We start from the raw sequence: 67,582 nt of genomic DNA on the forward strand, positions 1-67,582 counted from the left end.
GCCCCCCACTGTGGCCACCGGCCCAGTCCCATAGCTAACACCCCAGCCCCAAAGGAGCGCCATGAGGGAGGGTGGTGCACGACCCCAGCCCTGGAGCGCTGGGAAGGCAGGCGGCGCACGGCCCCAGCCCCGGAGCACGGGAAGGCGGGCGGTGCACGGCCCCAGCCCCAGAGTGCCGGGAAAGCGGGCAGCCCCAGCCTCCCAGCTGGAGTGCTGGGGGGCTGGAGCTGGAGGACTGGAGTCACGTGCAGGGAGAGGTCACGGCATGGGGTGGGGCCATGCCTTGCTGTTTGGAGAGGCACAGCCTAAACCTATGCGACCCGCTGCCCATGCTCCCAGGCCCACACTCTGACCGCCCCGGGACCAAGCTGGGAGGAAACTGGGCTACGGTGACTCCAGAGATGGACGCAGGGGCCAGAGTCCTTTTATTCCCCGTTGCTGGGCCGGGCCACTGCTATGTCCAGAGCCACGGTAACACCCGCCCCAGAGTGCCCCACAGCCACCACCTGCGGGTCCATGGCCTCCTCGGGCCCATGCAGAGCCACTCTCCTGCCCCACAATGGGCCAGCAGGTGGCCTGGCTCGGGCACAGGAGCCCCACTGCTTGGGCTGGCCCAGGGGAAAGGCGGGGTGCCCCGCTGCAGGGCTACAGGTACTTGTAGATGACCTTCTCGGGCACGGTCTGCACTTCCAGCCGGACGGGGCACTTGTAGAAGAAGGAGAGCAGCGTCTCGGTGTAGCCCACCAGGAAGTAGAACTTGTAGGGCGGCAGGCGCTGCAGGAAGACAGCGCAGATGATCAGCACGTTGGCGCGGCGCTTCAGCACGATCTCATTGGCCAGGCAGCCGTGGAAGGTGCCGTAGATGAACTTGCGGATGAAGACGTCCTCCACGGTGCGCTCGGCTGCCCCACTCTCCCCGTCCAGGTTACCTGCAGGGCAGACAGGGCAGCGGGGGGTGAGGGGATAGCACCAGGCACGCATGCCCACAGGGCACCTTTAAGAGCCGGTACAGGCAGAGCAGGGGGCTACGTGGGTGTCCAGCCAGGGCACTGCATCAGGATCCAGCCAGGGAACACATCTCCCTCCGCTCCGCTCCCTTCCCCCACGCCTGGAGAAGATCTCAGGGGGGTGGGGGGGAAGAACAGCCCATGCCCAGGTTGAAGACCCCTCCCACCCCCTTTCGTTAAGTCAGAGGGACCACACAACAGGGGGTGCTGTGGGGGGCAGCGCAGGGCACTGGCTGGGAGGAGGCACTCCCAGCTACTCCCTCCCCGGCCTCTCCCAGCAGGAGGCGCTGTGGGGGACAGGGCAGGTGCTGAGAGACGGGGAAGCCCAGGTACCCCCAGGGCAGCAGCTGGTGGGTCACTTACTGGTGTGCAGGGAGAGCCAACCCTTGCGATGGGCGATGTAGTGAGGCGGGTGGGCCTGTTCGTACGTCACCGGCTTGTCTCCTTTCCCGACTCGCACTCGGGCCGCCCGGTTCTGTAAGATAACACCCATGGGTGGGGGGTGAAAAACAACATGGGGGCTACCCCCGCTTGGCAGGGCCAGGAGCGGGGCACACATCTTCCCCTGCTCCATAGGCGTTAATAGCCCAGAAGGGCCGGGGCAGCAGGTATTTCAGAGCGTTTGGCAGTACCTAGGGCCCAGAGCACTGACCCCCTGTTGCTAGCAGGCTGATCCCACTATCCACATGCCCCCTTCCTCGGGACTGGCTACGCCTGGCAGCAGAATGGCATGCAGCCTGTGTGAGAGGCAGCCTGCAGGAAGCTTTAGCCTGAGTGTTCATTTCCCTGGTAGGGGCGCCTCTGGGTCCTGCCCATCTGATGCCTCAGAGTGACTCACACTCTCAGCAGGCACCTCAGGGGCGCTGAAGGTGCAGACGCAGCGAAGAACAGGTGCAGCGAGGTGCAGGCTACAAAACTAAGTCCAGGAGCCGCTCTTCGACATCGACTCACTGAGCCTCCACTCCCCTGCCACCCCTGGACAGGGCAGAATCACCTCATGTCCTGGGGAAAACTGAGGCATGGAGGAGAAAGGACCCACGCCTGGTCATCCAGGGAGTCAGTGGCAAACCTGCGTGTAGAACCCAGGAGTCCTGCCTCCCTACCCTAACCACACCTGCCACACAGGACTGTTCGGGGGACACAGAGCTGGGGTGGACTCCACAGGAGAAAGCAAAGGCTCCTGGCACAGGTTGCTGGGGTACATGGGGGGTTTCCAAGGCCTCGCCCAGAACTCTGTGCCTCTGTCCCTGCTGGGGAGTAGCTTTGCTGGGTGGCTGAGGCCCTGTCTCACAGGCCCCTCTCCAGCTTTGGTTTTGCAGGTTCAGAGGGAGGGACAGTTGTTACTTACCTTAGAGCTCCTGGGATTCTTTGAGGGGCTGTCCATGGGATCCCACTGCTGGCACCTGCATCTCACAAGTGCACGAGCCAAGTATGCCAGTGCTGGGATCCACACGGATAGACCCTCGCAGCAGCAGCCCGCTGTGCACTTACCTTGTGACACACAGCTGTGGTCTGAATAGCCCGGCTGCAGGAAAGTAGCCACGAGAAAGCGCCCCGGGTCCACAGAGCGGCCTAGCAAAGCAAAGCACAGGGCGTTAGGGAGCAGGGGAGGCGGCGAGTGTAACAGACCCCTGGTTGCATGCTGGGGATTGAACGAAGGAGCTGCAGCACCAGAGACACAAACCCCTGGACTGAGCTGCAGGAGACACATTCGTGGGAGCTGGGAGCCAGCTGCTAGAACAGGGGTGGTCAAATTACGGCCGGGGGCTGCATCCGGCCCTTCAGACATTTTAATTTGGCCCCCAAGCTCCCACCAGGGAGCAGGGTCCAGGGCTTGCCCCGCTCCAGCCGGCTAGCGGGGTCAGGGCTTGCCCTGCTCTGTGCATGCTATGGCTCCGCGCGGCTCCTGGAAGCAGAGGCATGTCCCCGCTTCGACTCCTACACGTAGGGGCAGCCAGGGGGCTCCACACACTGCCCCTGCCCCAAGCGCCGCCTCCAGAGCTCCCATTGGCCGGGAACCACAGCCAACGGGAGCTGCGGGGCAGCACTTGCGGATGGGGCAGCGCGCAGACCCGCCTTGCTACGGCTCTGCGTAGGAGCCGGAGCGGGGACATGCCGCTGCTTCCGGGAGCTGCTTGAGGTAAGCGCCACCTGGAGCCTGCACCCCTGAAGCCCTTCCCGCGCCCCAACCCCCTCCCGCCCTCTGAACCTCTCAGTCCCAGCCTGGAGCACCCTCCTGCACCTCCAACCCCTCATCCTCAGCACCCCAACCCCCTCCCGCCCTCTGAACCCCTCAGCCCCACCCCAGACCCTGCACCCTTAACCGGAGCCACACACCCCCTCCACACCCCAACCCCCTGCCCAGCCCGGAGTCCCCTCCCGCATCCTGGGCTCCTCATTTCTGGCCCCATCCCAGAGTCTGCACCCCCAGCCGGAGCCCTCATCCCCTCCCACACTCCAACTCCCAATTTTGTGAGCATTCATGGCCAGCCATACAATTTCCATATCCAGATGTGGCCCTCAGGCCAAAAAGTTTGCCCACCCCTGTGCTAGAACCACTGGAGGGAGACACGCCCAGAGTCAGTCTATTACTGTAATGCCCCGCCGGCCGGCTACAAAGCCGCAGGCACCTCTGGGTCCTGAGCATTCCTCCTGCAAACCCAGCTCCAGGGACACCCAGTGGGCCATTTCGGTGCTGGGCCGGTGGATTTTGATGAAATGTCCCGGAGTTGAGTTGCCAGGGTCGGCATACTGGGCAAGCTGCAGCTGTCGGCATGTCCGCAGGGCTCTGACAGGAGCCGGAGCTGGCTCCTCGGTGCGGCAGATACTTGCATTGCCAACTCCCCGGGGAAAGGGGAGCGGAGCGACACGGGGGGGGGGGGAGCTGCATCCCCCCCCCCGGGTCCCCCCCCGCGGGGGCCCCCCCCCCGCCCCTTTGTTTCACACCCCCCCTGCCCTCTCTGTGCTTGCACAGCCCTTGGCACAACGTACAGCGCCGTGCACATCCCCACGCGCTGGGCGCTGCCCAGCTGAATCAGCCACTAGCCTCGGCTCCGGCCCGTCGCGGTACGTCTGCCAGGCCCAGCGACCCCCGGCCCCACGTGCGCCGGGGGGCACAAGTTCCCGCGCTAGGCCCCGCCCCCAGGGGGGCTCAGGCCGCGGCGGCACCTCACCGTCAGGCCCCTTCCCCACAAGGGCGCCGCCATCTTGGAACGTGCCAAGCTCCGCCCACTGAGGGGGAAGGGGGAGCCAAACCGAACCAAACTGCACCGGGAAGGGGGCGGGGCCGGGGCCGGGGCCGAAGGGCAAACCCCGCCCCCAAGGCCTCCTCCTGCCGGGCGGGGGAGGGGCGTGGGGTGCAGGGTGGGGCCGGCTGGTCTCTGCCCCCCCCGCATTGCTCCCCTGGGCGGGGGCTCCTCATCAGCAGGCTCTGGGGGCGCTGGAGCATCAGCCCCGGGGGGGGGTCCCCTGTGACCTGCTCAACCCCTCCCCCGGTGCTGGCACGTGGGGCTCCCAAGAGTTTACACACACAAGTGGGTATTTTGTGTGTTACAGGAGCACCCAGTCGCCCCCACCGAGATCAGGGCCCCATTGTGGCATGTTGGGGGTATGTGTCCCAGCGTCCCTTGCCTGCAGGTTCACAGCTTTGGGGGCTGTTTTACACCATCTTGCCCCCTTGCTCTGCCCCTTGCCCGCCTGCCAGGGAAGAGCTGGCTGGTTTCTGGGGTCCTGGGAGCGGATCCCCAAAGCAGGGCCTTGCAGGCTGCGGTTAGCAGGGCATGTGCTCACACCCAGGGGCTCTGATCTCCTCTGGGAGCAAGTTCCGGAGTCCAGCCCAATGTCGTGGTCCCAGTGCCATGTGGCTGCAGCAGGAGTTCACAGGGAGACTCGTCTCAGGTACGCAGGACCTATCCCACGCTAGCAGGGCATAGTGTGCCCAGTGGGGTGGCGCCAGGGATTTCTCGGGGCTGGTTTCTTGGAGCAGTTGTTGAGCCTGGAGGTGATCAGTGCATGGATTGCTGTGTTCAGCTCTGTACTCAGGCCCTGATACCAGGGTGATGGGCGCAGAAAGCCTGTCTTGGTCACAGATGGGAGTGGGCTTGGCTGTCAGCCTGGGTGGGCGAACATAACCAGCTGAGGGCAGGTGCCCTCCATAGCCCCAGGCAGGGGCTGGACCAGCCTCCGCCCCATTTGCAGTGGGGTCGGAGTGGGTCACTGCTGGGCCCTGCCCCAGAGAGCATTGTTACAGGGCCGACCCACTCGCAGGGCTGAGAAATAGGCTCCAGGCTTTGCCAAACTCATTAAGGACCGTGCCCATGTGGGGCCCTGAGATTTCCGTGGGGACTGTGGGTCAGGGCCACGGTGTGTGGCTGGTTGGTTCTGCAAGGGGTTGGGGCCAGGCTCTATGCTTTGTGTGAGTCCACTTTGGCTAGGGATGGGGGCGCCTCACCCACACACTGGGGCCCCGGCTCAGCATGGGTAAGAGTGGCCTGCAGTGAGAGCAGGGCAGGGAGAGGGGTTGCTGTGGGGGGCAGCTAGATCCAGACTCAGGGGCAAGATTTCCCCACTGCCTCTGCAAACTGGGCAACCCCCATGGTCAGGGCACAGGGCCCATCTCTTGCTATGCCACCCCCTGCAGCAGAGAGGGCTGGCTGGGCCATGGGGCCTGCCCCCTACCCTGCCCCCCACGAGAGCAAGGCAGAGGAGCCCGTGGCAGGTAGTGCTGCCTCTGGGTGATCAGCGTGTGAATGGCCCAGGGCCCCGTGCCCACCCAGGTGGCCTGCCCTGGAGCACAGAGACACACCTGCAAAACCTGGGGCTGGAGGGTCCAGCTTAATGGCAGGAGCAGGCGGGGCAGAGGTAGCAAGGGGGGCAGGGCATAGGGCATTGTAGAGCCCATAGGTCTGCAGGGGAAGGGGGAGGGGAATCCTGCCCTCTCTGATTTACAAGTGAGCCAGCTCTGCCTTTGTGTGTGGAGGGGGAGGGTTAGGAGTCAGGACTCCTGGGTTCTATCCCCAGCTCTGGGATGGGAGTGGGGTCTAGGGTAGAGCAGGGGGGCAGGGACCCAGGACTCTTGGGTTCTATTCCCACTTGGGGCTGCCTGGCTGCAGCACGGCCAGTGGGAAATAGTCATTGCTCCAGGCCCTTGCTGGTAACAGGCTGGGAGGCCTGGGGCTGCTGGAGGGTTGATCTGTAGGGATCCACATTGCATGGACCACACAGGGCCCGCGGGGCATGGAGAAAACCTGGCTCACGGATCACACCGGGGCGTTGTTATGGGGAGCTATCAGTGAGGTGGGATGCTTCTAGCGGGGTCCCCCAGGGCTCGCTCCTTGGGCCGAAGCTGTTCAATATTCTCCCCCCCCCCCGCCCCTTCCCCCCTGATCTAGTGGAGACTCAGATCTTTGCTGGCGCAGTTAGCAGGCAAGTGGAAGGCTGGGGCGGGTGTAAGTCCTGACAGGCTGGGTTCCTGCGACGGAGAGACCTGCTGCGCCCATTGACCAGCAGCATCTGAACCCAGCCCGAGGCCAGGCAGCACTGCAGGGAACCCAAACTCCGGGTTTTCCCTGCAGGGTGGGAGATGGCGCCGTGGTGAGCAGGGACTCCAAGAAGGACAGGGGGGTTGTGGCTAATGAGTGCTCGGTGCAATGCTGCGGCTAACAGGGCTCCCAGTTGAAGGCCGTGAGCTTCCTGCAGGACACAGGCTGGCTGAGACCGTTACAGGAATCCCAGGTCCAGTGCTGGGGTCCACACCCCAGGAAGGGTGGGGGGCTACTGGAGGGCGTCCCAACAATCACCACAGAGCACGACTAACTCAGCCTATGGATGAGGAGGCCGAGAGGTGACGGGGCGCCGTGCCCAGGTCCTGCCGCATGGACGAGGATCTGAGTTTTTCCCGCATTCCTGGCAGTGACGGTTAAACACCAGGACAGCTCAGTGAGAAGGTGCTGGAATCGCCACATCCTGGAGTCTCAACACCTCGAGCTGATCGCTTTATAAGGGCTAGGCTGTAAGCCGGCTCCTGAGAGGAACTCTACAGCCCATGGGTCAGGTTGGGCTGGGGGGATCCCTTCTGGCCCCGGAGTCTGCGAAGCTGCGTCTCCCTGGCTGTTGCCCTCCATTGTGGCCCTCAGCATGTGCAAAATGCCCTGCACCAAGACAACAATGGTAATCCAATGGCATGCTTCAGGGCTGCAGTTGATCACCTGCAGGGGTCAGGAAGGAATCTTTCGCCCAGTTCCCAACTGGTCAGACCCATCAGAGCTTGCCCACGGTGAATCCAGGACCCTGTGGCAGAGGGGGTGGGTGGCAAGTGTTTGGAGGTGGCACAGAGAATCCGTTCTAGATGCCCAGCACATGTGCCTTTCCCCCAGGTCAGACTGGCAGGGACCTCGGGAGGGGGGGGAGGAATATCGCCTTCCCCTGCAGTTGGGGGAGCAGATCGCCTGCTGGCATCATCTGGGCATGTTGCACATGGTTAAGTCCCCTGCCCTCTCAGGGGCCTCAGGCATGGGCGCCCCTGTGACGTTATTAATATGAACTGGGACCGTATACATCATTGTTGCAACCAAGGTCCTGTAGTGGCACCAAATCTTGTATAAAGGGGGTCAAATAAGGAGTCTAAGACAAGGTTATGCTTTGGTTATAATTCTGCTGTCTGTATGCATGTATCATTTTTGTATTTAAAGTTATAATTATTGGCTCTATCCTGTCTATTTCAAACTTGTGCTATGCTTCTTGGGTGACACCCCCAACAAGTTGGTGTCAGCTCTGCCTAGCTTACTTGATGGCCCATTAAGGACTATCAGCTATACAATTGACCCATTGAGAGGAGGCAGATACACCACATGACTCAGCATGGGGCAAGCCTATGGACAGAACTTTAAGGTTTTTCTATGCCACGTGCTGGATAGCTTGTGTTTGGGACAAAGAAAGCAGAGACCACATGGCAAGAGACTATAAAAGGCGGCTGCATCTCTTCCATCTTGTCTTCAATCCTGCTTCATACCTCAGGAGGAACCTTGCTACAAACGGAAGCTCTGAACAAAGGACTGAATGACCCATCCCAGCTGGGGATGTTCCAGAGACTTGATTTGAACCTGCAGTTTATTCTATCACTGCTACAAGCCTGAACCAAGAACTTGGCCATTACTGTATGGAATTGATTCCATTTCACCAATTCTAGCTCTCATCTATATTTCTTTCTTTTATGAATAAACCTTTAGATTTTAGATTCTAAAGCAGGGGTGGGCAAACTATAGCCCACGGACCAGACCCAAAGCCCTGAGGGATCCGGCCCACGTCCCTGTGGCCCCCAGGCTGGGGGAGGTAGAGGGCTCCATACATTGCCCCCCACAGCTCTCATTGACCTGGAACAGGGAACCGTACCCAATGGGAGCTTCGGGGGAGGTACCTGGAGGCGTGGCAAGGGCAGCACACACAGAGCCCTCTGCCCTCCCTCCCCGAGGGACCCACCACCCCAGAGCCTAGGGTGACCAGATGTCCCGATTTAATAGGGACAGTCCCGGTTTTTGGGTCTTTTTCTTATATAGGCTCCTATTACCCCCCACCCTTGTCCCGATTTTTCACACTTGCTGTCTGCTCACCCTATCGGAGCCGCTTTAGGTAAGCAGCACCAGGCCGGAGCTCAAACCCCTCCTGTACCCCAGCCCCCCGCCCCGGGCCCCCCCCCCACCCCCCACACCCCTCCTGCACCCCAACCCCCTCCCCTGAGCCCCCTCATACCGCCTGCACCCCAACCTCCTGCCCTGAGCTCCCTTGTGGACCTCACACCCTTCCTGCACCCCAACCCCCTGCCCTGAGCCCCCTCATACACCCTGCACCCCTCCTCTGCCCCAATCTCTAGCCCTGAGCCCCTTCCTGCATACCGCACCCCGTCCCACACCCCACACTCCCTCCCGCACCCCTGCCCCAGCCCTGCATACAATTTCCCCACCCAGATGTGGCCCTCGGCCCAAAAAGTTTGCCCACCCCTGTTCTAAAGGATTGGCAACAGCGTGATTGGTGGGTAAGATCTGACTTGTATATTGACCTGGGTCTGGGGCTTGGTCCTTTGGGATCTGGAGAACATTTTTTCTTTTACTGGGACATTGGTTTTCATAAAACCAAAAAACAAGTGGCACTGGTGGTGATACTGGGAAACTGGAGTGTCTAAGGGAATTGCAAATGATTTGTGGTTAGCCAGTGGGGTAAAACCGGAGTCTTCTCTGTTTGGCTGGTTTGGTGCCTTGGTGTGCAAAGGACCCCAGCCTGGGGCTGTAACTGCCCTGCTCTGAGCTATCTGTCCTGAATTGACACTCTGTCCCACCAAGGGCAGCATCGTTACAGCCCCTCAGTCTCTCCTGGTCTGGGTTTAGACTGGGTGAAAATTACTGGCCTGTGCTGAACAGGGGCCCTTCTGGCTCAAGAGTCAATGAAACAATTTCATACCCAAGAGCTTAGCAGAGGCAGGAATCCTTTGCACTGAAATGCAGCTGCCTCTGGGGTGGAGCGCAACTGCCATGCAGCAGCCTGCACCAACATGCCAATGTGGGGTGGAGACGGAGGAACCCCACACCAGGGTTTCCCATTTGCAAGGTTAAATGCAGACAAAGGTGGAAGGGTGAGAACAAGGTTTAAATATAATTCAGGTAGTAAACTGTTATGTAAACACTGAGAGGCGGGTTCCGCCTGGCCCCAGGGCCAGAATCTGCCTGGAATTAAACACAGCAAATCAGAGCCCCCAGACTTCCGGGGATCAGAGAGATGCAGGCCCCCCCAGCTCGGCCCGTCCTAGGGGCGGACAACTCGCTGGGCAAGGAAAGTGCATGCGCTCCCCCAGGGGACCGAGTGACGGGGCGTCTTGCTGGGGAGCACTGAGTGTGAGGAGACAGCGCCCCCTAGTGCTGAGCTAGGGCTTCGAGGTCAGTGCTGGAGGTGGGGAATCCCACTCCACTCCCTGCAGCACAGCACCCCCTGGCTCTGCCCTGGGGCTGGCACTGAGTGCATGGGGGCCCTCCGAGGCGGTGCGGGGGAGATTTGAAGATGCAAAGGGGGGGGGGGCTGTCCGGCAGCAGAACCCCCCGACCCACATTGAGTGAGAGAGGAGTGACCCCTTGGCAGTAGCAGCAGCTCGGTGCCTCCTGGCTCTACCCCTCAGAGGTGGCAGGAGGCCACTGGGGGGTCTCTGGGCCCCTGGCCCTTGCTCTGCTCTTCCTTGTCCTGGAAGCTGGGGTTCCTCACGGTCAGACTACCCTCAGGGCTCCTCTTCTCCAGCTCCGGCTGCGGGGCCTCGGCGGGGCTGTGGCTGGGCCCTAGGGTACAGGAGGGGCAGGTTAGAGCCGGGTGGGATGGCGGGCGCCATGGCTAGGGGTATACAGGCAGCTTCCCCCCCCCGCCAACCATGGTGCCCCCGTGCCCTGCCCCCTTCCTCCCAGCTCCCACCTCTGGGGCAGGATCCCTGGATATTGGACTGCGTTCCTGAAGATTTGCTCCTCCATGGGGCTGCATGAGGGGGTCCCTGGGGAGGAGGTTGGGGCTGGGGGGCGGCTCCCCTCAGAGATGGTGCTGGGAGAGCGTGGCGGGGGGCAGTGAGGGGAGCCAGGCAACGAAGCATACTGGCAGAGCCTGAAGGGACGGGGGCAAGGGGTGCTGGGGGAAGCCGGGGGGGGGTGGACAGGCAGGGGCACTGGAAGGTGGGCAAGCAGCCAGGGGTGGCTGGGGTGCTGGAGGAGATGGGATGGGGGCAACGAGGGGTGCGGGGGGCACTAGGGGGGATAGGTGAGCAGTGTGTGGGTGCTGGGGGGGGCAGTGCGGGTGGCCAGGGGACGGGTGCTGGGGCAGGCAGGCAGTCGGAGGGCAGGCGCTGGGAGAGGCGGGCAGCGCAGGGTAGTGGGGCAGGCGCTGGGTGAGGCGGGCAGTGCAGGTGGCCAGGGCGGGCGCTGGGTGAGGCGGACAGCGTGGGAGCCAGGACGGGCACTGGGGGAGGTGGGCAGTGCAGGGTAGTGGGGCGGGCGCTGAGGAGGCGGGCAGCATGGGCGGGCACTGGGGGAGGTGGGCAGCGCAGGGTAGTGGGGCAGGCGCTGGGGAGGCGGGCAGCATGGGCGGCCAGGACGCAGGCAGCGGGCAGCATGGGCGGCCAGGACGCAGGCAGCGGGCACCGAAGTAGCTGAGCAGCACAGGCAGGAAGACCAGGCCGTGCAGCAGGCCCAGCAGCGTGATAAGCAGGTTCAGGCGGAAGAAGAAGATCTGGATGAGCTGGGCCTTGGCGAATGCCAGCACCACGATGCCCGGCAGGTTGGTCATGGCCACGCCCGCGAAGACCTGCAGCGAAGGGGGTTGGTCAGAGATGGCCCAAGTCACCCCCACACTGCCCCTCCCTCCCTGGGGCTGGCCAGCCCCTGACCCCCCTGCCTTGCCCTACAGCCCCCCACTCACCGCGCTGCCCATGTTGATGGTGGCCTCCTTGGCCCTCTCCAGCCGAGTGGGCTGAGTGCTGACGGCAAAGGCACGGGTCAGATGGGACACGAACTCCACTGAGATGCCCACGGCCTGCAAGGGGCGCAGAGCAGTTAGCGGGGCTGGGGCAGGCTCAAAGCGCCCCCCTACAGCACTCTGTGGCCCCCCAGCACCTGCACTGTCTGCCCACAGCACCCAAACCCCATGCCTGGGATCAGAGACCCCGCCCCATGGGACACAGTGGCAGAGGACAGCGAGAGGTCACTGGGCCTGCTGGGTAATGGGTTCTCCATGCAGCACTGAATCAAGGACCCACCTACCCAGGAAGTCCTGTCCCAGCATGCAATGGGTTTCGGAGCATCACAGCCATACCCTCCCCTGCCTTGGCTGGGTCCTGTGGGCATCTGTGAATGGCAGCCTGGGGCAGGGATGGGGGATGCTGGGAAGCAGGCACCTGGGGCTGGAGGTTGGGTGCGGGTGCTGGGCGGCTGGGGCTGGGATTTGGGGGCCCAGGGTGAGATTCGGGGGCTGGATGCCAGGGGCTGGATGCCAGGCACCTGGGGCTTGGTGTTGGGGTCCTGGTGATGGAGGCTGGAAGCTGGGTGCCCAGGTCTGGGTGCCAGGTGCCAGAGGCTGGATGCCTGAGGCTGAATGCCAGGTGCCCAGGACTGGAGGCTGGGTGCCCAGGGCTGGGTGCTGGGTATTGGGTGCCCAAGGCTGGGTGCCGGGGGCTGGAGGCTGGGTACTGGGTACCCAGGGTTGGGAGCCCAGGGCCGGCACGCACCGTCACCAGATTGATGAGGGAGATGGCATTGTAGCTGATGTCCCAGAGTGTCATGGCGCCCACGGTGTCCACCAGGATCATGACGATGGTGAACAGGTTTATGAGGCCCGAGCGCAGGTCCATGCCCAGCAGCACACAGCAGACGGCGAAGGTGGGCACCAGGCAGAGCGCCAGGTTGAAAAGCCCCTCGTTCACGATGGTGAGGTACTGCTCGTAGAACACGTAGGTGACCCTGGGAGCCGGGCACAGCATGAGACAGCAACACCCGCCCCCCAGGACCCCCCCCCCCTCCCCCCCGGGACACGGGCCCCTGGACAGCCCCCTGCCCGGATCCTCCCTTGCCTCCCCTCTGGGACACAGGCCCTTGGACAGCCCCCCCGCGCCTCCCCCTGGGATGGCCCCCCCAGGACCCATTCCCCTGTGCCTGGGACATGACCCCCCAGACTGCCTTTGGGACCCCCACCCATGCCCAGGACATGGGCCCCTGGATGGCCTCCAGGACACGGGCCCCCCGGGACCCTCCCCTGCCTTCCCCTGGAACACGGGTCCCTTCCACAGACCCCCCGGACCCATCCCCCTGTGCCTGGGACATGGGCCCCTGGATGGGCCCCCGGGACCATCCCCTCCCTGCCTCAGGGACATGGGCCCCATTGTGCTGCCCCTCTGTCCCTGCTCCCACTGGACTGGCCTCAGCCCCAATCCCTCCAGACATGGGCCCAACCAGTCTGACCCCCCACAGGGGACCCAATGGGCATCCCCTCCCCCTTCTCCTCATGGGACAAGGCAGTGACATCCTTATGGGAAACCCCCCCAGTGCCCCCCCAACCCCCAGGAACCCCAGACGCCCCCTGGCCCCTCCGTGCCATCTGCCCCCTCACGTATAAGGGAAGACCCGGAAGTTGGGGTCGGTGCCCGGCACCCGCCGCATGGAGTGGGTGATGTTTGTTGCCAGCGCTCGTGCCGCCCGCAGCGCGGCCGTGTACTCCTGGGAGTTAGTGAGGGGCGTGTGGTAGGCCATGAACCGCGAGGCTGGGGAGATGTGGGGGTAAGACACACTGCCCCCTGGCCTGGAGAGCTCCCCTGGGACCCCCACTCCTCCCAGTGCTCCCCTCCCCCCACATCCTGGGACCCCCTCCCCCACTGTGGCCTCCCACTGCTCCCCTCCCCCATATCCTGGGACTCCCCTCCCCCACTATGCCCTCCCAGTACCCCCCTCCCCACCACCCACACTGCCTGGATCCTGCCTCCAGTGTGGTCCCACACGGCCCCTTTGTGCCCACTCTTTCCCCAGCATGCAACAGACAATGGGTCTGGACCCCCAGCGCTGTGCGGCGCGGGAGGGTAGTGCGGTCCTGGCGCCTGCAGGGGCAGAGTGCTGTGTGCCATTCCACCCCTCCCCTAGGGGCCAGGCCCTCCCCATCCGTCTCACTGCAGAGGGGGTCTCCCCTGCCCCCCGTGTGGGTGTCCCCAGCGCGGCTGGCACTTACCCTGGATCTCGCCGTCTGGGCCCAGCTTCACAGCGGTGTCGTAGGCTCCCAGCCCCCTGGCGGGGACAGGAGAGGGGTGGGTGAGAGCGGGGAGGGGCAGGGTGAACCCCCCCACTCCAATGGAAACCCTCCCCCCACCTGAGTCTGCCGACAGCCTGAGCTGCCCGCTATGGGGCAAGGGGTGCCTGGAGAGGTCCCCAGCGGGGCAGACGTGGGGTCCCCGTGTGGGGCAATCCTGGGCCCCAAGGTGCCAGCATGGGGCTCTGAGTCCAGCCCCATCAGCCAGGGTACGTGTGTCCTGCACTGCTAGCCAGGCTGGGGACAGAGGGATGGCTGGCGGGGGGGGGGGGGGGGGGCTAGCGGGTCCCCCACAAAGGGGGGGGGGGCCCCCCCCCCCCCGGGGGGGTGGCTTCCCAGGGCAGAACGCCCCTAGAATGGCAAACTGGGGGGGGGGAGGGGTCAGTTGGAAACTTTTCCCCGTAGGTCAGGCCGGCGCTCATGGCCAGCGCCCCCGGGTCCTGCCAGGAGCCTGTGCCCCACCCACCCAGCACAGCCATGGGCACAGCGAGGGCCTGGTGAGCCACAGGCCCCTGGGACAGTCAGTTACTCTGTGTGTGTGTGAGACACCCCTGGCCAGCAGGGGGCGCTGTCTGTCTGACCCCCCTCACCAGCAGGGGGCGCTGCGTGGGTGTGTGTATGTCTCACCTCTCACCAGCAGGGGGCGCTGGGTGGGGCATGTGCTGCACCCTAGTCCCAGCCCCCATGCCCGCTGGGCATGTTTCCAGCCCCCAAGGACTGCCCGTGCCTGACCCCTCCCCCGCTGCCATCCCAGCGCCAGGCCCTGCCCCTGCCAGCACCTACCCCTTGGGGCAGTTGAGGTTGGGCATGTCGTGCAGGAACCAGGGCAGGAAGCGGTTGAACTGCTCCACCGAGGGGCGAATGACCTCGCTCAGGCTCCTCATGCAGTTGAGCGGGCAGCTGGCGGTGGCTGTGGGGCAAGAGGCTGGCACGGTGAGGGGGCCACAGGGCGTGAATCCTGGGGCAGGAGGGCATGGGGGGCTCTGCTCACCCAGAGGAATTCCCAGGGTGGATCAGACCTGGCTCCGCCTGGACCTGTCTCCTCTCCCACAGGGCCAGTCCCAGGGACGTGCCAGAGCCCCCATCCCATGGCTCTTCTGGAATCACCGGCCCCTTGGAGCTGTTTCTCCCAGACTCCATTAGGCCAGGGCCGGCTCATGGCCAGGGGTGGGAGGGCTCAGATCCCTGCTGTTGCTTTATCCCTCCAGGGAGCTCCAACTGCTTTTCTGCCCAGATCAATGCAGGGCTCTGCTCAGCTCTTGGCCTTGGAGATCTAGTGGCTGGGAGTTCCGCAGGCTCCGCTGGATTGAAAACCAGGGGGTTGTGCCTTTTATTGCTTGCATCTGATGAAGTGGGCTGTAGCCCATGAAAGCTTATGCTCAAATCAATTTGTTAATCTCTAAGGTGCCACAAGTACTCCTTTTCTTTTTGCAGGATGAGCTGTGCACCCAACCATGCCCTTTGTCATCCCACTACGGCCAGACTCCCCCCCCCCCTTTGCCTCTCCCTCCTGCCCCCCCAAAAACACACTGATCAGAACTGAGTCTGGCAAGCGCTGGCAAAGTCACTTTCGGCTGAAAACAGCTTTCCAGTGTGGCTGGGAGGCTGGCCAGACCCCACTGATCCTACCACCGAGCTCTCTGCCCCAGCCTGCCCCCACTAGGATCTCACGCCGATCTGAGGGGAAATCCGGCTTTTCCGCCCTGCCCCAAACCCCTGGGGCTCTGACTGGCCCCTGGCATTGGAATCGCCTGGCCGCGGCATTCAGCAGTGGGAGCCAGACGCCATTGGGGCGCGCAGAGCCCCTCTGTCCGAGGTGTGGTCCTGTCTCGCTGAGGGGTGAGCCCTCTTCTCCAGCCCTCCCCATCCCCAGACTGCAGGGTCCCTGCCTTGCCCTGCCTCCAGGGGCCCCCAGCCCATCTCTAACCCCTCTCTCCTGCCCCCTTGGTTGGGGGTCACAGTGCCACACCTGCCGGGGGAGCCCTTTCTGTGCCGAGCCCTGGGCAGCACTGTCAGGTTAACCCCCCGTGCCCTACGGGCGAGACCTACTGTTGGTGGACGGGCAGAACTGGCTGTCCTCGGAGCTGATGCGGCAGCATCTCGACAGCGGGTGGAGCCAGTCAATGAAGTCATCCACCCAGGACGAGGCAGGGATGGCCAGGTAGGATCTGCAAGAGGAGCAGGGGGTGGACGGTTAGACGCTGGGCATTGGGGAGCCCTGCCTGCTGGGATGCAGCATGGAGGAGGCCTGGCAGGGGGTTGCAGGCCTTGCTGTAGGGCACCACGGGCCCACCCAGGTCAGGCTAGGGACAGAGCTGGGCAGGAGGCGCTGTGTGGGCTGGGGGACCCAGGCTCAGATAATGACTTAGGTCCCAAGAGACCATCAGAGGTGCCCGTCTTTGTCCAAACAACAAATCAACACAGCGAGGCGCTCAGAAGATGCCCAGAGCTTGGGGGCGATGGCCTGCAGGTCGGGAGTGAGGGGCACCGGCAGAATTGCGGGGCAGGGGCATCGGGGCAGACCAAGGGGTCCTGGCAGAGCTGGGAGGGCAGGGGTGTCAGGGCAGAGTGAGGGGCCCTGCAGAGCCAGGGGGTAGGGGCTGTGGGTCGGAGCGAAGGCCCCGCAGAGCCGGGGGGCAGGGACTGTGGGTTGGAGCAAGGGCCGGGCCCTGCAGAGCTGTGTGTGGCCCCATAGCTGGGCGCCCCTCTCCCAGCCCCAGGGGCACTCACACGTTGGAGAACTTTGTGGCATACTGGATCTTCTGGGTCAGGGAGTTGTTGTCACAGCCGGTGCTGGAGCAGACACCGTTCATGCCGGGCCTGGTGGAGAAGTTGTAACCGCCGGTGGTGACAAAGTAGGTGGGCAGGCCCACCATGAAGTATTGGTTCAGGTACTGGAAGTATTGCACCATGTAGGAGTCCTAAGGAGACACCGCAGGACCCATCATGCCAGCTCCCTGCCCCTGCCACCCCGGGGGGGGGGGAGAGTAGCTAGGTTGGCTCAGAGACGGTGCCCCACCCAGCCATGGCCTTACCCGCCGTCATCTCCCCACCTCGCACTGGCACCGACCTGGGCACGAGCCGTGGCTAGCGTGTCAGCCCCCTCCACTGGCACCACAGAACAGAGGGCAGTGCCAAGACGTGGCCTGCCCTCCCAGGCGCCCCCCAGCCTGGGCCCCACAGAGATGCCAGGCCCAGAGCTCCCAGTGGGGCTGCAGCCCCAGGAACCTGCTGCCCCAGGACAAGCTGGTGTCTTTGAGCGGGAGATGGAGCAACCTCAGGGCTATGGGGCACCCCACACCTCCCTAGCCCCCGCCCAACCCACTGGGTGCCCGCCTCCAGCCAGCCTCCTCAGAGCCCAGCCCAGGGCAATGCCCCCAGGGGAGAGCCAGGCGCTGAGGGCACGATGGGGAGGTGCCCAGATACCCTGGTGATGGGGCAGCAGAAAGGCCTGGGCGGAGCAAGACCGAGCTGCCCTGTTGGGGCTCCTGGGAAACTGCCATCATGGCCGCAGTGGGGTGCGACTGCCCAACGGCCAAGGGGCGTCAGGGCCAGGCAGCACCTGGACAGGGCCTGCAGCCCAGGCTCCGGGCGCCCTGTGAGAGCCGTGCTGCCCGGGCAGACATGGGGCGCATGCGGGGGGCAGGGGAGTTCTCACCTTGGGCATCGCCAGCTCCTGGTTCAGCCCCACGGGCACCTGCAGCGCCAGGTAGATCCCAGCGCAGAACATGAACAGGAAAAGCAGCATCTGGGGGGTAGGGGGCACCATGGTGAGGACAGCTCTACCGCCCCTCCCCCACCCCAGCCCCCTCCCCTCCCTGCCACAGAGCACCCAAGCCCCAGCACAAGGGCCCAACCCCGCCTGCGTAGAGGCTCCCCCACCCTGGCACCCGGGCCCCCTCCCCCAACCTTGGACCCAACACCCTACCTGCCCCTCCCCCAACCTTGGACCCGGGCCCCCTCCCTTCCCCTCTCCCCCCCACTCACCACCAGGGCCCTGACAGCACGGTTCAGCAGCACGGGGGTGTAGATGCGCCGCATGAAGGGACGCAGCAGCCCCTCACTCCGCGCCGGGCACCCCGCCTTGTTCAGGCGGTGGCAGCAGCAGAGGTCGAGGCGGGCGGCCTGGGGGCAAAGGAACCGTCAAATCTACCTGCTTGGTGCAGCTGGGGAACGGCCCCGCCCCCTCCGTCCCTGTGCCCCCTGGCAGTAACCCCTCCCCTCCTGCCCCCCAGCCCCTTGCCTCCTGGCGGGCACCTCTCACCTCCTGCCTGCGGGCGTCGAGGGAGACCAGCGCCACGAACATGGACATCTGGAGCAGGAAGTCAAAGAGCACAGCCAGGGCGGCGTTGAGAGCAAAGGTGCGAACCGCTGGCATCCGCGTCAGGGAGCCTGTGGGCACGAGAGCTCGTGAGTTGGGGGGGGTCCTTGTGCCCAGGGGAAGCAGCTCGTGAGTGTGGGGGAGGGACCCTGTGTGCACCTGGAGCTACCCTGCCCAGACTGGCATTTTCCGGGCGCGGGTCCCAACGCCCCAGCCATGGCCTGGCGGCATGCCAGGAAGGGCACAAGCAGCAATGGTGCTGGGCACCCCCAGGTGCCCCATACCTGGGCCAAGCCCTCTCCCAACTCAGACCCCCTTGTCCTGCACCACAGGCACTCACCCAGGAAGAAGCAGGTGGCCTCGGAGAAGCTGCACAAGAGCATGCTGGGTGCCACGGTGCCCAGCACCCGCCCGATGTGCTGCTCACGCCTCTCGCCCGGCTCCCGCACCGACCTCTGCAAAGCACCCACCAGGGTGAGGGGAGGGGCTGGGCGATGCCCCCCAACTGCCTCGCCCTGCCGGGGGCACCCCCACCTGGCTCCCTGCCCCCCAACTGCCCTGCCAGGAGCACCCCCACCCGGCCCTCTGCCCCCCCATTGCCCTGCCAGGGGCCCCTCCACCCAGCCTGCTGCTCCCCAACTTCCTTGCCCTGCTGGGACACCCCCACCCAGCTGCCTGCCCCCCAACTGCCTCGCTCTTCTGGGCCCCCCCCAGTTCCCCCACTGCCATGCCAGGGGCACCCCCACTTGGCCTGCTGCCCCCGAACTGCCTGGCTCCACCGGGGGCACCCCCACCCAGCCCCCTGCCTGCCAGGGGCACCCCACCTGGCCACCTGCCCCTCAATTGCCCTGCCAGGGGCACTCACACACAGCCTGCTGCCCCCCACCTGCCCTGCCCTGGCAGGGGCACACCCCTTGCCTATTGCCCCTCCCCCACGTCCTGCTAGTAGATCCCACCCCACAGAACCGCCCCCAGCCTGTTTTTCTTCCTTTCATCACTTGCTCCCACAGCCAGACAGGGTTGATTCCCCCCACCCCCACCCCTGCTGCTGTGGGAAGGGCCCCTCTGACCCCCACGTTCATGAGTGTCAGCCCCTGATCCCAGCCCCCTCAGCTGGTCCCCAGTGGGACACCCCAGCCCATGACCAATGAGATGTTTCCCAGTGGGCCCCAGGAGCCGATGGGATGTTGCCCAGTAGGATATGCCAGGAGGGGGCACTGCCCTGGGGTGTGGGGGATAGAACGGATTCTGCAGGGGGCTGGGCATTCTGGGGGGGCTGGGTACTCCGGGGGTTGGGCTGTGCTGGGTGTTCGGGGGGGGGCTGGGTACTCCAGCGGGGGGGCTGGGCTGGGTGTTCTGGGTGGGGGGGGCTGGGTGCCCCAGCTCACCTGGTATTCCAGCACGAAGATGAAGATGTTGTCAGCGCCCACAGCCAGCACGAGGAAGGGAACCACCTCAATGATGACGAGGGAGGAGGGCAGCCCCACGTAGGCGTAGAAGCCCATGGAGGAGAACACGGCGCCCAGCACCACCAGGATCCCGCCCAGGCCCAGCGTCACCTTGGAGTCCACCTGCAGGGGGCAGCGCGGTGGGTCAGGGCGGCTCGCACCCGTGCGGGGCGGGGCCTCTCAGGACTGATGTGGAGCTTGTGGGAGATGCTACAGAGACCTTCTAGGGGTTGCAGGGAGCGGGGTGGGGGGCTCGGCCAGGCTATGGGCCTGGGGCTGTGCATGGCAGTGCCAGGGGCCGGTTGTGGGGTTAGTGGGTGGCGCTCTCCCCCGGCGCTCAGGGCAGGCTATGGGGCTGGGGTTGTGCGCGCTGGGCTGTGGGGCGGGCGAGCCGGGGCTCTGCAGAGGTGCAGGGTACATGCAGTGGACCCTGGTCGTTCTGTGGCGGCTGGTTGAGTCTGTTCCAAGCTGGGCAAAGGACCCAACCGGCTCTAGAGACTGAGGGTCCCCAACAGGCAGCCCCAGCCCCAGCCCCAGCCCCCCAGTCTTCAGGGAGAGGGCAGCCCCCTCTACAGGGCCCGCTCAGCCCCAGGGGGTGCCAGCGAGGGGTGGGCACAAGGCTGCTTGGCTACTAGAGACTGGCATGAGACAGGCCAGCAGACAGGCACTGCCCTCACCACAGGCTCATGCCAGGGCCCCACCCCAGTCCCCTGCTTCCCAAAGCAAGCCCCATAGCCTCCCGCCAGCCCCGCTGCCCCCGTACCAGGATGCGCCTGCAGCTGGAGTACTCGCCCAGGGCCAGCGCGATGTAGAGGAAGATCACCAGGTAGCTGATGGCGAAGATGGGGATGTCCTCGGCCGTGGTGCGGTTAATCTCGTCCTCCAGGGAGCGCTGTGGGGGCCGGGGGTTAGAGACAGGCAGTGCCACATGGGGCAGGGTCAGTGCCTGCTTCCCGCTGCCACTGGCTGGAACTGTGCCCGCTGGAGCCAAGAGCTGTGCCCAGGGGCCTCCTATGGGGCTAGAGGGCTGGGCTGTCCCCATGCACCCTGGGGTGCCCTCTATTTGCCCCTGCCCTGACTGTGGCTGTCCCTCCCCCATCCCTTCCTGCTGTCCCCCCTCTCCTCCCAGCCCCAGTCTGGCATCAGGAAATGCCCCGTGCCTGTCACCGTCTCCCCGCATATGCCCCCAAACCAGAGCTTGCCCACTGTGCCAGCAGCAGAGGCTCATCGTTGGCCTTTAATGGGGCAAGGAGAGGGGGCAACAGGATGGGGGGAGTCACTCCGAGCTGGGGGCTGCTCCGGCTGTGCAGTGTTGGGGGTCCCGGCTCCAGAGAGCAGTGGAGGCTGAACAGCCCTGAGCCATAAGAGAATTGTTTGAGCCCCCATTGTGCAGGGCTGGCCTCCAGCCGGGTCTCTGCAATGGCCTGGTGCTGCCCCCGGTACCTCGGCCATGTAGGCGATGGTGTAGGTGTGGGCGTGGGCCCGCTGGAACTCCCTCACCACCTGCAGGAAGCGCTGCTCCCACAGCAGCACCCAGGCGTAGCGCGGGTCACTGCGCGGGTAGTTGTTCAGTGAGAAGGTGAGGATCAGTGCCTGGGCCTCCGAATAATCTTCACCTGGCGGGGGGAGGGCACTGAGAGCCAGCAGGCACAGACATCCCCCTCCTCCCGCCAGCCCCTGGCAGACAGCCTCCTGCCCCCACCCACGGCAGCACCAGTCCACAGGAAAGGAGCGGGTCTGGTAAAGGAGATCATAAATATCCAGACTTTGCCACCCCGCCCCACCTGGGCACCTTCCAGCTCAGGATCGAGGGCCACTTCCTGAATACCAGCCCCCGGGATCAGTGCAGGAGTGGCATGGAGCCTTCCAGCATCACTGACAGGCAACCACCTCTGGGCTGCAGCGTAGTAGCTGGCAAACCCCGCACCGCGACGCCTGCTGACCATTTAGGACAGGAAGTAACAGTTCTGTACCCAGCTGATACTGCCACAGGGTGGAGGGAGGTCAGGGAGGCAGGCTGGAGTCCCTGGAGCACTGGCCAGGATCCTTAGCACAGGGTCCTGGGATCTCAAATGGCCCCAAGCAGCCAGGGCCTCAGTTCCTGTCTCCTCTTCCAGACAGCACCTCCAGGAGCATAGCGCCCCCACTGGACTGAACCAGCTAAGTCATGTGCCGGGGCTGGGGGCTTCTCACCCAGATGCCGGGAGCCCCGTAGGGCCGATGCTCCAGAGCAGACCTGGAGTCACCCTGGCTGGATGGGCACAATCCCTGCTCGGTCCCACCAGGCCAGATGCAGGCAAGCAGCTCCATGGATCCCTGCTGCCCCCCACGCCAGCCCCATCACCAGCTACCCCATGATCCGTCCCTGGAACGGGGTGACCCCGAGGCTCAGCCCTCTCCTGCCCATTCTTTCTACAGCCCGTCTCTGGCTGGACCTTGTCCCCTCAGCGGCTGGCACTGCTCGGACGCTGCTGCTGCTCTCTTTGCCTCACACCTTGTTCGGCGCATCAGACACCCACCGCTGGTCTTCTCTCACTAGGTCCTGCTTGGCTGTCCCCACCCTGCCCATCGCCTCTCCTGCGCTGGCGAGCCCCACTGTGCTTTGCCAGTCATGCCAGCTGGCACCGCTCACGTGGTACATGCCCAACAAATACCACTGGGCACCATGGTACATGCCCCTCACGCTGGGGAGAAGCTCCCTGCAAACATCCCCAGAGCTGCCTCGTTATCCACCTTTCAGCCCCTCCGTCACTGTGTCCCCAGCCGCGGTGCCTGGCTGCTGGGGCGCTGTGCCCAACGCCCGCCAGGCCAACCCACCACATGCTTCCCTTGTGCCCCCCTCCCCCACGGAGCTGTGAGCTGGTGGAGGAGGAGTGCGGTCACTGCCCGCGAAGCCGCAGGGCTGGGTGCCCGCCTGGCGCTGGTGCCCCTTACCTGTGTAGCCACCCACGGCCAGGAAGGGGAAGACGGGCGCGCCGTAGTCAGCCATGCAGCTCAGCTGCAGGTTGGTGATGTCCTTGAAGGAGAGAGGCGAGCTGGGGAGGCAGAAGGACTGAGTGAGGGCGGGATGCCTGCTGGGGGCACTGCAGGGCCCCCGTTCCCTGGTCCTCCTGGTGCCACGGTCCCATTGGCTCTGTGGCACTGTGCCCGTGCACAGCGCTCTGAGAGCTGCAGCCTGTGCCAGGAGCTCCCCCTAGGGATGGACCCAGGGTGGCGGCAGAGAGAAGGGGGCTGAAGGCAGACCACAGGGCAGGGAGGGGAACTGCGAAGCGGAAGGGTGGAGAGATCAGAGACGGAGGAAGCCAGTGACAGGGGAGGAGCTGGCGGTGGGCATGGCAGGGGCAGCAGGAAAGGAAGGTCAGCAGCCTCTAACCACCCCCATCTCCAGCCTTTCTGCAGGGGGCGCCTAGCATGGCAGAGCTACTGCCCCACAGGGAGCTCCCCACCCCACGGCTGAGCCACTGCCCGTCCCCCATGGCCGTCCAGGGAGAGCGCCCCAGTGTAGATCCAGAGCCTCCCAGCACACATCCCAGCATGGAGTCCCCCAGAGTCACCCTGTGAGGAAGTGGGAATTTTTGGAAGTATTCTTGTGATGCCTACCTGTGACTCAGTTTCCCCCGTACTTTTCATGCAACCCTATGGGGGCGAAAAAGTTAAGTCTGCCCTTGGGGCTGGGCAGGAGCCGGGGAGGTGGGAGTAGCCGAGGCTGACCCAGGTGTATGGGAAATCCAGGCAGGGAGTGGTGCATAACAGGCCCGGGACTGGAGGGGGCAAGGGGTGGGTTCCCCCAGCTCTCACCAGGGATGCTGAGCAGAGGCAGCTGGAGAACAAAGCCCAAGGGGCCTGGGCTGGGGATACAGAGCCAGCTTCGGGGACAGGCAACGGAGCGGCGAGGCAGAGCCTGGCAGGCGCCCGTGGCCGCGTGGCTGGGGGGCACTGGCTTGGCCAGCACCACGTCTCTGTGCTGAGCTCACACCAGCCTGCGCCCAGCTGACCAATAAACCCTGCTCTGCTGGGACAGGCTGCCTGGGGTCCCTGCACTCCCGGATGGCTTGGCCGCGCTCCCAGGCAGAGCTCTGGGTGCGACGCAGGAGGGCAGGGATGCCATGGCCCACCCTGAAGGAAGAGGGGGACCCCTGGGGGGCTGGCAAGCTGAAGGGGTCCCCGGGGCTGTTTAAAAGCTGGGGTGCACCCATGATAACCCCCTCGTCCCCAACATCAGTCCAGCTACCCCCACTGCCATTGCCAGGCCGGTGGTCCCTACCAGCGCTAGCCCAGTGTGCACCACCAGTCCCACCTGCCCCAGGCCGCCCCCGTCGCTCCCTCCCCCAGATGACTGGCTCGAGCGCCCTGGAACACCGCCATGCTCCGTGGGGACCTGGTGCCATTACACGCCTTTCCTCTGGGTGGGCACCAGGGGGCAACAGGCAATGGCACTGCTGGACTCTCTCCCCCCAAGTGCCCAGCCACACCAGACATTTGTGATGTGGCTATTGGCTTGGGAAGTAACCATGTCCCCATGGAAACCAGATGCCATGGCAATGCCAGCCTCAGGACCTGCTGCTCGGCGCCTGAACACAACAGCAAGGGGTGCGGCACCTGGACCAGCCTGGCAGCAAATGCCAGCCTGACGGCCCCTGGTATGGACCCCATGGGGGAGGGGATTGACTAAACCAATCCAGGTGACTCCCAGCATCAGACAAGTGGGAATTTTTGGTAGTATTTTTATGAAGTCTATGTGTGCCTCAGTTTCCCCTGTATGCTGTGGGAGGAAGGGCTGTGTGCTCTCTGGCAGGCTACTGTGACAAAGTGAGGGGGTTTCTTATTTTCTGTGGAGTTTTCAATGGTTTGCATGTGGAGCGGGTGGGACTCAGTTTCCCTGGGTGTTACTGGTTTAACGAGGTGAGGGGAGAGGGAGTGTGTTTTGCAGAGGACCGGAGAGAGGACGTGGGGACCCAGCCGATGGCCTGGAGGATGGATACCACAGCGACCGGTGATCTGGCGACCTGGTGACCTGGAGGCCCAGCTGAGGAGACGCAGCCGGTTCTGGCCAGTGGGTGGACAATGGGCTGCAGAGTGAGGACCCAGTGACCTAACCAGCTGGTTCCAGCCAGAGGACAGAAGCAGGAGAAGAGGCCCCAGTTTACCACCCTGTTTACCTGGAGGAAGACAATGGACAGAGGTGGGGCCTGGGGCCAGTGATCTCAGAGGCCCAGCTGGGAAGCATGGGGGGCTCTGGGCTGGAGAGGGGGAACAGGCAGGGCCTATCTGGATGCAGAGAGACTGGGATGTGCTGGGCTGAGGGAGGCCAGGCCTGAGGCCCTGAGTTTCCTGTGCTGTGTTCAACCCTCAATAAACCCTCCTGTTTTATGCTGGATGAGAGTCACTCCGGTCTAGAGAACAGGGTGGCATCAACCCCTTTGGGGGTGGAGGCCCGGGGGGTCCAGAACGAGTGGACTCCCTGAGGGGGCCCACGGCGAGAAACAGGTGTGCTAAGGCTCTGAGAGGTGCGGCTCCAGGAGGTGGAGGGGCCTGACCCCGAGAGAGAGTGGACCCCCGCGAAGGGCTGTCTCCCTAACAGGGGCACCCCCCACGGACCGCATGGGGCCAAGAGTGGGCACGATTTGTGAGTCCGTGACAGCTATGACACAGGTGTGAATGGCTCCTAGCTGTCTGGGGCCTTCGGTCCCACATCAGTGGAGCTCTGGAGAAGAACACGCAAATCCAATTGCCTGGGCATGGAGCTCCAGAGAGCAGCACTGCCCGTCTCTCCCAGGGTCTGAGCTGCAGCTCGGGGAGCTCAAAGTGGGCTGTGGGAAGCAGTTGGGGCACCTGACCTGGGACAAAGGGAGGTCAGAGGGACGGGGCTGAGGGCTCTGGGCTAACCAGGATGGACAGGGCTGGATCTTTCTTTTCTCTGGGCTATCCAAGGCCTCCCTGTGCTGTGTCCAGCCGAGTGCCCACGCTGACTGGGTGTCCCTGCAGAGGCTGGTGGAGAGGCGTGTGCTGCTCCCCGAGATCATCCCACTCTCCCTCAGGGGCTGCCTGGGTAGGACTCGCTGAGCGGAGCTCACGGTGGGAAGCTTGGGAGCTGACGGCCTAAGGAGGTGGTGAAGCTGCAGGGCTTGTCCTGGTGGAACAGAGAGACCCCCGGGGGTCTGGCTCGCTGAAGGGGGCTCACAGAGACTGTGCAGCAGCTGGGGCCATAGCCCCGGTCCTGGGGATCCGTGACACTAAGATGTCAGGGAGCTTCCTCCCGGGGATGGACTGGGAAAGGAGAGAGGCACCGAAGAGCTGACACTGAACTGTCATTGGATTGACTGTGGTGTCTGACACTTCGCCGAACTCGGCAGCGCTGTAAGCACAAGAGGCGGCCAGACGTAGACATTAAAGCCAGACATGATTCGCAACCCAAACCAAATGCCACGTGCTGGGCCCAGCTGCCTAGGACAAATCCACACTAGCAGATGGCCAGCAAAGCTCTCAAACGCAGAACCCGGGGAGAGGATGAAAAGGAAAGTGATGGGCCAGGAAATGCTGGGTGAAAACAGAGGTGGTAGAACATGTGTGGAGGGAACAGCTGAGCCAGAGAACGAGGCAGGAGCTGGGCCAGAATCCCGAGGCCAACAGGCGACGGGGCGGACCGAGGAGGGCTTGGAAACGCACGAGAGAAGCAGAGTGGAAAGCGATCAGTCCTGCTCCGGAAGGAAAAGGCCACAGATGGGGGGTTGGGGGGGACATGGAATAAAGGGGCATCAGTCAAGTCCAAGTCTCTACAGACCATTAGCGGGTATGGAACCACGACCTTCTGTGTTGACTCCTACCCCCTGAGCCAAAGGGGAGAGCTGTGGGGGGAGCCCAGGGCTGGGCTAGCAGGAGGCTGCAGGTCGGGAATGAGGGGCATTGGCAGAGCCGTGTGGAAAGTGTGCACGCCCCCTGTTCTCCCACACCGGGGCCTGGCACTTACTTGACGCAGTAGAGGAAGTGGTCTTTCCAGTCCACCATGCCCGTCTGGCTCCCCTGCGTCTGGCTGGCCGTCATCTCCAGGCGGGTGCGGTTGTTCTGGAAATACTGCACCAGGCTGTTGACGCAGCAGTCAGTGGCGCTGGCATTGTTGGGGTTCAGGGGGGCGTAGCAGACGTCCTTGAGCGTCACATTCCTGCCTTCCTTCTCCGACCAGACCTCGATCTCCTGCAGCCGCGTCTGCAGCTCCAGCAGGTCCAGCAGAACAGCCATGGAGAGGATCCCGCTGAAGTTCTTCCTTCCTAGGAGGAGGGAGTCGTAGGTGTAGCTGGGGCGGCCCTTGGCTGTGAGGATCACCTGGTTGGTCCTGAAGAAGGGCCCAAAGTTCTGGTCATAGAAGTCCTTCTCCTGCCGGGCCTGGCTGTCGGGCGAGGACCAGAGTTCCACGGGGTCGGTGGTGAGCTGGATAAAGACCATCCCGCAGGAGAGCCCCACCACCACCACGGCTGAGACCAAGATGACCGAGACTGGGTGGGAAGCCACCATGGTGCCCCATCTCCTGAACATCTCCCCCAGGACGCGGTGGGTGGCCTGGCTGAGCTTCTCTGAGCGTGTCAGCTGGTCCCTCTGGCGCTGCCGCCCCTCGCCGCTGGCCTGCCTGGATCTGGAGACGCAGCGCCACACAAGGAAGGCTCCGAAGAGCACGGTCAGCAGGCAGAAGAGCAGGCAGCACACAAACAAGACTCCGTCTAGGCTGCCCACCTTGAAGGGCGGGGGCTGGGGCGTGGGGGCGGGGATCTGTGGGCAGGATTCGGCACAGTCCAGGCAGGAGCATGGCTCCCCGTCGGCACTGACGGCCTTGCCGCAGCTCCAAGTCTTGCTGTTGAGCGGCACGATGCCCTCCCCGATGGCACCATTGGCGGGCACCAGCTGGAAGTCGATATCCAGCGGGGCCAGCCCGTTGCTGCTGTCCCCCTGGAAGTCCAGCCAGCGCTGGCTGTTGCACAGGGTGGCACCGTACTTGCCGCACATGGCAGCGATGGCGTAGCCACCAGTGGCGGGGATCCGGACGCCCTTGCAGGAGTCATAGGACTGGTCAGCGAAGCTCTGGTTGTAGAAGCACTGGTACTCCAGCACGCCCACCTGCCTGCCCAGGCCGGTGGAGCGGTTGAAGAAGCGGGTGACGTTGGTGAAGAGGCTCTGGTTGGGGCTGCAGATGTTCTGGCAGTAGATGTTGGCGAAGTTCTCGGAGCAGGCGGGGCAGCGAGTCAAGACGGCCTGGGAGATGGCCAGGCTGAGCTGCAGGGCCACCAGCTGAGTGTAGCTGCAGCAGGCGTACGTGGCATTCTCGCCCGTGTACAGCCGGGGGCACACCTCCTTCAGCTTGCTGAGGGTGGCGTCTTTGAGCAGCCGGGCCGGTGTGTTGGAGAGGCAGGGCACCTGCGACCACAGCAGGCTCACGTTGATCTCGGGGTTCCGCCCGCACTCGCCGTAGAAGGAGCAGTACCCAGCTTGGTGGGTTTCTGTCAGTGCCGCTGCAGCCTGTCCCCACAGGAAAGAAAGGAGACAGGTTACCAGCAGCGCAGCTGGGGAGCTGGGAGTCACTGGGGATGGGACCCACCCTAAGCCCTCAGCCCCACGACCCAGGGACACCCCAGTGCAAGACTGACCCCACGACCCAACCCCCAACCTGGGGGCACCCCTAGTGTGAGCCAACCACCTGCACCCTGACCCCCAACCCTGAGACACCCCAGTGTGAGCCAACCACCTGCATCCCGACCCCCAACTCGGGGACACCCCCAGTGTGAGCCAACCACCTGCATCCCGACCCCCAACTTGGGGACACCCCCAGTGTGAGCCGACCACCTGCACTCCAACCCCCAAGCCAGAAACCCTCCCAGTGGGAGACCAACCCCCCCACCCTGACCCCCAATGTGTGACTCTGACCCAGTGCCTTGACAGCACCACATAACCCCTCCTAGAGTGCGACTGACCCCCAACCACACAACCCGCAACTTAATGAGACCATCCTCCTCACCCCAACCCCCCACCCCCTGACCCCCCCCCCCCCCCCGCCTGAGATCAGCACCAGGCCCTGCACCTGCCCTGCCCTCTCACCCCGCTGAGAGCTTTCACACCGCCTGGTCAGCTGCTCCCAGCGCCCCCCTATTTCCAAACTGCCTCTGAATTCTTTTCAACCCCCTCAAGATTGCTTTTTGATCCAACATCTTTCTGAACTTTAAAATGGGGAATTTTCCAGATCAAGCGAGTTTGAGTTTGGAAAACTGTCGGGTGCCTGAGCTGACCAATCAAATTGGCAGTGGCCCCACTGTGCCCAGCCCTGGACCCCCGGCAGGATTTGGGGGCAGCTAGGAGCTGGCCCTGGTGAGATGCTTAATGACTTCTTTGTTTCAGTTTTCACCAAGAAGATTGGTGGTGATTGGACGTCTAACATAGCGAATGCCAGTGAAAATGAGGTAGGATCAGAGGCTAAAACAGGGAAAGAACAAGTTAAAAATTATTTAGACAAGTTAGATGTCTTCAAGCTACCAGGGCCTAATGAAATGCATCATAGAATACTCAAGGAGCTGCCTGAGGAGATATCTGAGCCATTAGTGATTATCTTTGAAAACTCATGGAAGACGGAAGAGATTCCAGAAGACTGGAAAAGGGCAAATATAGAACAATGAAATTGTTTTTAATTGTTTACTTTATTAATGTAACTTCATAAGTAAAGTTTTATGAATGAAACAATATTCATTCATAAAACCGGTTACCCCAATAACTGGCTAATTAACAATTAAGATGCTTGTTAAGAGCCATAGCTGTTCAGTCAGCTGCCTTTGTAAGTTTCACTATCAATCCAATTCCTGCTTAAATCACTGAGACTTGCACTGTTTCAGGATTGTAATTTCTGTTCACCATTTATTACACTTGACTACAGTGTAACTTCTGTTCACTGTTTGCCATCCATTATACTTGTCTATACTGTAACTTCTGTTCATTGTTTGCCATATTGTAATTCAAACCCCATTTTAAAACGCTTACTCCATTTTGTAAGGGCTTGCTGCAACCTTCATTTTTGCAAACCCTGCTGTAATCGCATTAGTTTAGTTTAGATGTGTGAATAAGGTATGTATGGATGATGGAATCAACCTCCAGCCCCAGCTTGTTCTGATTAAATAGAGTTCAAACACCAACAGCTGAAGATGCAGACAAGAGCCCTAACAAAGTAAAAAGAATCCACCCTAAAAAAAAAAAAGGTACAATAAAAAAAAGATCAAAGCCCGGTCCCAGGCTGAAAGTCATGTCTGCAATTGACGGGTGATCAATCACCAAACCCAGAAGCAGCCCGACACAGCAATACCTATAGACTCTGGATTCAAACTAAAGCCTACAAAAAGGATGGGTGACATGGAAAACTTTGGAGGAGGGTAACATTCTGCTGACAACATGGAAGGGCATTGGTGCATGCCCAACAGAGACCCAGCTCGTCCTTGTGCCCGGCTTTCCTGGCCAGTTAGCTGCCACAAGCTACAAACTCAAGCCACAGACTCAAGCAGGACTGGTAACTATGCAGCAGCTGCAGAACATCTGATGGATGTGTGTGTGTGTATAAGGATTAAGATATTAGTTATTGGTCATAAATCAAATTGTTATCATAATAAATGTGACATCTTTATCTTGTCCCCTTCAATAAGATCCTGCTAGTTTTTATTGGTGTAACATTTTGGTGGAGAATAGCGAAAGGGGCATTATTGGTATTTTTGCCTCACTTATTGTAAACCAATCTGTGTGCACACAACCGGCTCTACAGAGCACGGTTCTATTCTTGGTTAACAAAACCTGCTGGCCTCCGAAGAGGTAGCAGAAAAAGAGAAAAAAATCAAATCAGGGGCAGCAAGAGAGTCCCAGGGATAAGACAGTGCTTAAAAATTTAAATTTAAATAAAAATTTAAAAATGTTCTGTTAAACCAAACTCTGAAGGATATAGGAGTTTGGGCAGTGTAGCGTGGTTTGTTTGTTTGTTTTGGTTTTTTTGTATGTAATATTGTGATAATTTCACAATTTTAAAGAAAATGTTTAAGGAATAGGACCAGGAAGGGTGAGGGCTAGTTGGAAAGCCCACCCTCCTTGCTAAATTGGTAGTGGAACAAGGCTTGTGCCCATGGAAAGAAACTGTTTATTGAAAAAAGCAGGATCGGGCTCAGGCAAGCAACAGATAAAAAAACTGGAAAACAGGTTGGGTACAAAGAGTTAATACAGCACTCTCAAATCTTACAGCAGCAGTAACATCAGGAGAAGAAACATTTGAGACCCCAGAAGGGGGCAGACCTTTGGGACCCCTCTGGGGATTGGGAAGTGGGATATTTGGGTAAATTCCTCCTCCCAGGGCCAAAATGCCATTGAAACAGTTAACAACAGTGCCTGCTTCTGCCTCAGATCTCCAGGCCATGGCAAAATGGCTGGAGATTTTTTTTCTAAATGAAGTGTTAACCCCTTTTACTGAGAGAAAGGGAGGATTTACACTCACAAGAAATGCACCACTTAATTAGCATTTGTGCAGCCCAAAGTACCAAACACACTGTGGCAGAGACCAAGCAGGTTCTGCCAGGGTGAAAGCACTGTGCTAATTTGTTTCCAAGCTTTTGTCTTTCAGGCTCTAAACCAGAACATCAGGAGAGCTGGTACCAGCTGAAGAGTTATAAAATACCATGGTTATAGTGTCATGACAAAGTCTGTGTTCAGTGTTGCATGTTCTGTGTCTGTCTCTAGTGGTGTCCTGTGCTAGCATTGGGTCTAGAAAAAGAGGGGATACTGCACTAGACAGGGCAAATGTCTTTTCCTCTCTACTTCCCCCATGTCCATCCAATTTATCAATCACCACTTGTGTCCAAAGGACTTTGGTTCCCAGTGCATCAGGTTTATTTTTTATTAGGTTCTCTAATAGTCATTTTGTTGTTAATTTTTGTTATTAATACATTTGTATTGTTAGTTACATTTGCTTGTATTGTTAATTCCACACTTTCCTCTATGCACTCTGGTTCTATTCCCCCAAGCCCTAAAGGGTAGTTCTCGGGCCCCCATAACCTGTAAAACCTTGGCCCATGATTGTAGGGCCCCATCTTTCAGGTCCCCAGAAACCTCTTGAAAACAACTGTTAAAAATAGGAAATTCTGCAACATTTTAGCAACTAAATGTTAGTTTAAGTCCAAATCAGCTTAACCTTGCATAACAACTGTGGTACTCCTACAAAATCTTATTTGTTGTGTGTGCTTAAGAAGATCCTGACCTCAGTGACTTTTATTGTTTGATGGCTATTGCAGCATCAAACTTGGGCCTCATCTTGTTTGTCAATGTACCCAATTATTGCAATGGTAATGGTTTTATAATTGGTTTGTTTGCAACAAATCACCTGTGCCCTACAATAACAACAACTGCTGTAATAATCATAAATAAAGGGGCAAAGTGTTGTAGGAGCAGCCCACCTGGTCAGCAGTTCTAAATATAATTTTTCATCCCATCAATGTCCTATTAGTAATCCTAACTGTTATGTTGGTTCTGCCTTAAAACAATTACATAAAGTGTGACCCATTCAATACCCCGGGATTGAAGGGCCAAAAGAGGGACAATGTAGGACTGATGAATTAAATTGTTTTTAATTGTTTACTTTATTAATGTAACTTCATAAGTAAAGTTTTATGAATGAAACAATATTCATTCATAAAACCGGTTACCCCAATAACTGGCTAATTAACAATTAAGATGCTTGTTAAGAGCCATAGCTGTTCAGTCAGCTGCCTTTGTAAATTTCACTATCAATCCAATTCCTGCTTAAATCACTGAGACTTGCACTGTTTCAGGATTGTAATTTCTGTTCACCATTTATTACACTTGCCTACAGTGTAACTTCTGTTCACTGTTTGCCATCCATTAGACTTGTCTATATTGTAACTTCTGTTCACTGTTTGCCATATTGTAATTCAAACCCCATTTTAAAACGCTTACTCCATTTTGTAAGGGCTTGCTGCAACCTTCATTTTTGCAAACCCTGCTGTAATCTTATTAGTTTAGGTGTGAATAAGGTATGTATGGATGATGGAATCAACCTCCAGCCCCAGCCTGTCCTGATTAAATAGAGTTCAAACACCAATGGCTGAAGATGCAGACAAGAGCCCTAACAAAGTAAAAAGAATCCACCCTAAAAAGAAAAGGTACAATAGAAGAAAGATCAAAGCCCGGTCCCAGGCTGAAAGTCATGTCTGCAATTGACAGGTGATCAATCACCAAACCCAGAGGCAGACGTGAAACAGCAAGACCTATAGACTCTGGATTCAAACTAAAGCCTACAAAAAGGATGGGTGAAATGGAAAACTTAGGAGGAGGGTAACATTCTGCTGCCAACATGGAAGGGCATCGGTGCATGCCCAACAGAGACCCAGCTCGTCCTTGTATCTGGCTTCCCTGGCCAGTTAGCCGCTGCAAACTCAAGCCACAGACTCAAGCAGGACTGGTAACTATGCAGCAGCTGCAGAACATCTGATGGGTGTGTGTGTGTGTGTGTGTGTGTGTGTGTAGGTATTAGGTATAATATGTGTGTGTGTGTGTATAAGAATTAAGATATTGGTCATAAATCAAATTGTTATCATAATAAACGTGGCATCTTTATCTTGTCCCCTTTAATAAGATCTTGCTAGTTTTTATTGGTATAATAAGAGTACACTTATAAAGTTTGCAGACGATACCAAGCTGGATGGAGTTGCAAGTGCTTTGGAGGATACGATTAAAATTTCAAAATGATCTGGACAAACTGGAGAAATGGTGTTAAGTAATTAGGATGAAATTCAATAAGGACAAATGTGCAGTACTCCGCTTAGGAAGGAACAATCAGTTGCACACACACAAAATGGGAAATGACTGCCTAGGAAGGAGTCCTGTGGAAAGGGATCTGGGGGTCATAGTGGATCACAAGCTAAATATGAGTCAACAGTGTGACACTGCTGCAAAAAAAGCAAACATAATTCTGGGCTGGATTAGCAGGAATGTTGTAAGCAAGACACGAGAAGTCATTCTTCCGCTCTACTCCATGCTGATTTGGCCTCAACTGGAGTAGTGTGTCCAGTTGTGGGTGCCACATTTCAGGAAAGATGTGGACAAATTAGAGAAAGTCCAGAAAAGAGCAACAAAAATGATGAAAGGTCTAGAAAACATGAGCTATGAGTGAAGATTGAAAACATTGGGTTTGTTTAATCTGAAGAAGAGAAGACTGAGAGGGGACATGATGACAGTTTTCAGTTACTGTGACAATGCGGTTCTGGCGGAACCCAACTGAGAGTGTCAACTCAGGACAAATTGCTCAAATAGGGCAGTTACAGCCCAAGGCTGGGGTTTTTTCCACCTCTAAGGCAAACCAAACCAGCCAGACTAAGAGGACTTCAGTCTCACCCCACTGGCTAACCGCAAGTCTCACAAGCAATCTCCTTAGACACTCCAGTTTCCCAGTATTACCACCAGTGCCACTCGTTATGGGGACAAATGGTTATGAAAACCAATACCCCAGTAAAAGAAAAAGGTTCTCCTGATCCCAAAGGACCAAGCCCCAGACCCAGGTCAATATACAAATCAGATCTTACCCACAAATCACGCTGTTGCCAATCCTTTAGAATCTAAAATCTAAAGGTTTATTCATAAAAGGAAAAAGATAGAGATGAGAGTTAGAATTGGTTAAATGGAATCAATTACATACAGTAATGGCAAAGTTCTTGGTTCAGGCTTGCAGCAGCGATGGAATAAACTGCAGGTTCAAATCAAGTCTCTGGAATACATCCCCCGCTGGGATGGGTCCTCAGTCCTTTGTTCAAAGCTTCAGCTTGTAGCAAAGTTCCTCCAGAGGTATGAAGCAGGATTGAAGACAAGATGGAGATGAGGCATCAGCCTTATATAGTCTTTTCCAGGTGTAAGAACACCTCTTTGTTCTTACTGTGGAAAATTACAGCAAAATGGAGTCTGGAGTCACATGGGCCAGTCCCTGCATACTTTGCTGAGTTACAAGGCGTATCTGCCTTCTCTCAATGGGTCCATTGTATAGCTGATGGTCCTTAATGGGCCATCAAGCAGGCTAGGCAGAGCTAACACCAGTTTGTCTGGGATGTCACCCAGCAGCATAGCATAAGTTTGAAATACAGACAGTATAGAGCCAATATTCATAACTTCAACTACAAAAGTGATACACACATATAGACAGCATAATCATAACCAGTAAACCATAACCTTGTCTTAGACACCCCATTTGACCCCCTGTATACAAGATTTGCGTGCCACTACAGGACCTTGGTTGCAACAATGATCTATATGGTCCCAGATTATATCAATAACGTCACAGTTACATAAAAAGTTGTTTCAACGAGGAGGGAGAAAAATTGTTTTTCTTAACCTCTGAGGACAGGACAAGAAGCAATGGGCTTAAATTGCAGCAAGGGCGGTTTAGGTTGGACATTAGAAAAAAGTTCCTAACTGTCAGGGTGCTTGAATGTTTGAATAAATTGCCCAGGGAGATTGTGGAATCTGCATCATTGGAGATTTTTAAGAGCAGGTTGGACAAACACCTGTCAGGGATGGTCTAGATAATATTTAGTCCTGCCATGAGGCAGGGGACTGGACTAGATGACCTCTCGGGGACCCTTCCAGTCCTAGGATTCTATGAATGCACCCCACACACATCAATGCACCTGCCCACAACCATCCTTGCCGATGCCAATGTGAGTCCCACCTGGTACTGGGGACAATGCCAGTCCCACCAGCCCAGAAACTGGGCACCCCTTAACCACAGAGCAGGGGCAGCTGGCTGAGCTGCCCCTCCACACAGCACCCCCGCCATTGCTGTCGGAGAGATCCCCACTGGGGGAAGAGGCAGGCATCTTCGGCCAGCGGGGCTGTGATCACCCCCTGCCCACAGGCTATGGGCTCAGATCCTTGCGTAGGGACCCCTCAACTCCATCATACCTTTGGACATTGAAAGCGTTGGCCGGATCGGGACCAGTGCCCCGTAGGGGGGAAAGGCCCCGTGTTCCCTCCCCTGCCCCCCTGAGCCAGCCAGTCCCTGCCCTGTGGGTGGATCGGAGCCTGCCCATTCCCTGCCCATCCTTGAAGCTGCCCTAGACTGGCACAATCACCCTGTTTTTGGAAGAGACGATGCCAGAGACGCCAGCCCAGCCCAGTTCCCTGGGTGGCTCCAGAAGCCCTTCAGCAGCTGTTCTGTATAGGGTCCCCTGCCCTCCCCGTACTCCCCAGACCCTGCCAAACAGCTGGTGCAGTGGGGAGTGACTGGCCATGCCCAGGACTCACTCACCAGGCCCAGGGTGGCGCTGAGCAGCACCAGGGTGAGCGGGAAGCGGCCCAGCATCCTCTCAGTGTTGCCAGCCCTGGAGGAGCAGGTGGCAGTGGGAGCCCAGGGCCAGGTCTGTCCCACCCCCATGGGCCCTGCATTAATGCAGCTACTGCCTGCTATTAGCCCGGCTGGCCTGATGGCCAGAAAGCCAATCAGACTGCGCCACAGCCGTAAATCCCTTGTATCATTAACTTGGGGGCAGGCCGTCTGGGCCAACAGCAGCTGCTGTTACACATATTCTAACGGGGATTTTTTGGAGCGGGGGAGTGTCAAACTGAAAACTAGAAATCCCAGCATGTGGGGTCATGCTGACACCCCTCTGGGTCAACAGCCGAGCTGCACCCTTCAGATCTCTGCCACCTGAGCTACTGCAGGAAGCGACAGCAGTAGTAGGTTGTCATCCTCTGCATGGACCAGCACTAGCGGGGGACGGGACAAACACTCTGCCAGGGGGGTTCACATTTTTTGCTGACAGCAGAGGAAGGGTGAGACTCAGGACTCCTGGATTCCATGCCAGGCTCTGGAGGGGAGGGTCTGTAGTGGGCACAGACACTTCTGCCCGTTTCTCCCAGATCAGATTTGACCCTCACAGCCCCACCCACTCCAACTTGTCCTCGGCCCAGGCCTGTCTCCCCCACCCCGCCTGGCTCCATGTCCCAGCCCCAGTCTTCCCCTTCCATCCAGCCACCCTCATAGGGGGAAGCCCCACAGTCACGTCATACTGACCAGCACAAGGATTCCTCGGGCAGCAATTGTCCTCTGCGTTTTGTGGTCTCCACATAGATTTGAGAATCAGGACATGCTGCCTCCTTTACAGCCAGCTGCATCGTCGAACCACCTCCCCCAGGCGCCCCCTGCAAAACTTGCCCTCCGCTCATCTGCCCCAGCTGTCCTGCCCCAACACAAGTTGGCTTTGGCTGCTCATCTTGCGGACCCCAGGGATCTCTCCAGGGATACTGCAGGTTTGGGTGATGAGTTTCGTATTAGTTGTGCGTGAGGTGCAGCGATCGCCGGGAGTGTGCCAGTTCCCAGGCAGAGAGCCTCTTCATTAGTGCTCTGTCTCGCTGCTCCCCTCCCCTCCCAGACTCCTTGTCCCAGTCTGCACCGGAGAGCCAGGCTCCCGGCCTGCCCTCATGCTGGCCACTACCCCAGTCCCCGAAGGATCGATTGCAGGGCACGTCCTGCTCAGTCCCTGCAGCCCTGGCACGGAGCACGCTCAGTCACTCTGTGGGGACAGAGCATGCTCAGTGCATTCAGAATCATCAGAAGTTAGCAGCCAAACTCTAACAAGTCTCTACTGGGCACTTGCTGCAAAGATTTTTCAAAGGCTCGTAACTTGGCCAAATGTGGGTGTATTTTCAGGAGAGCATAAAAAGGCCTCTCCCGGCCACCGGGGCTCCAAAGCTGGGGGATGCTAGAGCTTCTCACCCAAAGGTTATAAGCAGGTTTTTTTTAACATGGGCAAAATAATGTATTTTTCCGCCGATCTTCTTGGAAACATCTGGGCTGAAACTTTTCTGAACACGCAGCTCGAGGCAGATGCTCGGCCTGGAAAATTTCCACCCAAAAGCCCAACTTGAGCCAAAGCAGCTGCAAGCAGGCGCTGGGCAACTTTGAGGAGAGATGCTGCTACCGGCTCTGCCTGTGATAAAGAAGGGTGCGAGCCCGGTGTGGCTCGGTCTGATTCACCGCAGCGCATCTGCCCCAGGTGGAATTGAGCAGCGCACGTAGCCTTGCACATTGGCAATAAAAGCCGTCGAGATAAAGGCTATCACGGAGAAATTAGATCAGGGTTCGAGGGCAACGCGAAGTGTTTCCCTGAACAGAGCAGGAACTCCCCTCCCCCGCCGAGTGCCAAGTCAGTGGGTTCTAAGTGGGGGAAGGGCCTGGCCCGTGGCTGAAGGGGTAGGTGGGTGGGGGAGGGCAGTGGCTTTGAGTGTGGGCTGGTAGGTGGCTGGGGTGTGTGGTGGCTGGTGGGCTGGGGTCAGTGTGTGATGTGGATGTGTGGTTGGGGGGGTAGGTGAGGAGTTGGCACGTGGGGGTGGGGTGGCTGGTTGTGGTGGCAGGGTAGGGGTAGGTGTGTGATGTGGGTCTGGAGATGTCTGGTTGTAGTGGCTGGTGATAGGTGTGAGGTTGGGGGGTGAGTGGCTGGGGTTGTGGTGGCTGGTTGTGGTAGCGGGTAATAGGTGAGGGAGTTGGGGGTGTGGGGATTGATGTGTAGTTGGGGTGTGAGTGGCTGGGGGTGGAGTGGCTGGTTGTGGTGGCTGGGGGTAGGTGTGAGGCTGGGGGTGCACAGTGTGGGGGTGGGNTGGTTGTGGTGGCTGGGGGTAGGTGTGAGGCTGGGGGTGCACAGTGTGGGAGTGAGTGTGTGGTTGTGGTGGCTGGGGGTAGGTGTGGGGCTGGGGGTGCGCAGTGTGGAGGTGGGGGTGGTGGTTGTGGTGCCTGGGGGCAGGTGTGGGGGTGGGGCGTGTGGTTGTGGTGGCTGGGGTGGGGGTTGGTGTACAGCTAGGGTGACCAGATGTCCCGATTTTATAGGGACAATCCTGATTTTTGGGTCTTTTTCTTATAATAGGCTCCTATTACCCTCCACCTCCTGTCCCGATTTTTCACATTTGCTGTCTGGTCACCCTACAGCTGGCAGCTCCCCACACTGCTGAGGGATCCAGCAGCTGAGTCCCCGGGCGCTTCTCCCCTCTGGTGTCTGTGCAGAGCCCCAGCCCGGCGTCTCATGGGGTCCCCTGCGCATGCACGGTGTGCGAGCCATCTGACCTGATTGCACAGAGCACATGGGCCCCTGCGCTGACCATCAGCCTCCCCGGTGGCCGAGCACTGTCTCGCAGAGTGTCCCGGGGCCCCCGGAGCACCCAGCCAGATGCTTTGCACAGAGCCTAGCCTGTCATTGCTCTTCACTTAACAGCGAACCAGAGAGATCATCAGAACCTGCCTCACACAGGGCCCCACCTTGCCCCCCTTCCCTGGGCAGTGCGGGGGGGCCAGCTGTGACCCCCCCCTCCCCATCCAGCTCCTGCACTCAGCGTGGGCAGGGGAGAATGGCTGAAGAGATGGAGGTCCTCCAGGCCCTGCCACCCCAGGACAGTCCCCACAGACATCCTCCTCTTGCAACCCGGCTCCGCAGTTGCATTGCAAAGGGCGAGCACTTAAGTCAACGACTCTCTTTCGTTAGCCCTTTGCCACCGACCTTGGGGGTCTCCATAGGGTTGCCAGCTTTCTACTTGCACAAAACTAAACATCCTTGGGCCAGGAGGTCACCTGATCTCTTTGTTCACCTTTAGCTATCCCTATTCGGAGGATGGAATGGGGATCAGGGCAGGGGGGTTGGGGCATGGGACAGGGTCGGGGTGCAGGCGCCGGGTGGCGGTTACCTCAGGCAGCTCCCGGAAGCAGTCCCTTCCCGCCCCCCCCCACCCCCGGGTTCCCAGCCAATAGGAGCTGTGGGGGCAGCGCTTGGGGTGGGGGCAGCATGCGGAGCCCCCTGTCTGCCCCTATGCACAGGAGCCAGAGTGGGGACATGCCGCTGCATCTGGGAGCCACTCAGAGCCACGGCAGGCAGGAAGCCTGCTTTAGACCCGCCGCTGACCAGAGCCGCCAGGGTCCCTTTTCGACTAGGCATTCGGGTCAAAAACTGGACACCTGGCAACCCTAGATCCCCATCCAACATGGAGCCCCCTGCCCCACATTCCCAACAGGGTTTGTAGCTTTGGGGAGTCCACATAATGTGTTCACAATGGCCCCCGTACAGGTCTGGGGCTGGGGGGATGGTTTGTTGTACGGTGTGTGCAGCTATGGGGGGTTGGTTTGTTGTATGGTGGGTGGGTGTGGGGCTGTGGTGGGACCATGTTGGAGGGTGGGGGTTGGTTGCCCCTCTTGCCCAGGGCTGGTGCTGGTCTATGGTTCATGCCCCTCCTTGGGTGTGATGCACTGGGCCCCCCCATGTCAGCAGGGCCAGATTAGGACATTCTGAGGCCCTAAACTATGTCAAGTGAGAAGGCCCATACTATTAAAATATATATATATATTATTTTCACAGAAAGGACATTGAATATATAAACACGAACGCTTTATAGTAGCATATATACAAAGGCGAAACTGTAAAAATAGAATAATAATCAAACTAAAACACATCTTGCAGTATTCCTGTTTGCATTATAAAATAGTTTCAAATTAACATATTTTCATCTATAATTTCTTAATTAGTAGATATGAAAACTTTATAGCTACAGCAACACAAAAGCAGTTACAGTTACACAGACCAGATTACTTAATGGAGGCAGGACAACCTGCAGTATGTCTGTCTGCACATCACATTCATTTTAATACTGACTGTCACCGAGTCCCCGGGCGGTGCGCTGAAACTGCTCCCCACAAAGCCAGTCAGGACATTGGGGAGCCGCCTCTCCCTCGGAGCAGACCGGCTTCAGGGCAAGAAACTCAAACGGCTTCACCTCCTGGGTCTGACCTTGAAGCATTCAGCATATGCCCCTCCATGCGCTTCCCACAGCGAGTCCGCCCCGGTGGGTTCCTGGGGAAGCCAGAGGGTCCTGCACGCACCCCCACTTCGCAGTTAGACGTGACTCTCAGCCAGCCAGTAAAACAAAGGTTTATTAGATGACAGGAACATGGCCTAAAACAGAGCTTGTAGGTACAGAGAACAGGATCCCTCAGCCAGGTCCATTCTGGGGCCCAGCGAGCCAGACAACCCCGTCTACCCTCCCTTCCCATCCCCAGCCAGCTCCAAACTGAAAACCCCCTCCAGCCCCACCTTTCTGTCCTTTGTCTCTTTCCCGGGCCAGGAAGTCACCTAATCTCCTTGTTCACCTTTAGCTATCCCCTTGGAGGGGGAAGGGCCCTGGCCATTTGTTGCTAGGAGACAGATTGTCGGCCATTTATGCACACTGGAGACTTAAGAAATGCATAGGGGAAACAGAGGCACTCACACAGTATTCAGAGGAAACATTAAGAACAGTCCCACTTCGTCACATCTCGCCCCCCCTTCGAGACTGAACTGAGCGAGGTCACTTTAGCTGGTGACCTGGGGAAGTTCGAACCCACCAACGTTCCCATGGATGCTCCAGCACATCTCCCATTCCTGCGTGGGTGTTACACCAGGACATTCCAGTTTCACACCCTCCCGGGGGTCTGTTGTGCTTGATGGCGCTTGCAGGCTGCATGTGGGAAGGTTTATGCAGCCCGTGCCCTTTTCACCCCAATACTCCTGGGGTTTAAACTGGGATTGGGTCTTTTCCCAGCGCTCCAGTTTGGAGGGCTGCAATTCAGGCAATTCAGGCTCCCGGGGCAGCAGTTTCTTGCTCAGGTACCCGATGGGGTGTCTCCTCCCCTCTGCATTGGCTTGCATCAGCACCGTGCCCAGCCTTGCATCTGAGGCATCGGTGAACACTGCAAAAGGCTTGGCAAACTCTAGGTTTACCAGATTTACCGGGCTCTGGATTAGAGCCGCCTTAAGTATACAGAGAGCTCTCTGGCACTGCTCAGTCCAGACCACCTCGTCTGGCTTACCCCTCTCACATAGCTCAGGGATGGGGGCAGCTAGGGAGCTAATGTGAGGTACAAACCTCTGGTAGCCCCCCGCCTTCCTGATAAAGGCCTGAACTTGTTTCTTGGTCTGGGGAATGGGCCAATTTCTGATCATCTCCACCTTGCACTTTTCAGCTTTTACCATCAGTCCTGCCTTCTTGAGGCAGCCCAGCCCCCTCTTCACCTGGGACACATGTTCCTCCCAGGTCTGATTAAAGACACAGGTCATCGATGTACGCCAGGGCCAAGTTCCTCATCCCCCTCAGCTTGTCTAGAATCTCCCCAGGCCTAGGCATGGAGTAGGCATCGGACACCGTGATGGCTTTAAGCTTCCCATAGTCCCCACAAAACCAGATCATCCTGTCTCCCTTGGGGACCAGCCCCACAGGTGAGGCCCGTGGGCTGTTCAACAGCTGGATCACATCAAAATCCAGCATGTCCTTGACCTCTCTCTCCAGGTTCTGGGCTGCTTTCCCAGTGACTCTGAACGGGGACCACCTGATGGGGAGATTGGCTCCCACCTCAGGGAAGAGATCCACCAGGGGGTCTTCCCCCTTCACCTCCCAATCCTCCCCTTCCAGATCCAGGGGTCCCCTCACTTTCCTCCCATACAGCAGCTCAAACAGGAAGAACCCTGTGGATTCCTGGCACATCACCAGCTGCCTCCCGATTCCCCATAGTTTTACTTCCCCTTGGGGAGCCCATTCCTGGTACAGGAATCCGTTCTCCCACAGGACTGTGTCCCTGCAGCCTTCCCCAGCGCTGTGGCCAGCAAGTTCCCTTAGCTTTTCCAAGGAGGGATCCTTCCACAGCTCGGTCTGAAATTCAGCTGCTGGGGAAGGGAGTGGGACCTGTTCCCTCTCGCTGGCTGGGCCTGGGGTCACAGCCCCTCTGAACCCTGTCCCTGGTAGCTTCCTCCCTGCTGTGTAATCACTTCCCAGCAGCACCTCTGGACCAGGCAAACCTGGTTGGCAGCAGACCTGCCCTGCCTGTGTCCCCCCACCCAGCTGGGGTCTCAGCTCCCACCATGCTCTGCGCTGCCCTTGCTGTCCCAGTGGGGCAGGCAGGGAGCTCTCTGCTCTGGTCACAGCATCAGAGCCAGTGTGAGCCCCCTCTCTGGTGTGCTGGGGGGCGGGGAGCATCTCTCTGTCCCACTCAGCCCCAGGGGTCTGGTTACAGGTAGGCAGGTATCCTGAGCCCAGCAGCCCCTCCCTCCTGCCAGCCAGGTCATTTGCATTTTCACTGATCATCTCCATCTTTGCCAATTGGTTCCCTGGATTCATTCTTGATATATTTCAGTTGCAAAAATGACCTTTCTCCTGAGCAGTTTGTTACCCTTGGACTAAAAAAAGCTGCAAAATCGCTTCCAAAAACCAGTAAAAATTTTAATTTTATATTATAAATATTGAGATTTATATATCTAAACAACAACAAATAATATCTTTATTAATATAGATATATGCCTAAAACCTGTTATTTTACCAGGATATTTCTGTGAAAGTTAGTGTTATTTTGTCTATGTTCTCACAGGAAAACGAGAGGATATATCATTTTTTTACACCATGAATAAGGAAAATTATCCTTCTTTTCATATGAATAAATTAAAAAAACATTTGATTAATTTTGTTATTACAAAGTTTATCCAGACTCTCTATAAAATATATTTACAAATGTTTATTCTGATTAATTTTTGCTATGAAACAATGAATTGTTGGGATTTTTCTTTTGCCATACTATAAAAATACAATGTATTATGCATATATGTGATTTAGAAGTCTATATATGAATTTTTACATAACATACTACCTATAAGAAAATATCTTGTGTACTCCAAACCCGCTGAGCAGAATATCCCAGTCTTTTTTCTAGGCAGATCTCTCTCTTCGCGTTCGCTTCTCTATCCTCTGTCTCCCCCAGGACCACTAATTAATCTTGAGTAAACACCTCGGACACACAAAGTGACAACACGCTATATGCGTGAAAGAGAAAGAATTTACCAGAAAAAAGACTGGTAATCTCTAGCCAGGCATTGAGAAAGTGAGGAAAAACTAGCCTATATTCAAGCAAATATAATGAATATTTAATAGTCTATAAATCATATATGCACATAGTTTGAAATAACTTGCTCATCAAGTGCTCAGAATATTTTGATATATATGTATATCTGCCTTCACTTCTCTCAAAACCCTCTATTTATCCTTTCATCAGCACTCTCTGATGTTTATTGGGAAGGTTCCCAAAACTGATGGAGGGAAGCCAACCCAAATTTATCCTCCTCAAGATCCACTTGACCATAGTCCATAAGACGATCACCTGCAAACTCAGTCACGTGAAGCCTGGATACCACATGGAGCAGCAAGCGGCGTGCGCACTAAAACACACAATGGTCCGTATGTACAGATCAGAAGAGGAACAAACACACTAACGTTTAAGAAAATGAAGAAAAACAGGAGCGAAGACACTGTATGACTGAGCGTGCAGGACCATAAACAAAAGATGGCGGCCTTCTGATTCTCACCAGCCAAGGGGGATGCTCTACGTGATGTCACTCCTAGGACGAGTCCCATACGAGTATGAGCTTAGCAGGATTGCTACACGACACTGCTGTCTCCAATCTCACATTTTTCCTGATTTTATTGGCAGTGAGGTTATTTATTTATTTAAATAAGTTCTGAAGGCACAGTCAGAATTTCACCCGTAGCAGCTGGCCAACAAAACGCTGCCTTAGGAGACTGATAGCAGACTTACTTATAGAAATACTAATTTTACAAGTGCAGTTATGGCTTTTTTCTCAGCCCTGGCCTCCCGCCTGTCAGTAATGAACCATTAGTGAAGGGTGAGGGTAAGGTAAGGGTATTTGTACCAGATATGTAAATTTGTGTCATATTTGCATGAAAATGTCTGTATTTAGAGAGAATCTTCTTTCCCCCATCTCTCCTTTAGTTATCAAGCAATTTTGAGAAAATTGGAAATGGAGTCAGGTTTTTTTTGTTTCGAGGTCCCAAGCTGTAGTTTAGTTTGTTTATTCGTTAATCTGGTGCTGCGTGTCAGGGACTGTGGGTGCCCTCTGCCCCATCCCGTTATCGCCCGGCTAACCGACGCCTACGGCCTTGGATCACAGTCCCAGGCCCCAATAAGGCTGATGCAGCAGCAGATACGGGGAGCCTGGTCGATGTGCCAAGGACACCTGCTTGCTCTGTCAGGCAGCCTGTGAACGTACAGGCAAGGGCCCTAGGCAATCCTGACCCCACCCTGCTATTCCCCAGGCAACCCTGACTCCACCCTCCCGTTCCCAAGGTAACAGGACCCCATCCTCCTGTCCCCCAGGTAACAGGACCCCACCCTCCCAGCTCCCAGGTGACTCCAACCCCACCTTTGTGCCCCCAGCAGGGCCAGCTCTAACTTTTTTGCCACCCCAAGCAAAAAAGAGTGCCATCCTCCATAGTGCCGCCATAACACACCCCCTCAGCACTGCACCGCCACCCCCCCCCCCCCCCCCCCCCCCCCCCCCCCCCCCCCCCCCCAACCCCCCCAGCCCCCCGCGGCGCTCCTGAACCCCCCCCCCACGGAACGCCACGCAGCCGAACCCTCCCGCCCTCACACACACCTCCCACCAACTGCCACCAAGCAGCCCCACCCTCGAGCCGGCGAACACCCCCACCCCCATGGAGCGCCCCGCCGCCCACCCCCCCCCCACCGCCGCCACCACCCCCCCCCAGCCCCCAAAACAAAAACAACCCACCCCACCCCCCCCCCCGCCCGAATCCTCCCCCCCTCCCCAAAAATCAAAAAACCCTGAGCGCCCCCGCCAAACCCAAAATTGGCCATCCCTTACCAGGCGCCTCCCCAAGCACGTACTTGGTCTGCGGGTACCTGGAGCCAGCCCTGGCCCCCAGCACACTTGGCCCCTCTCCCCCGCGAGACCCATTGATGTCTGGGATCTACCAGTCACCCCAAACTGCAATATGGACTCAGAAACCCCCATAGATCGCCCAAGCCCTGGTGTCTGGGGCCGTTAAGCCCTGCTCAGCGCTTGCAGCAGAGTGCCCCCAGCCTGAGCCCTGGGGCACATGGGGCTGAGCCAGGCCACGAAGCCAGCATACCCCTGGCACAGGCAGGGACTTTCCCTTGGCAGGGAGGGGGCCCCAGAAGATGCTCACAGTTGGTGAGAAGTATCAGAGGGGTAGCCATGTTAGTCTGGATCTGTAAAAAGCGAGAGTCCTGTGGCACCTTATAGACTAACAGACATATTGGAGCATAAGCTTTCGGGGGTGAATACCCACTTCCTCAGACGCATGGCAGTTGGTGAGCTGCTCCTGCCCCCATGGACACCCCCGGGCAGGGCCCAGTGCCAGGCTGCAGTTGTACTGGCCACCCCAGTTGTACTGGCCACCCTGACCACAAAACCCCAGCAAGACAGTGCCTTCACCTTGATTCCCAGTGAGGAACAAGGCCCGGGGCCTGCTCAGGACATGGAGCGCCTGCTGGGATCCCAGATGGGTGCCCCCAGCCTCTCCGCCTAAACCAGGAGTGAAATAACTAGGCAACATGGCCCTGGGACATTAGCCCATCCTATGCCCATTGGCCCTGTAGGCATGGATTGATGCATGACTGGGGCCCTGTCAGCGTGGCTGGGGGCAGGCAGCAATAATTTCCCTAAGAGCAGCATGGCTGGAGGGGCATAAAGGCCAGGCATGGCAGACGGAGCATCCCGTCTAAACTCCACAGAACACCCCCCGTCTCTGTAACCGTTAGAGGTACCCACCTGTCCCAGGGGAGAGTGGGACGCACACTTTGAATGCGGTAGGAACAACCCCTGCATGAGCCAGAGAACTGAAAGTTTCAATGCCCTGATTTCCCCAAGAAATTCAGCTCAGCTCCAGCTCCCCCAGGCCCGCTGTATTGGGGGTGATGGCACTGACCGGCCCAGGGGAGATACAAGCACCTGATGTGTTTCTGACTTTGAAGGGAGAAGAGAACTTGCTTGAAAAGGGTGGGGGGGAGGGAGGGGCAGTCTCTGTGGCCACACAGAAACACAACCCTTGGCTGTAACTAAACGTGGAATCCTCCCCCTATGGCTCATGGCTGCCTCCTACTGGAGGCTGCCACAAGCAGCTGAGGACCTGAGAGCCCCAAGGCTGAGTGTTGGCTCCTTTGCCACCCCCGACACCAGGGCATGAAACCCGAGGCCACCGTGCAAAGTGGGTTTGCCAAAGCCCCCAGTGACGTGTGCTGCTGGACACTGCCACAGCAGTGTCCCCTGGAGGGGCCAGCATGCACCTGGGGTTTGAACTGAGCCAGACTCCAGGCATGTGCCTCCGGGAGCCAGACACGGTTCCACCCCCTACAGCAGCCCGTGGGATGAGCATTGGCACTCTCAGCTAGGCAGAGGGGCCAGCACTGCACCAGGCCTGGCTAGACACCCCCACCCCCCAACATTCACATCCAGCCCCCACCCATCCAGCCCAGCGGTGAGAGGACGGAGCAGTTCCCCCTCCTCTAGGCTGCTCAGAGCAACCCCGACCTGTGTCCTGGACGGTGCCTCCATGGGAGCAGGGGGCAGCACAGCCCCAGGAGAGAGTCCCAGCCGTGTGGAGCCACCACTGAGTTTTATTGGGGTCAGCTGCCGTCTGCAACGCTGTGGCCCCACTCAGGCGCCTGGGGCCTGGCACTGGGGCGTGGCTGACGCCAGCAGCAGGAAATGCCCACGCCCAGCCACAGGTGCCCCATAAGACCCCTGTTCAGACGGCAGAGCCAAGCAGGGGCAGCAGGGCGCAGCGTTTGTCTCCTCTTGGCCCAGCGGGGGAATCGGCCCCAGCCACACGGGACATTGTCCATTCTGAGTCCAGCCAGGTGCTGTCGCTGACGGCTCAGGACGTCTTCCCCTTGCTAGCTGGGCGCTGGGGCCTCCTCCCCATGTACTGGAAGCTTTGCAGAGGGTTGCGCCCCCCCCGGGCCTAGGAGAGAAGCAGCAGGGGTTAGGGGCAGCAGTTGGGAGTTGGGGGGGCTCCACCTCCCTCCCCCCACCGGCTGCCTCCCCTGCATTGGGGCCCCATACCTAGGCAATGCAGTGAGGCTGGCTCCCCAGTGACCCCTGCTGGCCAGATGCGGCTCTGCCTCACTGGATCAAGAAGAACGTGGGCTGTTGCAACTCACTGGCTCCCAGAATCTCCTGCTGTCTTGGGTCCCCCCGAATACTCCCCCACCCTCTACAATGTGGGTCTGACCCCCACCCCGTCCAACACATGGTGGTGCCAGCTACCGAGCCCCTAGGATAAGGCCCTCTGGGGCTGGGTGGGCACCATCACAGCCCTTCCCCCTCCTGGGCCCTCCTGCCTTGGCCTCAGCTCCATGCTGGGGACTGGAGGCTTTGTGGGGAACCCCCCCTCCAGCCATCACCCCCCCCCCCCCAGCCATCAGTGCTCTGGGGTTCGGAGAGGAGCCCAGCCCAGGTACCCACCTGGAAGCCCCCCCTGGGGCGGCTGCTGCTGGGGGCCAAGTGTTTCCGTCGCTTGCGCTTGTTGAGCAGGGGCTGGGCAATGGCACGCAGGGTGGGGGGCACTGCCGGGGTAGAAGACAGGTCAGGAGCTGCGGCTGGGGCTGGCTGGGCCCTGAACCTGGGACTCCCTGCCCCACCCAGCGAGGCCAGGACAGAGCTGGGGGAACCCAACACCCTGGATATCCCTGCTGCAGGGCCAGGCCCCCCAAATCCTGCCCCAAACTGGCAGGAGACAGTGCCCTGGGGCTAACAGCCCCTGCGCCCCACCCCAGATTGGCTGTGACTCGGTGACTGGTCCCTGTATAACCAGCTCCCATGCCCCATCCCAGAGGAGCCGGGTCTCAGTGCCGGGTAAGGGGTCACTGTATAACCAGCCCCCGCACCCTGCCCCACAGAAGCGCATCTCAGCGCCGGACAAGGGGGCTCTATAAAGGGTCTGGAGGACCTTTGGGATCATGCTGGGTGAAAGGCGCTAGAGAGGCAACAAGGGACCCCAGAAGTGCCCCTGTCCCTGCTCCCCTCCCTCCCCCGCAGCTGGAAGTCTGCGAGCCCAGCCCTGGCGGGTGGCACTGACCCAGGTACTCAGGCACGTTGCGCAGGTGCGGTTTGATGATGGCCGGGTGCAGGGGCCGGTCGTGGCGCAGCAGCCGCAGGTCGTGGGGATTGTCCTCGAAGTACGTCTGGGGGAGGGGGAGGGTTGAGCCTAGACCCAGCTGCAGAGAGACAGGGCCCCCCTGAACTGCCCCCCACCAGCCTGCCCCGTGGTTCAGTGCCCCCTGCCCAGAGCCCATCAAGGGAGTCAGTGCCCCCCCAAGGGTTCCATGCCCCCCTGCAGCTCACCCCGCCCCCGGGGTTCCGTGCCCCCAGCCCCCACACGCCCCCAATGCCTGTTCCCTTCAGCAGGAGTCACGCTCGGGTCCTGCCCCACCCCATGTAGGGCCAGGCCCCCACTGCCCAGGCCAGAGACAAGGCCATGCCTAGGCATGCCCCACTGCAGCCAGCCCATCTGTGCGCACTGGGGAGCCAATCCCCCAGGGCAGTAGGGTTCACTCCCTGCAGAGGGAGGGGCTGCACTCGGCTTTGTTCCCAGCCCCCTCACTGCTGCCCCCCACCTTCAGCTTCTCAGAGTTGAGTAGCTCCTCCTTGATCTCCCGCAGCCGCGCCTCCTTGATGGCCTGCTTGGTGACGGAGCGCATGGCGTCCTGGGGGGGGAGGTTAGAAGGGGGAGGTCAGAGCCCCCTGCACAGACAGGGCCAGAACTCGGCCCCCCAGGTCCCAGCACGTCCCTCCCCCACGGCTCCTGCCCTCCGGTGGAACTTCAACCCCATAGGCCCTGGCAACTCCCCCAACTCCCTAGGGCCTTGCACCTGCTCCAAGCACCCCCGCTCTGGTCAAGCTGCCTTGACTGTCCCTTCCCCAGCGCTGTATGGGGAGGGTCCCCCAGATGCTGGGGACCCAGGGGGAGGGAAGGGGTGTTTCCCACCCGGCCCCTGGCTACTTGGCAGACTGGGCGCTGTTTTGGGTTGGTAGCTTTGCCCGTGCCCATCTCCCGCCCGCCTGCACCCCTCCACTGACCCGGCATCTGTAGCGGAGTCCCTCGACTTCTTCCATCCGGAACTGGTAGGGGCGCAGCACAGGCTCGGTGCTCTCTGTGGGGACAGAAGAGGCCTGTCAGGGACAGGGACCTTGGCACCATGGCCCAGGAGGGGACCCGCAGCCCCCACATCCTGAGGAGTGGGGGCGGGGCTGGGGCAGGACACAACCTGTGCAGGAGATACAGAGAACCCCCTCTTCCACACAGCCCCCACCAGACTGGCTGTGCCTTCCCCAAGAATGGCTCAAACCCTTTCCCAGCCAGGCAGTCAGTCAAGCCGTGTGCCCAGATCTCCCCACCCCCATAGGACCCCAGCCCCACTCACTGACCTCCTGCGAGAGCCTCCTCAATCTCGGCCAGCAGGGGGCACTCTGGGTGTGTCACAAAAGTCAGGGCTGTGCCGGGGTTGTCAGCACGGGCCGTCCTGCAAGGGGCAGAGGGGAGAGCGTTGGGGGCAGGCGGGATTGGCAGAGAGCGTTCTCCTGCCATGCCTGGGACCCAGCAGCTTCCACCTGCCCTGCTGCGCAGAGGAGCCCTACCGCCCGCCCTGCCCCCCAGACCCATGGGTGGGCAATTGGCCCCAGGGACTGGGACCCGGCCGTGGAAGGTACCGAGGCCAGGCCAGGGCTGTGCCCTCCCCATGGCACTGTCCCGGATTGGGCCTGATTAGCTGGGTGTCCTGGCCTCGCTGATGGGATGGGGCAGGGCCTGGGTCACAGGAGACAGCCCCAGGGACTTCAAGAGGCCTCAGCGCTGGCTCCCATGTCCATGGGCCCCCCTGATGTCCTCCCAGCCCCACCTGACCCAAGAGCCTAGAGACAGAACCCCCTGACTTGGGGGCTGCTGCTGGCGTGGCCCCAGCAAGCTTGGTGCCAGCCAGGTGCCTTACACACGCGGACACTGCAGGGAGAGCCAGAGGAGCCCAGCCTGGTGCCTCTGGCTGGAGACCCAGGCATGGAGCAGTGCCCCTTGGGGACACGCTGGGGCTCCACAGCCGGACAGCTGGGTGCTACCAGCCCATATGGACCAGTGCAGAACCTCCCACCCCTCCCCGCAGCCCGAGCCCCTACCTGCCGGCCCGGTGGATGTAGGACTCGACTGAGGGTGGCGGGTCGAAGTTGATGATGGTGGCGACATTCTGGAAGTCGATGCCCCGTGCCACGCCATACTCTGGGTCTTTGCCCCTGCAGGGGAAGGGGAAGGGGACCTCAGGGCACAGCCAAACCCACCAGCCCGAGCCCCAGCCAGCCAAACCAGAGATCCAGGAGAACAGCCAGCGCTGCCAGTGCAGGACAGCTCCCTAGAGCTCTTCTTCCAGGGCAGGGCTGGGTTTGCAGGGAGCAAGGGGCCCCAGCAGAGCTGGCGGGAAGGGCTGGGGTTAGGAGTGAGGGGCCCCGGCAGAGCTGGGAGTGGGGGGTGGGGCCCCGGCAGGGGCGGGGCAGGGCTGGGATTGCAGGGGGCTGGGAGTGAGGGGCCCCAGCAGAACTGGGGGGGAGGGCGGAGGTGGGGCTGGGAGCGAAGGGCCCCGGCAGAGCCTGGGGGCGGGGCTGGGGGTGAGGGGCCCCGGCAGAGCTGAGGGGCTGGCTGGGGGTGAGGGGCCCTGCCAGAGCCTGGGGGCGGGGCTGGGAGTGAGGGGCCCCGGCAGAGCCTGGGGGCGGGGCTGGGAGTGAGGGGCCCCGGCAGAGCCTGGGGGCGGGGCTGGGAGTGAGGCAGGGGCAGTATGGAGCAGTCAGGTGCCCCCTGCTGGTGACAGAGGCTGGCGCTGCCGGGCCTGGCTACCGCAGACACGGACCAAGTGCCTGGTTTCTGTTGCCAACGCCGGCCAGCCCGGGGGTCCCTATGGGTCCTTACTTCTCTGCCTTGGCGCCCTTTGCGCCCTTCCTCCTCTTGGCTCGCACCGTGGGCTCCGCCAGCACCTGCTCGTCGGTGGCGACGATGTAGTCGTAGAAGCCCCGGTTGAACTGGCTGATGATGTGGCACCTGGAGTCCAAGCAGAGGCGTCAGTGAGAGCCGCAGGGACCCGCCCTGGAGGGCGACAGGCGCTGCCCTCCCTTCTTGGGGGGCTTGCCCAGCGCTATTGGGGTCCCCGTGGGTCCAGTGGCAGCTTGGGGCTGGCGAGTGCTAATCCTCAGTCAGGGCCTCTCCGCACGACAGTGCTAGGGCCGGGCATTGCACGGTGTGTGTGGATCCACTGGGGATGAGGGAAGGCAGAGTGCCCATCCCCTCCACACGGACAGCAGGGACCACCCCCCAATGGGCTGCCCTTCCCCACTCCCCAGGGGTCGTTCCCAACCCCCCAGGGCTCTTCATGGACTGCATGGACCTCCCCTCCCCCCAAACTCTCCTGCCCCAATGGGTGACCCCTCCCTACCCCCAGAACTCCGCCCCCCCCCAGCGCGCGCCCCCCCCCCCCCCCCCGCAATCTCTCCTGCCCCAATGGGTCACCCCTCCGACCCCCCAGGGCTTGTTCCTCCGCTCACCGGGACTGCACGGGCAGCTCGGCGTTGAGCACGCAGGCTGGGATGCTGAACTGCTCCAGGAAGAGCTTGAGGCGGTAGCCGCGCTCCACGGTGCTGACGAAGAGGATGGCCTTGCCCCGCACCAGCCCCAGCTTGAGCAGCGCATAGAGCAGCAGGAACTTGTCCTCCTCACCTGCGCAGCGGATCTGGTACTGGCACAGCTGGGCCGCCTCCGGCAGCTGAGACTCCTGCAGCTTCAGGGTCACCTGCGAGCGGGGCGGGGCTTAGCGCTCAGCTCAAACCCCGCCCCTTGGGGAGGGGGCCTAGCCCCCACGCAGCAGTGGGGCTGGGGGATCTCATTCCCCCCTCCAATCCCAGGGACCCCAAGGATAACAGGCCAGGATGGTTCAGTGAGGAGCCCGCCCCAAGGCCGCAGAACAGAGCTGCCCAGAGCCATGGGGGAAGACGCCGAACCCGCCGAGCTACCCCCAGGTCCCCCCTTACCGGGTTGTGCAGCACGAGCTCCTTCAGCGCCTGCACCTCCTCGCTGAAGGTGGCCGACATCAGGAAGCTCTGGTAGATCTTGGGGAAGTGGCTGCCAAGGAACCAGAGACTAGCTCAGAGCCTCCCCCCGGCCCCGGAGCGACACCCCCCACGGGCTCCAGGAGAGGCTGGCCACCCTGCTGCTGAGGGCTCTGTCCACAGCCCACATAAGAGGGGTATGATCCTCCCCACAACAGTAGTCGCTGTCTCCCAGCCTTGAGCCTCAGCCAGGACAGGGGAGCCCTGGCTGGGCCTTCTAGGCAGTATGGACCCTCAGGCGACAGGCAGCAAAGCAAATCTTCCCTCCCCAATCAACCCCACCCATTGGGTCCCCCCCAAGATCACTCCCTCTCCAGAATGGACCCCCCACCCTACCAGATCATACCTGCTCCCCAGGGCCCCCTTGCTCAGGCTGGGGGCAGGGCTGGCCAGCCCCAGCAGCTCACCATAGCAGGTTCTTCAGATCCTCCTCAAAGCCAAAGGAGAAGAGTAAGTCGGCCTCATCCAGGACCAGCACCTCCAGGGAGTGGCGCAAGCTCAGGCTGTGGCCCTGCAGGTGAGCCAGGACCCGTGAGGGCGTCCCCACCACCACATCCGGCTTCTCCATCAGGATGGGCCTGCCAGGGGCACAGAGCGGCGTGAGGGGCCAGGCCACACGGGGCCGGGGTCACCACCAGGCCAGATACACAGCGATCGCCAGTGCCTCCTACGTGGCGTGGGGGACCGGAACTATCCATGGTCGCACAGCAAGTCAGGGACAGCCAGGAAAAGAACCCAGGAGTCCTGCTCCTTGTCCCCTACCCCAAACACTAGCTCTTGCTGCCCGCCTGCAGGGTTCTAATACAGCAGCATTCCCCAGAATGCAGCCAAGAGCCAGCCAGGGCACACACGCCCTCCCCCAGGCCGGGCTCCCCGCGCGCACACGCCCTTCCCCAGGCCGGGCCCTAGCTCTTACGGTTGCAAAGAAAATCTTGTAGCCCAGGATTCCAATGCAACTGGGACAGCAGCTGCCTGGGTTTGCAGGGAGCCAGACAGGTCCCGCTCCTTTCCCCAAGGACGACACAGCTCTCAGGGCCTGGCTGCTCCCCACAGCTGGTCAGAAGCAGGAGGGGCCGGAGCAGAAGTGGCCCCAGGCACTGGCAGCCTCTACCAGTTGGGGGAACAGGAAGGGGGGGGACATGGGGTAACTGCCCCAGGGGCTCAGCTCGCAGGAGCTGCTGGCCAGTGATCCTCACTGAGCAGAGAGGCTGTGCCCCAAGTCCTGCACCGAGTGGAGCTAGTCCATAGCTTGGGCTGGCCCGGCCAGGTCCATGCTGGTCCCGGTAGCCAGCCTGGCTTGGATCACAGCCGGGCTTAGCTAGTCACCGCACTGCAGAGCCCCTACCCCCAACCAGGGAGGTGTCCCTGAAATTCCTTCATGGGGAGTTCGTGAGCCTGCAGAGCTCCCAGGGTTCCTGCCTGGGGGGGGGAAGGGCAGGGCAGGGCAGCGCCCCCATCAGGGCAGGAAAGGCCGATCCATGTGGAGAGCTTCAGCCTGAGAGCAGCTGACCCCAGCAGCAGTGACGCATTGCCACTGGCTCACCAGAGGCTCTCTGGTCTCTCCAGGGCAGCAGAGCCCTTGGGGTTGGGAGGGGCCAATAGCTTCCCGTCGTGTATCCCCAGACATGCTCCAAGCCAGCCGGCTCTTTGGCTCCATGGTGGGCCGGGGTGCATCGGGTCCTGCGAGCGGCTGGCACTCGGGTCACAGGCTGCTCCCAGGGAACGGGCAGCTTTGACCACTGACTATGAGTGGGCACCAGGCCCCCTAAGTTCCTATATTCCCCCTCCCCAGCCCACTCCCCCTCAAGTCTGCCCTAGCCCGCCCCTTCTCCCTGGAGCTCTCACCTCTGTGCAGACATGTCCACCTGCCCGGAGACATCGACGACACGGACATCACGGGAGCAGTACGCCGTCAGCTGCCGGATCATCTGCAGCACCTGCTGGCCCAGCTCCTTGGTGGGCACCAGGACCAGCCCACGCACCGCCTGCTCCGTCACCAAGGGGGACTGGAGGATAAGGGTCATGGTCAGACACCAGCTGGGCATCCACGGCCTGCCATGCACTCAGTGGGATGTCCCGGGGTATCTCGCTGGAGAGGATACAATGCCTGTGCCCCAGGGATGGACACTGCCCCGAGCCAGGCACTGCCCCCACTCCAGGGCAGCCCCCCCCAGGCGTTACCATCTCCTGTTACACAGCAACGGCCTTGGGGCTCGAGAGGGTATCAAGCTGCTGGACAGCCAGGTGCTGATCTGATGCACCAGGGCACCCAGGCTGCCCGCAGCAGAGACCATCCCCGTCCCTCCACCCAGGGCACCTTGGCATGAGCAGCAAAAGGGGTCCATGCAGGCTGAGGGGCAGAAGGACCCAAGCTGGTCTCCCAGGGACTCAGGGTTCCCGCTGCCCAAGCCAGTGGGGCTCCTAACAGGATCAGGCCTGGACCCAGTGCAGTGAGGAGCTCCCCCAAGAAGGGAGCCCTGCCCGAGCCGTTAGTTGTGCCCCCAGGGACAGACGTACCATCTTCACTTGGAGCAAGTGCTGGAGGAGGGGAATGGCATAGGCGGCCGTCTTCCCAGAGCCAGTCCTAGCCCGGGCCAGCAGGTCCTTGCCCTCCAGGGCCAGCGGAATGGCCTTCTCCTGGATCAGTGTGGGCTTGACCCAGCCCAGCTCAGCGATGGCCTGCGGGGATGAATGGAGGGAGCCTGGTAGGAACCCCAGGGAGCAACCAAAGCATCTGGGGCACAAGGGGGGGGTAGCGCTGCAGGGCCCTTCCAGCCCCTCGGTCGGCTCAGACTAGAGCGCTCAGTGCCCTGGGCTCTTCCCACTGGGAAGGTGTGGGGGGGTGGGAGGGCACACAAGTAGCCAGGCTCTATACCCCACCACAGCCAGCAGCCGAGATCGCACGGAGCTTTGCCAAGGGAATGAATTTCACCCCAGCCCCATCACCCCATGCCATAGAGCAGGGCACGCGCCCACAGCTCCACACACCTGGGTGGCAGGGCCAGGAACAGAACCCCAGCACCCTGACAGCCAGGCCAGCACTCTAGCCACTAGGCCATGCTCCCCACAGCACAGCTGGGGGGAATGCCAAGAAGAGCGGGGAGGGAGGGTCACATCATCACCCCCCCCCACACACACACACACCCTGGGCAGCAGCTGGGCATTGCCAGGGGACCCAGGCACCGAGAGGGATTCAATTGGTGGGACGCGCCTGATCCCTCGCTGAGACACCCCCCACGGACACAGGGAGGGCGGGGGTCTCCTGTGGCCTCTGTAGGAAGAAGGGCCTCCCGGCTTCGTGCCTCCCACCCTGCCCTGGGGGCGGCACTGGCTGGACCCCATGGTCCTCTCCTGGCTCTGGGAGGGGCTAGGGATTGGGGGAGCAGGACTCCTGGGTTCCCTCCCCAGCCCAGGGAGAGGCGGGGGAAATCTAGTGATTAGAGCCGGGGGGGAGAGCTGGGAGCCCGGGTCCTGAGTTCCCCCACGGCCCGGGACCGGTACCTGCAGCAGCCGCCCGTCCAGCCCCATGTGCGCGAAGCTCGGCTCCGGCTCCATCTCTAGCCTACGCTGCCCGCCTGACCGCCCCCGACTCAGGGCGCATGCGCCACTTGCAGCGCGGAAGCACCATAAAGGCGCAACCACGCGACTAGAGCGTCCCCCGTCTTCCGTCTGCTGCCCCCTGGGCAGGAGGTGAGTTCTGCACCTCGGATGGGGGGAGCCCCACCCCCACAGTCCGCCAGCCCCTGCCTGGGGCGGGAGGGGGCAGGAGCAGAGCGCTAGCGAGGGCCCATTGGCCAGGGAGGGGGAGCCCCCTGCTCTGACCCCAGGCCCCCACTCCCCTCTCAGAGCCAAGGACAGAACCCAGGAGTCCTGGCTCCCAGCCTCCCCTGCTCTAACCACTAGACCCCCCCTCCCCAAGCTGGGATAGTGGGACTTGGCCCTTCTTGGCCTCAGTCCCCAGAGCAGGGCTCAGGAGACAAAAGGGCCCTTAATGACCTTTTGGCTCATGCTTTGAGATCCAGGGATGCCGGGTTCCACCCACCCACCTAGCTAGCCAGGGTGGCATCAAAGGCATCGCTACAAGCCAGGGGCCGCGCAGGGAGAAACCACAGGATGGTGGCTGGTTCTGACGCCTGGCTCCACCCCAGCCGCTCCCCGGGGCCGGTTCTGACCCAGCTGTCCCACCACCCCCGGGCTAGTTCCGATGCCCAGCTGCAGCACAGCAACTCTTCACTCCAGTGTTGCCAACTCTCAGCAGTCTGATGATACCTGATGTTTAATAAAGCACCTGCTCCTGGAGTCAGGTGATTGTGTAAGTTTCTACCAGTCATGTTGGTAGAGAAGAGCTGGGAAATCCCTTGCCTAACAGCTCAGAGACATGAAGGCAAAGAAAAAGAACCAACTTAGAGCATTGTGGTTAAGCTGGGGCCAGATTCATGGTGTTTAGGCACCATGGGCTGACTCCACGTGGATCCAGGCCATTTTACAACTAGTTTACTTGTATTGTGGCAGCACCCAAATGCCATTACAGATCAGGGTCCCCACTGTTTTATAGATTTCAAGGCCAGAAGGAACCAATGTGAGCAGCTATGCTGACCCCTGCATAACCCAGGCCCTAAAACTTCCCTGAATTAATTCATGTTTGAAGTAGAGCAGATCTTGTAGAAACACATCCAGTCTGTTTTTAAACATTGCTGGTGATGGAGAATGCACCACAAGCCTCGGGAAATTGTTCTAGTGGTTAATTACCCTCCCTATTAAAAATGTGCATCTTATTTCCAGTCTGAATTTGCCTAGCTTCAGCTTCCAGCCATTGCGCTGCTACACCTTTACCTGCTAGACTGACAAGCCCCGCTGAATTTGTTCCCCATGTAGGTGCTTATAGACTATGATCCAATCACCCCTTAGCCTTCTCTTTGTTGAGCTAAATAGACCGAGCTCCTTGAGTCTCTCATTATGAAGCAGGTTTTCTAATCCTTTAATCATTGTCTTGGCTTTTCTCTGCCCCCGCTCCAATTAATCACCATCCTTCTTGAACTGTGGGCACCAGAACTGGGCACTGGATTCCAGCAGCACTCGCACCAGCGCCAGTTAGAGATAAAATAAACTCTGTGCTCCAGATAATGTTTATGCATCCCAGGTTCACATTAGCTCTTTTGGCCCCAGTGGGTCACTGGGAGCTCAAGTTCAGCTGACACCTCCACAAGTCCTTTTCAGTCACTGCTTCCCAGGATGAAGTCTCCTGTCATGTAAGTATGGCCTGCATTCTTTGTTGCTAGATGTAGAACTTTATATTCACTCATATTAAAATGTGTATTGCTTGCGCCCAGCTTACCAAGCGATCCAGCTGGCTCTGTTATCAGTGACCTGTCCTCTTCGTTACTTACCACTCCCCCACCGTTTGGAGCACCTGCAAACTTCATCAGTGATTTTATTCTTTTCCAGGCCATTGATAAAAATATGAAACAGCCCAGGACCAAGAACTGATCCCTGCAGGACCCCACAGGAAACACCAGAGAGTGATTCCCCCAGGGGGAGGATGTACTCTAGCATGTACCTCATCACATACCCCTTTTGCTGTTCTTACTGCATGTCAGTTGTGAGTGATTCACTCGGGGTCACTGTGGCTGCGATTGCGTCTACATTCTGGGGTCATGTCCGTAGGTGAGCACAGGCATCTCCCCTCTCTTCCCACATGCTTTGTGGGCTAGCTGTTGAGCTCAGAACCGCTCCTGTTGTGACCCAAGACCTTCGTAATGGCAATGACAAGGGGCTTACAGGTATATCCTGACTGGTCTGTACAGGCTGGTTCACCAATGGATGTCAGGTGAGGTTTTATATGAAAGCCAGGGTCACACTGCTCCTTAGCATCAGCATGAAATGTACACCTGTATAACCTGTAACGAGTTATGTACATAGACTGAAAATATGTTGTCAGAGTCTGCAGCAAAGTACGAGACACCGGCAGAGGTGAAAAGCAGGTTTTCTGTCAGACAAGAGATTTATTCCCCTCGCTAAACGCACTCAAATGTTAACAAAGAGATGTGAAGTCAACAGGAATGGAGCATGCAAGCCTGGAGGCAAGGGGGGAGAGGATTATCCTGTCCATAAGCAAAGACAACTAACTTGGGGGAGGATTTCTATAAGGCGGAGAATACCCTCCACCCAGGAAGTAAACAGACTGCGCGGTTGCATTCATGAAAACTGGCTCAGCCAACCTTGGCTGAAACGCTGCAGAGGGCTTTGGGTGAGAAACTTCTCTAGAGAGAAAGTTAATCTGGTGGGATGCTCGAGAAAGCAGGTTATGATTGTGTTCTGGGTGTAACCATTTGTTCACTGTCACCTCAATCTTACGTTTTTGATAAACTTCGATTTAGTGTGAAAACAAGACCATTTATAAAACCTAAATCCATTTTCTTCACAGCATGTTGGGGTGGGGCTCGGTGCTAGGCACTGTACACACAGGCCTCCCCAAAGAATTTACTGGGGTTGTTTTTCTAGGGTCTCCCTCATTTCCCCAGCAGTAGTAACAGCCAGACAGAGAGCTCAGAAACCGGCCCCAGTCCAATAACCATCCCCCAGCACGCAAGTTACCAGAAGAGGTTTTATTTCACTCCAAAATCGTAACAAAGAACATCTGTTATGAATTCTCCCTGCAGCATGGGGGCTGGGCCCAGACAGAACCAACCCAATTCGGTTGTACCATGGGGGAAGGAGAAAACATCAAACTGCATTTCAGATTTACTGCATCTTAACTATACCAGGGCGGCCCCACACCCATCTGCCTTCACCACCATAAATATCAAAAGGGAGGGGTGTGTCCACTGACACTGGCCGCTTCCCCCTGCCACGCAACAAAGCTGGGAAGAAACTCCAGGGGAAAGCATCCACTACAATGTACTTCACCCCCTGAGTAGACCCAGTGCCAACCCAGCTGAGGGACAGTGCAAGGAGCCTGGGATCTCAGATGAAACTGAACAGGTCACGTGCCGGGGGCGAGACAGGCCGATACAGCTTGGCATGGGGCCAGCCCTAGAGGGCTAAATTCAGCTCTTCCTTCCTGAGCGCTCCTGGCCACAGTCAGAGCATCTCTAGTCTCTTATGGGGGACTGGAGCAGATGACCTGGGAGAGAGAAAGTGGAGTCTGGCCTCCCCTGCAGATAAGGGGCAGGGCGCCAGGGGAAAGAAGAGGCCATGCCACTGTCCTGGGCTGCAGTTATCAAAATAGATTCTGGTATAAAATAGCAGCTGCCCCTCACCTCTCCTCGCACCCAAGAGCTGAAATACACACACCGGGTGCAAAGCCGCCGACCAAACGCACCAGACGCACCCCACTCCCTAATGCCTCAGCTATCGGCAACAGATGGGATGAACCAGAGCGAAACAGGTGCCAGGTATGTAAAGGACAGGGCATCAGGGCCCTAGCAACTGGAGGGAGAGCAGCACAGATGGCACCCCTGTGCGAGGACAGAGCGACCTCTGCCCAGGCTGGCACACCCCTGATGCCCTGCCAGTAGCAAGGCAGATCAGTGCCAAGCCCCCAGGAGGAGCTGCTAGCCCCAGCTGGCAAAGCACCAGAGGCAGCAAGACAGCCAGGATCTGGCCTCTTGCTGCCCTGCTGGCAACACAGCAAGATGCCTGGTGGCCAGGATGGCTAATCATGGCCCCTAAGGGGCTTGGGAGCATGGTGCTGTGACAACCAGTGGGTACCCGTGTTTCCCAGCTCCAGTGCGATTCAGTGCCTACCTATGCCCAGAGGGGGAGGGGCAGCGAAGGACATGCCAGCGTGGGGGGGGGGGGCAGGGGAGTGGAGGGCGCTGCAGTGGCAATTGGGGAGGTCGGGGATTAAACCAGTTTCTTGGCCTCGAAGAAGCTCTTGAGGTGTCTCATCTGCCAGATGCCAGTGAGGATGAGGATGATGGTCTGGGCAATGGACCACCAAAGCACCCGCTGGTTGGTGCTCTCGCTGGTCATGCGGAACCGCTCCTCCCGGTACTGTGGGGGGAGCAAATGGGAAGAGGAGTCAGAACGGATGGGGAACCCTCCCCAATCCCTGCCCCCCAAGCACAACGCCACCCGCCCTCGGCAGGCCCCTCTCCATCTCACCCGAAAGGAGATCACTGCCCCTGCTACTGCGCAGCCAGCATATGGCGCCCTCTTCACGTGCACAAGCAGGCACCCCCACACTTACTGCCCCCCACCAATGGCTTCCATACTGGGCAGGTCTCCCACATGCACACTTACATCCCCTGCCAACAGCTTCCTGATTAGGCAGGCACCAACCCACTCAGTCCCCAGTGGTCCCAGGTGTGGCACAGACCAGGATCAGGTGAAGCAGAGAGGGAAGGCACTGCCATCCTATGCCCAGCTGCCTCATGTCTCCCCCACTCCTAATGAATCCCACCTCATCCAGCCACAATCCGAAGCACATCTCGCATTGCCCCTTTGGCAAAACATGTACGTCCCCCTAATGAGCCCTCTCTGCCATGGCCACTGGGCTGGCTTTCCTGACACAGTTCCCTGTCCCAGCCCTATGCAGATTCCAAGAACGCCAACCAGCACTCAGCGAGCAGGTGTTACAACCCTGAACTCTCTGGGGAGAGTTGTGGGGGGGATGGACAGTCACCTCAGTAACCCTCAAGAGCCCCACACCCACATACCCCGGGGCCCCTTACCCTTTGGTAGTTCTGCTCCTTCTGGATCTGCTCCACTTGGTCTAGCAGCTGCCGGGCTCGGAGCTGCAGCTCTGTCAGCTTGTCCTTGGCTGCAATCTCGGGGTAGTTATTGGTGTGCTCCCCGACCTGGATATCCAGGTGCACACGCTGCACATGGCACACATGGGGTCAGAGGCACAGGGCTTCCAGCAACATGGCACATGCAGTTACAGGTTAAAGCCCCAGGGAATCTGTCCTTCAGCTTCCACGCACCCTCTGCCTTCCCCCCCCCCCCCCCCAAGGATCTGAGAGCACTTTACACATATCAGAGAGACCCACTTCCCCTTCCCACAAGCAGTAGGTATTACCCCTGTGCTACAGCTGGAGAAACTGAGGCACAGAGAAGGCAGGGAATGACCCATGGTGATCAACCTGGGAGAGAGTGGCAGAGCCAGGATTGGAGCCCAGGGAGCCCAGTCAGGCACGTTAGGCAGACAGCCCTTCCCCATACCCAACAGGCAGTGTTTCAACTGCTCTCTCTCAAGAAACGGACAACCTGCACCCTGAGCCCTCCGCCCCGCCGGGTTTAGAGGCAGAGCCGGGGTGAAGCACTGGGGGATTCTCTTACCAGCTTGCCGCCTGCGAAGAGCGCCATGCGCGTGGAGTTGGAGTGCAGGCAGATCTGGTGCTCACCCGGGGTGTGCGAGGTGAAGGTGAAGCGGCCCTCTGAGCCATACTGCCGGGACAGAATCACCTGGAACCGCCAGCGACAGAGTTGTGAGTGCCGAGCAAGCCCGCCATCCCACCCCACAGTGCCAGCGAGCTGCTGATGGTACTTTCCTAGGGCAAGGGAAACCTTGGGCCAGCAAAGCCCGCAGCCCATGAGATCTGGCCCCAAAGGGCAGCAGAGGCCTTACCAAAGGGAGGCACCAGGATCTGGGCAGCAGAAAGGAAGAGGGCACACGAAGGTGCCCCTGTGCAGGATAACTGGGCTCTGCCTGAAGCAGCAGGGCAAGTCCGGGTAAGAGGCACAGCCACCCCCAGCATTACCTTTCCATCAGGGTCCTTCACTTCCACATGCATGCCCAGCCCCGGCGTGGAGGGCAGGAACGACTCAGACTGCTTGTCCCACAGCTGGGTGCGGTAATTCCCTACATGACAGAGATGGGGATCAGGGCGGGGCCTGCCCTCATACCCACAGCTGGCTCTGCCCCCCGCCCCCCACTCCGTTACCCTCCACTTCCCTGTACTACTCCACCCCCCATCACTCCCCACTGACCTGTCACCCCAACACCCCCACCTCTACTGCCCATCACCCCAAACACCCTGCCCCCCATCAAACCCAGCCCACTGCCCCCCATCCCCACGCCACTCCCCTCCCCTGTCAGCCGCCCACCCTCGTCATGTCAACTCCCACCCCCTCCTGTCAGCCCCCCGTACCCTTCAACCCCCCATGTCAGCTTCCTCGTGTCAGCTCCCCCCACACCCCTCGTGTCAGCCCCCTGCGCTGGTTGGTCTCTCCCATTCCCCCCCCTCACCGATCACCATGGTCTCGTCTGGGATCTCCTCGATGAAGCAGCGCTTCTCGGTCTCCCCGATGTGAAAGTAGAGCGCATGCGCCCCCCGGCCCGCCAGCTGCGCCAGCAGCACCAAGGCCGCCACTGTCCGCAGCATCCCGGGCAGCCGCTCCCCACCGCCACCGGCCATTGACAGCCCCGCTCCCTCTCCCGGCCTACCGCGCATGCCTTGCCACGGCTCCCCGGGGATTAAGGACGACGCGCATGCGCAACCACTCGGACGCCTGGCTCTGGAGGAGAACTGCGCACGCGCCATACCTGGGAGACGGGCTCTGAGCATGCGCAGCGTACAACCACCACTCACGCAGCCACACGCCACAGGTACGGGTGCGCGCGGGGATGCGGAGCGTCCTTCAGCCCCGCCCCTAATCCTGTTGAGGGAGGGGATCGCGCATGCGTAGAGTCTGTTAGCGCCTGAATGTAATGTGTCTGCGCCCCATAGCCTCGCTGCTTGGCGGGTTGATTCAGTGGCTATAGCCCATTGCTTACAATGGGGGAGCTAGAGGTTCGAGACTGGTGCTATCGGCCAGGACGGCTGGGTCCTGTTTGCAACTGGGACAAGGCTCCTAGGTCCCATCCAGTCTCTGCTATTGCTCTGTAGCCTGCTATCAGAGGGGTGGATTGTGGGGAGGGCAGAGTTAAGGTGTTTCTATTCTGGAGAGGTGCCTGCTGCTCACTGATTTCCCTGCTGTTTTCATATCCTGCCAGAGTCCAACCAATATTCCTGAGCCCTTGGAGCCAAACGAGAAGGGGGGTGGGGGCTCCATTTTGGAAGTTCTTCCCAAGGTTTTATTGACTCAGGCAAAGCTGTGTGGCTGGGAAACTCTGATTTTGATCTTCCTGGTGAGGGACGTTGACCAGGACTGGGGGAGGGTGTGTGGCCCAGTTAAAGTCCACAGAGGCTGGTGCAGACTTTTTGAAGTACACATGGCCCAGGAGAGGCTCTGCTATAAATTCTGCATGGCCCAAATGCAGATGGGTGGAATTACACAGGACCAGCCTGGAAGGAACAAGAAGAAAACTAGCTTATAGGAGGCGCAGGGTTGGAACTGTACAGGCAGGAAATTGTCACATGGAGGTTGGGGGATTTCTGGAAAGGAATGGGTTCAATCCAGCATGGGTCCTGCATGGCTAACAGTCCACTAGGATCCCTGAGTGAACTGGAAGATGTAGTTCATGGGAGGCAGTGGGGTGTCCAGTGCCTGACCTTACAGCACTCAAATGAATGTTCAACTCCGGATGACCAGAAGGTGCTGTTGTCATAGGTTTTAGATACGTGGACACAGATGTGGCTACATGTCTCAAACACTGGATCTCCCATGTCCTAGGGAGCAAATCAATTCTCCCTGTCAGTGGATGATGAGGCCAAGATGACAGGCACAGTCACACAAATAGCTCATAAAAATCTTACAGATAATTCCTATCTCTGTCACACAGGGACAAGTCAATCAGGCCTGTTCTGGGTGATGCTGGGACAGGTTAGGAAGTATCAGTCCAACCCCCTTCTCAAAGCAGGACTAATCACCAGACAGATTTTTGACCCAGATCCCTAAATGGCCCCCATAAGGATTGAACTCACAACCCTGGTTTTAGCAGGCTAATGCTCAAACCACTGAGCTATCCCTCCCCCTGGCTTTTGTCTCCTGTCTTAACCCAAAACTCCTGCCCTGGCCTCCTCAGGGCCAAACCTTAACAGCACTTTAGTGGCCATCCTGAGTTGAACATTCGTTTGAGTGCAATATTTGGCTTTGTCCTGGTGCGTTTCCCATTGGTCCTATTGTCTTTCCTGCAGCAACGGTTCTCTCCATGGTCCTCTGGGCAGCTCAAACCATGGTGAGAATGGCCAGAAGGGGTGGTGGGAGTGTTCTATGGCATGGAAGCTGTAAACATTGGGCGTCCCTACCTGGGTACGGCCATAGAGCAAGTGCAGTAAATATTGGCACTGGTTTTGCAGGCCATGGTGATTCTGGTGTGGGTAACCAAGCCAGAGGACCCAGCTGCTACTGGCATCCTGAAGCTGGCCAGCCCTTATGCTGCTTGCCTGTTTGCTGCGGTGGCATGGGCCCAGCACGTCGCAGAGTAGCATGGGAAAGCCTCCTGTGGCAGGGGAAAAAACAAGACTGCCTTCCTTAGCAGAGAGGGTCATGGAGGATCTTCTGCAAGGAGGGATCTTTCTGCAACTTGGCCTGGAACTCAGCAGCTGGGAAAGGGATGGGGGCCTGCTCCCTCTCGCCAGCTGGGTCTGAAGCCACAGCCCCTCTGAGCCTTATCCCTGGGCACTCCCTCTCCTCCGGGGTGGGGTCCTGTGCCTCCGGTGAGGTACCCTCCCCGAGGTCAAGGCATAGTGCCCCTCACCGGCTCTGGCTAGGGATCATGATTAGGGCGTTCTGAGGGTTGCTTGGCCAATCCTCTAGGTCACCCCCATCAACACCTCAGTGGGCAAATGGTGGTGCACCCCCACGTCCTTGGAGCCCTCCTTGGCCCCCCATTTCAGATGTGCCCTCACCACGGGCACCTTGAATGGGGTCCCGCTTACACCCATCAGGGTCAGGTAGGCATCGGGCACCACCTGATCTGGGGCCACCATCTCAGCCCGGGAGGGCCAACGTCACCTCAGCACCTGTGTCCCAGGATCCATTGACCTTTCTCCCATCCATTTCCAGGGGAACAAGGCACTCACTCGGCAGGGACAGCCCCGCGCCCACCCTGCAGACTGAGAATCTTGAGTCTGGAGCATCCAGCCCCCCCGGGGAGCTGGTCTGGGAAACTCCTCCCTCCTGAGCAGTGGGTAAGCTGCCAGCTCCCCCACACACACACACCTGGGAAGCCCGCCCCTCCTCTGGCTGGGTCCCTACCCAGTTAACCCTGTGAGAGTTTGGTTTGCTCAGTCTGTCCTTGAGTTTGGGGCACTGGGTCCGTATGTGGCCTCTCTGGCCACAGTAATAACAAGTCACGTTCCGTTGGTCCCCTCGAGCTGGTCGGTTGATTCTGGTGCTGGTTGAGACGGGGTTCTCCACATTCCCCCTTTGGGGGATCCCAGGGTGACATACTCTTTGCGCCGTGGTGGGCTTATTCTTTTGGGACTCCTCCGTTCCACCCTCTGACCGTCTGTCCACAAACTCGTCAGCCAGCTGCCCTGCGGTCTGCAGGTCCTCTGGCTTTTTGTCCACCAACCATATCCACAGGACCCTACCCTGGTGGGGAGGGAGCACCCAGGGACAAGGCTCAGAGGGGCTGCGGCTTCAGACCTAGGCAGTGAGAGGGAGCAGGTCCCCATCCTTTCCCCAGCCTCTGAGTTCTAGACTGAGTTGCAGAAAGATCCCTCCTTGCAGAAGCTAAGAACCTGGCTGGCCTCAGTGCAGTACATACCATGGGAAGAGGCTGCCAGGAGAGGTTCCTGTGGGAGAAGGGGTTCCTGTACTGAGAATGGGCTCCCCTGGGGAAGTGGAGTCATGGGAGATCTGGAGGCAGTTGGTGGTCCCCCAGAAGTATCGCTGCAAGCTACTGTACCTGGCCCATGACATCCTTCTCTCAGAACACCAGGGAATCCGGCGTACCAGGCAGAGGCTGCTACAGAACTTTTACTGGCCTGGAATCTTTAATACTGTCCATCAGTATTGCCGATCCTGTGACTCCTGTCAGAGGGTGGGGAAGGCCCGGGACAAGGGGAAAGCAGCTCTGAGACCTTTGTCCATCATAGAGGAGCCTTTTCAAAAGGTGGCTGTGGACATAGTGGGGCCTCTCAGCAAGACAACCCGGTCGGGGAAGAAATACATTCTGGTGGTGGTAGATTTTGCAACCCGTTACCCTGAGGCAGTGGCCTTGTCTTCTATCGAAGCAGACACAGTGGGAGATGCACTGCTGACCATTTTCAGCTGAGTGGGGTTCCCCAAGGAAGTCTTGACAGACCAAGGATCCAACTTCATGTCAGCCCTGCTCCGGTGCTTGTGGGAGAAATGTGGGGTCCTGCGCATCTGGATCTCAGCATATCACCCCAGTCCAATGGGCTGGTGGAGAGGTTCAGTGGAAGATGATGCTGAAAAGCTTTAGGAACCAGCACCCGCAGGATTGGGACAAGTACTTACCTCACCTGCTGTTCACGTACAGGGAAGTGCCCCAGGAGTCTACTGGGTTTTCGCCTTTTGAACTGTTATATGGAAGAAGGATAAGGGGGGCCCTGGACCTGATGAGAGATGAATGGGAGGGGAAGGCCACTCCCAATGAAGAATCAGTGGTGGAGTATGTCTTGACCTTCCAAGAAAGACTTGCTGAGCTCATGGGCTTGGCCAAGGAGAATCTGGCCAGAGCCCAGAGGAAGCAGAAGGTCTGGTATGACCGCACGGCGTAGGCCCGCGCCTATGCCACCGGAGACCGGGTGATGGTTCTCATCCCTGTGAGAAAAAACAAACTACAAGCCACCTGGGAAGGTCCTTTCAAGCTTGTCAAGCAACTAAATGAGGTAAACTATGTGGTGGAACTGTCTAACTGGGCACTCCGCCACCGGGTGTACCATGTTAATATGATGAAGCCATATTATGACAGCGGGAATGTGGTGTTGGTCGTGTGTGGACATTGGGAGGAGCAGGGAGATGACCCTTTAGTAGATCTATTCCCTGAGACAGGAGCTGGCTCGTCGCTGGAAACAATTCCCCTCTCTGATCGGCTAACTCCTGCCCAGCAAGCTGAGATCAGAGGGGTGCTGCATTTGTACCAACAGCTGTTTTCCAACC

General features: G+C 59.3%; 4 protein-coding genes across 5 annotated transcripts; all 4 read right to left on the minus strand.

Annotated features, from left to right (window-relative positions):
• Window positions 1-402: 402 nt before the first annotated feature.
• MRPS24 (mitochondrial ribosomal protein S24) lies at window positions 403-4,312 on the minus strand. Of its 2 annotated transcripts, none has more exons than XM_034761613.1 (4): window positions 4,181-4,312; window positions 2,499-2,579; window positions 1,371-1,482; window positions 403-929 (listed from the first exon to the last, which is right to left on the minus strand). In XM_034761613.1, the coding sequence occupies exons 1-4, from the start codon at window positions 4,211-4,213 to the stop codon at window positions 646-648; spliced, it is 510 nt and encodes a 169-aa protein (XP_034617504.1). In that variant the 5' UTR covers window positions 4,214-4,312; the 3' UTR covers window positions 403-645. The 2 variants fall into 2 exon arrangements, with proteins under 2 accessions (XP_034617504.1, XP_034617503.1); XM_034761612.1 differs by lacking the exon at window positions 4,181-4,312 and adding an exon at window positions 3,550-3,857.
• A 5,851-nt stretch (window positions 4,313-10,163) lies between these two features.
• On the minus strand, window positions 10,164-36,016 carry NPC1L1 (NPC1 like intracellular cholesterol transporter 1). Its single transcript, XM_034759519.1, has 19 exons — window positions 35,896-36,016; window positions 26,551-28,088; window positions 22,518-22,618; window positions 21,027-21,199; window positions 20,347-20,475; window positions 19,524-19,706; window positions 18,476-18,590; window positions 18,079-18,206; window positions 17,802-17,939; window positions 17,473-17,562; window positions 16,545-16,735; window positions 15,864-15,982; window positions 14,598-14,724; window positions 13,737-13,792; window positions 13,128-13,278; window positions 12,250-12,481; window positions 11,445-11,558; window positions 11,153-11,330; window positions 10,164-10,321 (listed from the first exon to the last, which is right to left on the minus strand). The coding sequence occupies exons 1-19, from the start codon at window positions 35,947-35,949 to the stop codon at window positions 10,164-10,166; spliced, it is 3,975 nt and encodes a 1,324-aa protein (XP_034615410.1). The 5' UTR covers window positions 35,950-36,016.
• Window positions 36,017-47,136: 11,120 nt separating this feature from the next.
• DDX56 (DEAD-box helicase 56) lies at window positions 47,137-56,232 on the minus strand. Its single transcript, XM_034761615.1, has 14 exons — window positions 56,123-56,232; window positions 55,139-55,300; window positions 54,467-54,627; window positions 53,029-53,199; window positions 52,544-52,634; window positions 52,061-52,305; window positions 51,432-51,560; window positions 50,651-50,764; window positions 49,910-50,004; window positions 49,562-49,635; window positions 49,099-49,188; window positions 48,561-48,666; window positions 47,948-48,048; window positions 47,137-47,444 (listed from the first exon to the last, which is right to left on the minus strand). The coding sequence occupies exons 1-14, from the start codon at window positions 56,174-56,176 to the stop codon at window positions 47,358-47,360; spliced, it is 1,680 nt and encodes a 559-aa protein (XP_034617506.1). The 5' UTR covers window positions 56,177-56,232; the 3' UTR covers window positions 47,137-47,357.
• A 2,979-nt stretch (window positions 56,233-59,211) lies between these two features.
• TMED4 (transmembrane p24 trafficking protein 4) lies at window positions 59,212-63,046 on the minus strand. The gene is made up of 5 exons (XM_034761616.1): window positions 62,814-63,046; window positions 62,326-62,426; window positions 61,904-62,029; window positions 61,297-61,443; window positions 59,212-60,616 (listed from the first exon to the last, which is right to left on the minus strand). Exons 1-5 carry the CDS (start codon window positions 63,016-63,018, stop codon window positions 60,467-60,469), a joined length of 729 nt encoding a protein of 242 aa, XP_034617507.1. The 5' UTR covers window positions 63,019-63,046; the 3' UTR covers window positions 59,212-60,466.
• Between the last annotated feature and the right edge of the window lie 4,536 nt (window positions 63,047-67,582).

This window comes from Trachemys scripta, chromosome 2, assembly GCF_013100865.1.
Source record: "Trachemys scripta elegans isolate TJP31775 chromosome 2, CAS_Tse_1.0, whole genome shotgun sequence".
NCBI classification, from domain to species: domain Eukaryota; kingdom Metazoa; phylum Chordata; order Testudines; family Emydidae; genus Trachemys; species Trachemys scripta.

Excerpts from the sequence above, each read along its gene's own strand:
- MRPS24 (XM_034761612.1), bottom strand. The coding sequence starts at position 3,783 with ATGCCGACAGCTGCAGCTTGCCCAGTATGCCGACCCTGGCAACTCAAC. Across the intron at positions 2,580-3,549 it reads CCAGTGGTTCTAGCACAGGG|GCCGCTCTGTGGACCCGGGG; the intron begins GTGGGCAAACTT and ends TTGCTTTGCTAG. Across the intron at positions 1,483-2,498 it reads CCACAGCTGTGTGTCACAAG|AACCGGGCGGCCCGAGTGCG; the intron begins GTAAGTGCACAG and ends GTTATCTTACAG.
- NPC1L1 (XM_034759519.1), bottom strand. The coding sequence starts at position 35,949 with ATGCTGGGCCGCTTCCCGCTCACCCTGGTGCTGCTCAGCGCCACCCTG. Across the intron at positions 18,207-18,475 it reads GGCCACCTGCTTCTTCCTGG|GCTCCCTGACGCGGATGCCA; the intron begins GTGAGTGCCTGT and ends TCGTGCCCACAG. Across the intron at positions 14,725-15,863 it reads GTTCTGCCCGTCCACCAACA|CCACCGCCAGCTGCCCGCTC; the intron begins GTAGGTCTCGCC and ends CTTGCCCCACAG.
- DDX56 (XM_034761615.1), bottom strand. The coding sequence starts at position 56,176 with ATGGAGCCGGAGCCGAGCTTCGCGCACATGGGGCTGGACGGGCGGCTG. Across the intron at positions 54,628-55,138 it reads ACTTGCTCCAAGTGAAGATG|TCCCCCTTGGTGACGGAGCA; the intron begins GTACGTCTGTCC and ends CTTATCCTCCAG. Across the intron at positions 50,005-50,650 it reads TACATCCACCGGGCCGGCAG|GACGGCCCGTGCTGACAACC; the intron begins GTAGGGGCTCGG and ends TGCCCCTTGCAG.
- TMED4 (XM_034761616.1), bottom strand. The coding sequence starts at position 63,018 with ATGCGCGGTAGGCCGGGAGAGGGAGCGGGGCTGTCAATGGCCGGTGGC. Across the intron at positions 61,444-61,903 it reads TCTTCGCAGGCGGCAAGCTG|CGTGTGCACCTGGATATCCA; the intron begins GTAAGAGAATCC and ends TGCCATGTGCAG. Across the intron at positions 60,617-61,296 it reads AGGAGCAGAACTACCAAAGG|TACCGGGAGGAGCGGTTCCG; the intron begins GTAAGGGGCCCC and ends CTCCCCCCACAG.